The 60,948-nt window shown below is 49.0% G+C and overlaps 5 protein-coding genes across 18 annotated transcripts in view; 3 read left to right on the top strand and 2 right to left on the bottom strand.

Moving 5' to 3' along the window:
• Positions 1-439: 439 nt before the first annotated feature.
• Positions 440-22,579, bottom strand: MED12 (mediator complex subunit 12). Of its 13 annotated transcripts, none has more exons than XM_061178939.1 (46): positions 22,238-22,579; positions 21,613-21,717; positions 21,214-21,405; positions 20,918-21,077; positions 20,034-20,215; positions 19,735-19,845; positions 19,138-19,392; positions 18,626-18,772; positions 18,363-18,462; positions 18,095-18,231; positions 17,734-17,865; positions 17,269-17,395; positions 16,540-16,769; positions 15,938-16,018; positions 15,636-15,806; positions 15,289-15,433; positions 15,072-15,122; positions 14,629-14,747; positions 14,280-14,423; positions 13,677-13,840; positions 13,333-13,464; positions 12,679-12,906; positions 12,358-12,502; positions 12,064-12,184; positions 11,602-11,703; positions 11,388-11,513; positions 10,961-11,136; positions 10,601-10,780; positions 9,465-9,536; positions 8,882-9,015; positions 8,552-8,713; positions 8,189-8,300; positions 7,940-8,029; positions 7,338-7,447; positions 6,977-7,112; positions 6,548-6,709; positions 5,201-5,575; positions 4,827-5,010; positions 4,466-4,671; positions 4,234-4,311; positions 4,087-4,141; positions 3,924-4,011; positions 1,762-1,987; positions 1,190-1,339; positions 933-1,014; positions 440-715 (listed from the first exon to the last, which is right to left on the bottom strand). In XM_061178939.1, exons 1-46 carry the CDS (start codon positions 22,334-22,336, stop codon positions 672-674), a joined length of 6,528 nt encoding a protein of 2,175 aa, XP_061034922.1. In that variant the 5' UTR covers positions 22,337-22,579; the 3' UTR covers positions 440-671. The 13 variants fall into 13 exon arrangements, with proteins under 13 accessions (XP_061034922.1, XP_061034923.1, XP_061034924.1 ...); XM_061178940.1 differs by having other exon boundaries at positions 4,827-4,977; positions 11,388-11,501; XM_061178941.1 differs by having other exon boundaries at positions 4,475-4,671; positions 4,827-4,977; positions 11,388-11,501.
• A 2,702-nt stretch (positions 22,580-25,281) lies between these two features.
• Positions 25,282-28,861, top strand: IL2RG (interleukin 2 receptor subunit gamma). Of its 2 annotated transcripts, none has more exons than XM_061178781.1 (8): positions 25,282-25,420; positions 25,615-25,768; positions 25,982-26,169; positions 26,367-26,506; positions 26,913-27,075; positions 27,635-27,749; positions 28,000-28,069; positions 28,413-28,861. In XM_061178781.1, exons 1-8 carry the CDS (start codon positions 25,282-25,284, stop codon positions 28,587-28,589), a joined length of 1,146 nt encoding a protein of 381 aa, XP_061034764.1. In that variant the 3' UTR covers positions 28,590-28,861. The 2 variants fall into 2 exon arrangements, with proteins under 2 accessions (XP_061034764.1, XP_061034766.1); XM_061178783.1 differs by having other exon boundaries at positions 25,373-25,424.
• Positions 28,862-29,479: 618 nt separating this feature from the next.
• On the top strand, positions 29,480-31,338 carry CXHXorf65 (chromosome X CXorf65 homolog). The gene is made up of 6 exons (XM_061179293.1): positions 29,480-29,504; positions 29,624-29,710; positions 29,913-30,047; positions 30,382-30,450; positions 30,909-31,015; positions 31,237-31,338. The coding sequence occupies exons 1-6, from the start codon at positions 29,480-29,482 to the stop codon at positions 31,336-31,338; spliced, it is 525 nt and encodes a 174-aa protein (XP_061035276.1).
• Positions 31,339-31,815: 477 nt separating this feature from the next.
• On the bottom strand, positions 31,816-38,910 carry FOXO4 (forkhead box O4). Its single transcript, XM_061178880.1, has 3 exons — positions 38,037-38,910; positions 33,572-34,637; positions 31,816-33,249 (listed from the first exon to the last, which is right to left on the bottom strand). Exons 1-3 carry the CDS (start codon positions 38,499-38,501, stop codon positions 33,242-33,244), a joined length of 1,539 nt encoding a protein of 512 aa, XP_061034863.1. The 5' UTR covers positions 38,502-38,910; the 3' UTR covers positions 31,816-33,241.
• Positions 38,911-58,746: 19,836 nt separating this feature from the next.
• The window catches only part of SNX12 (sorting nexin 12), a 6,493-nt gene continuing 4,291 nt past the window's right edge, over positions 58,747-60,948 (top strand). The window contains exon 1 of the mRNA XM_061178585.1: positions 58,747-59,110. Within this exon, the coding sequence (XP_061034568.1) occupies positions 58,946-59,110 (165 nt within the window). The 5' untranslated portion in view covers positions 58,747-58,945. The remainder of the gene's footprint in view (positions 59,111-60,948) is intronic.

Raw genomic sequence — 60,948 nt, 5'->3', positions numbered from 1 at the left:
TCACTTGGAACATTATGCGGACCACAGAAGGTGGCAAAAAGGGTAAGCAGTGTCTGTCACACCCCAGCCCGAAGCTTGTTCAAAACCCAGCATGTGGGATGGGTGGAAGGAGAATCAGGTTCCAGTGACTTTTCCTCTGGCCCAGCGGCCTCTCCCCAATCCCAGCGGTGTATCCTCCCATGGAGACAAACTATACAGAAGCTGCACCATCTAGCTGAGAAGGTGAACCGCCCTTACTGAGAGACTAAGGCCCCAACCCTTAACACGTTGCCAGGTTGGAGAAAAGAGAGGGTAGTAAGCCAATTAGAATTCAGAAATTTAGGGGGTGGAAGGTAAACAGGGGAGGTGATCTGAACAGAATGAAGGTGCTGACTTGCTGGTCCGGCCCGCACCCTTCCGAGAGCCCGCCCTTCCCGGACATGCAGACTCACACACTCCCTTTGCAAAGAAGCTCTGTGTATTGGGTGCAACAGCTCTGGGGTCTCTATATAAATAATATACAAAACCCAACAGCTCAATGCCTCACATTAACAAAAATACTAAAAACTCATTAAAAATGGAGCCTGAGGGAAGAGCCCCAACCACTACCGGTGCTAGCCCAGGAAGGGGACTGGGAATTAAGAGGAAAGGGTGGGGCCCCATCCAGTGCACAAGCAGTTCCTCCAGGTGGCTCAGTAGCGTCCAAATATGTTGGTACTGGGCTGTGGCTGGGTATCTGTGAAAAACCAGAGATTATCAGGGGTGGGAGGCCGAGCAGGGGTGGCGGTCTGCATTGAGGAGAGCCATTCAGGCACCGAGGGAAGGGATGGAAGGCAACGCTTCCCCTCACAACCGGGGCCTGAAGCAATCACCTCAGCTACTTTGGCCTCCCCCGCCCCGCCGGCCCCCCAGTTATTCCGTGGGGCTCTCCTTGGGAAGAAAGGCGGGCTTACTGGAGAGCTGTTGTTGGAGCTGCCGGACCAAAGCTGCTGTCTGCTGTTGTTGCTGGGTCTGCTGAAGCCCCTGGCGCTGGAACTGAGGTGAGAACGGCAAGTGGAAGACTGAACTCGAACCGTCCCCTTCCTTCCCCGTCCTCATGTCCCCACGCCTCGGCGGAGGGCCCTGCCTTGCCTCCCGCCTCGCCGTGGCTGCACACTGTCCCCAGCCTGGGCCGCGGTCCCAGAGCCCGGGGCTGGAGTCCAGCAGCTACCTGGGGCTGGGACTGGGGCTGGGGCTGGGGAGGAGCTGCCTGCTGCTGCTGCTGCTGGTGTGCTTGCTGCTGCTGTTGCTGCTGCTGCTGCTGCTGCTGCTGCTGCTGCTGCTGCTGCTGCTGCTGCTGTTGCTGCTGCTGCTGCTGCTGCTGTGGAGACAGAAGAGATCTGTCTAAGGAGAGCAACGGGCTGAACCTCAGTGCTGGAGGGATGGAGATGGGGGAAGAAGCACAGGGTGGGAACTCTGGGTCCGCTGCCCTCCCCGCTCAGAGAGCTGCAGAGAAAATCAAATCTGGAGCACCAAGCAGATGACCCCCAACTCTCTCCCACCAGGACCCCCGGAAAAAGGGGGAGGGAAGGAACTGGCTTCTTAAGCCCCCACTACGTGCCAGCTGCCCTGCCGGGGTACGTCCTTACACTGTCTCATTCAGTGTTGAAAACCACCTGGAAGAGCCTGTGCCTCTCCTCCCCCTCCTCCTCCCCCACTCCCAGTCCCCTTCCTCCTCCTCCTCCTCCTCCTCCTCCTCCTCCTCGGGCTCCCAGGTCCCAGACGAAAATCCTAGGGCCTTACCCGCAGGATCTGCTGCTGCTGCTGCTGCCGGATGTGGTACTGTTGCTGCTGTTGCTGCTGCTGCTGTTGTTGCTGCTGCTGCTGCTGCTGCTGCTGCTGTTGCTGCTGCTGCTGCTGCTGCTCAGGCAGGATGGAAGCCGACCGGACGCCGGCCTGGACACCCTGGGCGCCCAGTGGGGTCATTGTGCCTATCATGGGTGTTTGCTGCAGTGTCTGGTGGGAAAACCTACAAAGAAAGACAAGGAGGCGCAGAGATCAAGGCATGGGCTGTGGGGAGGGGGGTGGGCAGATGAGCCCCAGGTCCCTGACCCCAAAGAAACATCAACAGGCCATTTCATTCACTCCTCCTGTCACCAACCAGAAGAGCCTTTTTGGCTTCTGACAGATTTCTAGGTTGGGGAATGAGGAGCAAAGACAACACCCCATTTCAGTGGCTCCTAACCTTCGTGGTTAGGAATTTTTCAATTCTGTTGTAGCTGGTTTTCTCTTATGAAAATGAAACACAGTCTTAGCACAGGCTAGGCATTCTATAGATACCCACTGAGGTTGTTCTGCTTATCACTGTTGTTGGTCCCCAGTAACACGTCAGGGTCTTGGAGACTGTTGAGTTCTATTGCTCCTTACACCTTCCTGACCCCAATCTGTACTTCACTGCAACAGGCTACTGGCTGGGCCCGTCTCAAGTCTTCTGTCACCTTCCGTATGCATCCTCTCCATGAATTCCACGTTAATCTCTCAACACGCCCAAATCATCACATCACTTTCCTGATCAAAAGAGTGCTTTCTGGGGACTTCCCTGGTGGTGCAGTGGTTAAGAATCCGCCTGCCAATGCAGGGATCACGGGTTCGATCCCTGGTCCGAGAAGATCCCACATGCCACGGAGCAACTAAGCCCATGCGCCACCACTACTGAGCCTGCGCTCTAGAGCCCACGAGCCACAACTGCTGAGCCTGTGTGCCGCAACTCCTGAAGCCCGCATGCCTAGAGCCCATGCTCCGCAACAAGAGAAGCCACTGCAATGAGAAGCCTGCACACCGCAACAAAGAGTAGCCCCCGCTCGCTGCAACTAGAGAAAGCCCGCGCGCAGCAACAAAGACCCAATGCAGCAAAAAATAAATAAATGAATAAAATATAAATAAATTTGTTTAAAAAAAAAAAAGAGTGCTTTCTGGGACTGTGTCTCAATCCCTCACCGAACGTTCAAGGCTCTCTCTCAACCTGCCCACTCCCAGCCTATCCCTACTCCTTCCCTGGCACGAGTCTTACATTCCAGCCAAGCTCTTCTCCTTCCTGTCCTCCCAGCCACCCTACTCATTCAGGTCCCCATGTCTTTGTTCATGCTACGTCCTCTACTTGGGATCCCCCTCCTTCTCCTCCTCCCCGCAAATCCAAATCACAGCTATGCTTCAAAGGCCAACTCAAGTCTGACCTCCTTCACGGAACTTTCTCTGGTGACTCAGGCCCACAATGATGTCATCCCGCACTCTTCCTGAATTCCCATTTTACTTCACGGCACCCAACTGCACAGCTGATTATATCTTTCATCACTGTGTTCCCTAAGTGTTCTTCTGAGTAAGTCTCCTCTTCCCAGGTATAGTAGAAATTCTCTGTGGTGAGGGACTTTGTATTTTTTTCAAATAGCTTTCCTCACCCCACCTGGTCCTAGCATAGTGCTGGCCACACAGTGGGCCTAAGGCACGTCTAAGTAAGGGACTTTTCTTCTGGTCCACCCCGCAGTGTTCTCAACCCTAAGCTGCAGAGCCTCAAGCCATGACTCCAAAGTCTTAACTAAGGCCTGACTGACGTTCAGCATGGTGGGAGAATGTGTTCGCTGGTCCATTCCAGCACTAAACTGCTCTAACAGTGGCTGGATGACTCCTTACCACACACTGCATCTATGAACCCCAGATCTTTCCTTTTCTTAGTCATATATAAATGATTTCCCCTCTCTGGTCCTCGAAGAAATGTTGGGAAGCAGGTGTGAGAATACTGGCCGCCAGGGTCCCTTCCAGCTCTGGCATTTTGTGGCGACAGGCCAGGTGGCCAGATAAGTGTTCTTGACGCCTCCAAAAGTTCTGACTAGTCCCATCACCTCCAGGCCCAGGTTTTCCCAAATCAAAAGCCTCAGTGTGTCTTCACGACCCCCGGCTCCCTTGGGTACCTTTGAGTGGAGGTCAGCCCGTGTCCGTAGGTTGGGGCCTGCTGGTGCACATAGCCACTGGGCCGCTGCTGCAGGTGGCGGGTAGGATCTACAAGAGTAGGATTGGTAGAAGAGTGGGTGCTCTGATAAGGCTGGCTGGAGTAGCTGGGGGGCACCATGGTACCTGCGGGGCCTGTGTGTTGCTGCAATCCCACATGAGAAACGTAAGGAGTATAGCCCTGGAGGGAAGGAAGAGAGACGGAGTCAGGGCCAAGACTGTGCAGCGCAGCCTGCCTCAAGCTCCCCGATTCTCACCATCTCATGCCCTTACCTGGGAGGTCTGCAAACCGTAGGAAGAGCTGGGAGTCATCTGATGGACAGATGACTGTCCCAACATCCCCTGACTCTGCTAGAGGGAAAAAGGAGACAAACTCAAACTCAGGAAGGGCTTTCTGCCACCTCGTTTCTTGTATCTCCTACTCTGTGTGTCCTTGTGAAGATCCCAATCCCTGTGACCCTCAAAAGCCCCTCTCCCTGACGGCCCTCCCTACGGCCCCTCTCACTATCTTTGCCTGGAGCTGTTGGCGAAGGCGCTGTCCTTGGGGCACCGCAGGCTGCTGCTGTCGGTACACAGGCGTCTTGTAGGAGGAGGGTTCCAGTCCCATGACGCCAGTCATGGTGGTGGGCAGCACTCCAGGGTAAGGTGGTCGGGTCGGCAGCTTCTGCATCGGTAACCGCACAGGGCGGTACGGGTCCACACGGGGGCCACCTGGAAAGGGGAGCAGGCTGACCTCTTTAGGCTCTTCGTCCCTCTGTGCCCTGCTCAGCGCCCCGGGCATCCACAGCTCCTGGGAGGAGTGGCATCGCCCCTCAGGCGGAAGGCATGTTCGGGTCAGGCCCTCGTGCCTAGTAGCTGGCACTCACCTGCCGGCAGTGGCTGGTTCTGGGTGTAGAGGCCTATGGAGCCCTGCCTGTAGCTAAGGTGGGATATGGAGCCAGGGTTGGTGTGGTGCAGGAGGTCCGGAGGCACTGTCACTCCATAGGGGCCACTCCGGCCTGGGCCCATTCCATAGTCCTGTGTGAACGGCACAGGAGGAAGGGGAGAGGGCTGGGGTCAGGTGGGGTAGGAGGGGGGAACAGGAGCTGGATGTACGTGGTTCCCTGTTCTAATTCTAAAGGTACCCCTTCCCCAGATGCCCCCAGCCCTCCCACAAACCAGCCGCTCGACAGAACCAGGAAGAGAGAGGGGCTGGGGAAGGGGTGCGACGGGGCTGTGGCGAGGTGGCAGCGGCACTCACCTCTGTCTTGGCGGCAGGCTGGCTGCGTTTCTTGCCCTTGGTGGACTTCTTCTTGCGTTCCTCGGTGCTGGGGGGAGCGGCCCCAGGTTTGTCAGTTTTGGGGGGCTCTGGAGCCTTTTTCTCAGGCTCCAGCAGGGCGGGGGCTGGGGGCTCCTCATCTTCCGGCGGCAGTGGCAGCGGCTCCAGGTAATAGGCGCGGGGCCGGGGCCTCAGGTGCGTGTGGTACAGCAGCAGCCGCTGCTGCTCCTCTCCGCGGGCCACGCGCCGGTCCACCCGGACTGTTCCAAACCAGCCCCAAGACAGTGGCGCTGATGGCTTCAAGCCTTCAAAAAGATCCCAGGGGGAGATCTTTTGTTTGGTGGAAACCTGTAGACCCTGCTCCGGAAAATGAGAAACAGTGAGCTGTTGAGACTTGGAAAACAGAAGACAGAAGACTTGGAAAACTTGAGGACTTGGAGGAGAGGGAAAAGTATCTGTTGGCAATAAAAGAAAAAAAAAAAGTCATGGGTAGATTCAGGGAAGATGGTGAAAGGAAGACACACGGACACACACACACACACAGGGGAGAGAGAGTTAAGAGGAGATGGGGGGGAGCAGAGGGAGACAGAGACAGAGACAGACACTGACAGAGGAAGACAGATACAGAAACAGGAAGGCCGAGAAAGAAAAGGCAGTGAGAGACTGCAAACAGGCAGAGAGAGAGACAGAGACAGGGAGAGAAAGAGAAAAACAGGAAGAGAGAGACAGGCAGAGAGAGAGAGAGAGACAAAGACAGGCAGAAACACAGACAGAGACACACTGAGCCAGGAAAAGAACGAAGAGTATGGCTATATGAACGGGTCGGACTTTGGCTTTTGGACTCCACGTTCTCTTTCTCCTCTCCCTCTACTACACACAATGATTATGGTTACTCAACAAATACTGCAACTGACAAAGAGAGGGGACAGAGAAAACTGTGCAGAGATGGGTTGACAGGGTCGGGGGGAGAGAGATGCAGGGATAAAGGGGGTGCAGGCCGGGGTGGAGCAGTATGGGAGGCAGGTGGGGCAGAGGAAAGAGGAGGGTAGGGTGCTGAGAAGTGGGTGGTACGTACAAAGGTGGGTGGGGGTGATGGGAGGTGCGGAGGGGTGAAGGGAGAGACCAAGGAAAGAGAGGGAGACTCCCAGGATGGGAAGAAGAAATGTGAGGAAAATTAAGTGATTAGCTCAACACCCCAGGGATGGCTCTCGCCCACAGAGCCTGATAAACCTGTTGCAGCTACAGAGGTTAATGCAGGGGAGGCTCTGACCCAAAGGGGAACAAAGGTGGGGAGCGGGGAGCAGGGTATGGGAAGACAATGGAACATGCCTCCTTCTTGAAGATGGAGTCGAAGCCGGCAATCTTGTTGCCTTTGGTGTCGATAAGGGAGCCCTGCGGCTCACATGTGATGACATCTCGGGTCTGCTTGGGCAGTGGCAGCAGCTGGCGAACTTTTTCCAGACTGTCTGACTGGCGCTCCCCCAACTCCTTCTGCAGGCACAGAAGGACAGGACAAGAGTTCAAGGACACAGGAAAAGAGGGACGGGAAGTCTCAGGGGACAGCACAGAAGCTGGCACGAAGAAGACACTCGGTAAATCCTTACCATATGAATAACGAAGAAAACACGGACGTGCAAGGGAAGGGTAGGGGGCTCTGGGCAGGACGATGTCGCTGAGGCTGGACCGAAAACGCAAGGTCAGGGAATAGGGAGCTGAGACCCCAGACCTCTAGGCCTCGCCCTCGCCCCCTCCTCTCACCCGCAGCTTCTTCACCAGGTTCATGTAGGCACGCTTGTTTTCCTCCATGCTGCCCTGGGAGATGCTGGACATGTCCGCAGCTAGGGTGCCATTGATGAGCACGCTCAGCATGTCCAAGACGGTGGTGAAGAGCTCACTGTGGCAGGAAGCCGGGGGGAAAACCAGAGGATAAAGAGTTTCAGACAGACAGAGACAGCCGGGCTGGACACGAGAGGGAGCGGGCACCAAAACCGTGTGGGCAACCCCGGACCGCGGAGTCCGCAGTATCAGCCACACCGATTGCGGCGGGTCGTGCACCTGGTGTCAGGGAAGGGGATCCTCTCGGGTACAAAACTGGAGGGAGGGGATGGGGATGCTTTACTTGTTGGACTGCATGTCGACAGTGCCGCTGATGATGATCTCCAGGAGGAGCACAGCCCACTCTGTGGTCTGCTGGGTGCTGCGCTGCACCGTGTCAAACATGCCCCCCACCTGCCAGGGCCACAACAAGTCAGTCAGATGGCTCAGGGGCGGAGTGCAGCATTTAAGGAAAGCTTAGATTAGAACCTGGGCTGGATGTGACTCGGGACACCTGAGGTCAATGTTCCAGTTGTACCTATGATTTGCTACATGATCTCAGGCCAACGACTTAATTCTTGACATCTCTCGGCCTTGGTTTCCTTACTTATAAAATGATGGAGCTGGACCAAAGGACGTCCAGGATCTCATTCAACATTTCACAATAGATGTCTAGGGCTTCTCGGGCCCAGCCAGAATCTAGGATACTGAGGCAGGGTCCCTGCAAGGATCCAGTCTCCTTAACCACTTTCAGGTCCTGCGTCCTTTAGGAGAGCTGGGCTAATACGTGAAGACCCAGAAGAGCCTGGGCCCTCCATCCTCACCCTCGCCTCCCTGGGCTGGGGCTTCTTTGTCTGCAGTCCTAGCCCCACCCCTTTCCTTCTTCTCCCCAGCTCCCTCTCTCACCAGGTTGAGCCGCAGTTTGAGCGCCTCATGCATTAGCTGCTTTGGCTTGCAATCGTCTAAGTACTGGTCATCTCTCCAATTATTCACAATCTAAGATAAAAACAAGTACAACACACAGCTCAGGGATCTTCTCGTTTCCATGCCAAAGCACCCAGGGTGTTCTTGTCAGAAAACACTGAAGATTCAGTGGCCTCTTGGCTGCATCCTTCTCTGCCTTCCTGCTCGGCTCCAGGGCCCAGAGACCTGTACCTGGTGGACCTGGCTGTAGAGGGAGGTAAGGAGTCCCTCGCGCTGCTCGTCCTGACCCTTCAGACACGTCAGCACCAGGGATAAGAAGGGCTGCTGGCTCAACAGGGACATGCTAGAGACGGGAGGAAAATAAAAAGAAAAGAACAGGACCATGGGTTGTAGGTCAGGCAACTTCCAACCTCATTCCTCTGAGCCCCAGACTCTACTCTTTTAAGATCTAGCCTCTTGCTCAACTATCACTCTTATCCTCTGTCCATTTTTCTGATTTTGATCCTCACCTCTTTGCCCCAACTTTTCTTCTTCCCTGGGTATGCCTCCTCTCCTTTCTACCCCTCAATCCCGGCCCCCTCGTAGCCGCTTTACCTCTTCTGCTTTTGTCGATCACGTTCTTTGCGCGAAGAGGAACCCAGGTGCTGGCCCTTCTCCAATTCTTCCCCAGCAGCCTTTAACACATGCCCCTGGACTGAGGTGGGCAGTTTGGCAATGAGAGGAGCCACCAGCCATACACCAGAGCGCTCTAGGGAGCTGGAGAGATGGCACGCACCGGGTTACAGAGGAGCCGGGCAAGGTTGGAACAACCCATCCTCTCCTTTCCTGACGGACATGCCTGGCATCTCCAGGTGGCTGAAATCATTTACACTACCAGAGGAGAAAACTCAGAAGGGGATGGGTCCTAACACGTTTCTACCCAACCTGAGCACGGGCTTGGTCTTGCTGCTGCTGGGCATGTTGCTTGCAGTGTTTCCAGAAGATGACCCTGTCTCCGCAGACTGTTGGAAAACCTCGATTGTGGCCTTGGCGATGTTCTCTAAGAGGGAGTTCATCTCCTGAGGAGGATGAAAGGCACAGGGGTGCTAAATAGGTAGCTGGCGGCAAAGGCAAAGAGATGGTAGGAGAGCTGGGAGATGAGGACATAGGAAGGCATCCATGGAGGTTGATGGGAGGGTAACGGACACAACTCTGCTGGGTGTTGTGTCCTCCAGCACCTCGCAGTATTTCTCCAATGCCCCACTGTCTTCTCCTTTACATACCTCCTTACAGCTGTGGCCACAGAAACAGCCTCTATGGCCACCACCACCAACCTTCCCCACAGCTCAGAGCCCCAACACTCCCAACCCGTGTCCCTTATCGTCGGCTCCAAACGTCCGCCATCTTCCCATCCTCTCTGATCTCCAGAACCCAAAGGTAGGACCTAGGTTCTTCTATGGCGGCCCACCTCCCTGACATGTGTCGCTGGAAGTAAGCATGGGAAAGAGAGGGCCCGGGCACCACTCACATTGTTAGGGGTCTGCTTGATCATGAGCTGCAGCTCCAAGGAAGACTGGCGCATGGTCCACTGGTCCAAGTTCTGTGACAGAGACCCCACCCACAAGCTAGTCATGATTGTGTCATCCCAGCCACTCAGCACCCTGATGCCAGCTCCTGATCTCTCACAACCATGAATCACATATGCCTGGAGGTCTGAAAGGGACCTCTATGTCCCCTCTTTAGGGAAGATCATACCTAAATAGTCCAAAATGACTGAAAAGTCTCTCCTATTTTAAAAGCGGTTCTGGAAAGATTTCACATCTTTCCCCAGTTTCCTGTTCCAGAGCCTCACATTCCTTAGCATCAGGAAGTTCTGCTTAATGCTTAACCTAAATCTTTGATGTTGAAGTTGAAGCTCGCCGCTCCTGTTTCCAACCAGCTGCTCAAAGTCCTTTACAGACCCGAAGGCTAGTCTCAGCTAATCTCTCTTTGGCATTATCTCCTCTGGGCTGAAGAGGCCTCATTCCTTTAGCTTTTCCTCAACGGCTTTATTTTTCCACCCTCCAGTCACATGAATGTCTGCAGCAGCGTGGTGAGGCAGGAAGGGCACAGGCAGACCTGGGCTCATATACTGACTCTAAACTTCCTAGCTGTGTGAGTTCCTGAACCTTGGGCAAGTTACTTAGCCTCTTCAAGCCTCAGTTTCCTCACTGGTCAAATAGGGATATTCTTACCTACTTCGCAGGGTTGTAAAGAGTAAATGAGAAAATCTACGTAGAGTGCTGAGCATGGTACCCCACGTGAAGCAGCCGTTCGATAAGTAATAGCTCTTCGGTAGTATTACTACTCATGACTGAGCCATGACCAACATGCCAAACATACAAGGCCAAAAACTAGGCCTCCCAGATGCTATGCCTCCCACTGATAAGCTAGAGTCCTACTCCAGATAGCTGTGCACTCACCCAACAGTTCACTCTCGAGTCTAGACCATATTGGCTTAACTTCGAAACCCATGCTGGAGCTGTTTCTCTCACCACCTTTCACCCACATCCTCGTTCGTCTTCCTACTTAACTCCCTCTCTCTTTTTCTCTCAAGGTTCCCGTCGTTTCAGCCCAGGCTCAGGCCCCACTGCTTCCTCCAAGACCCCCATCGCCTTGGCCTACCTGGAGAATACGCTTAATGCGTTGCCGCTGGGGGTTTTCCCCATCCTCGTTGTCCAGCAGCCGATGTGGGTAGCAGATGAGCTGCATGAGGCGCTGGGCCTGGGCGCTACTCAACACTGGGTCTTGCAAGTCATTGCTGTCCTCACACAGCGATTTAAGGCAACGTTCTCCTACCCATTCCTGAGGAAGCCGAGAATCAGGGGACTGGGGCAACCAGTAAGCAGGTTAGGAATAAGGGGGATGGACTGGGGAGTTGGTGAGGGACATGATGTATGGCAGGGAGGTGGTGTGATCATGATAGGAAACAGGACTATATTATATAGCGGCGTTTAGGAGGTGTGGGGGGAAGGTGAGACTGACCTGCTGGCAGATGCTGCGTAGCACGTACTTGGCATAGACATCCAGACTGGCTGTCTCCACAGAGATGTTGCGGCCACCCTGCCTCCGACCGCCACTGCCACCTCCTCCCTCCTCCTCTGGAAGTTCTTCTGTTCCTCCTGTCACAGTGAAGCCTGAACCCTTCAGTTCCGCATCCCCTGTGGTTCACAGGCAGGAGATAGGGAGGGCAGAGTGAGATCCGAATGCTGTGTGGAGACCCACCCCAGACCCACAGAAGCAGCAACTCCCCAGATCCTGCCCTATGGGACAGAAATATACTTCCCTCCCTCGTCTCCTCCCCAAAGGTCAGAGAGACCACCTTCAGGAGAGAGAAAGACTGTCCTTTGTAGTTTAGCTGGCGCTCCACCCTATACACACTTCTGGCACCACTCCCTTCCTACCCCCATACCAAGTACAAACACAGCCTTGAGAACAGCAAACACAGCTCCATCCACAATGCGGTTCTGGGAGGCAGCCAGCAGGTGGCGGTCACAGGAGGAGCGGATTCCTACCGTAGGCTTGTCTGGGGAGACAGCTGAAGTCAGGGGAAGCAAAAGTAGAAACGGTGTGGGTGGGGCAGCCACACTTTCCACGGCTGGCCGGCTCGGATCGAGGTCACTTACTTCCGTCCGACTGGCAAGGATTGAGTTGAGGTGTCTTGAAAAGGTGGAGGAGGATGCGGCAGGTAAGCCGGGCCCCCGGCTCAGAGTCCTGCTCACTGCAAGCTACAGAGAGGAAGACAAAGCAGAGGGGAAAGGATGAAGGCGGACGGTATGTGGGTCTGTAGGTGGTGAGGGGCTAAAAGGGAAGCTGAGGCCAGGCGAAAAGAGATAAAACATTGGAGGAGAGGTGGGGTAGCAAACTGTTCTGCAGTGTAAGGGGAATACCTGGAAGGGTCAGGAACCGGAAAGATCGGGGCTGCAAATGCAGGGTTAGAAAGACGCCCCTCCCAGCCTGAGGCGCACCACAGGGCTGGCCTCTGGTGCCACCAGGAGCCCCACACTGAACAACCAGAGTGCGGCCGTCCAGTGTGTATTGAGACTGGGGGGTCTAGACATTCTAGGGGTTATGGATTGGTAGTTCACCAGCATTAAGGAGCGAAGGGATGGCTGCACAGCGAATCAGATCCTCCAGGAGCAAACACTGCCGAGCGATAAGGATGGCAACAAAAGTGGCCAGGGAGTCGTGAAAAGACAGGTCACTGACCTGGAGGAAAACAGCAGACAGACACCAGGACTCAGTGTGGAGAGAGGGCGGCTACTCAGAGCGCTTGGCCTCCACTCTGCAAAACTCTGTCCCTCCGCTCCTGTGATTACTGGGAGCAGACCCCTGCCCCGGGAAATGCCCGGTGTCCGGCACTCCCCCACCCCCAGTCTCACATCTACATTGCAGAGGAGGTCGTTGAAACCACAAGTGCCATTGTTAGAGGAGCAGCACAAGGCCTTAAGCACTCCCAGCCACTCTGCACTCAGTGACTTGCAATAGCCGGTCAGCTCTGCACACAGGATTGCGATGTCATTCACCCTGGGGAAAAGTACAAATGCCCTCAGGAAAAACCTTGTTCCGGCAAAACCTCAGACTCATTAACTTTTCATCTCCACCCCGGCCATAACCAAGGTTGCAGTACCTCCCAGGCATCTCATCCCTCCCAATATCAGGCGGGAGCGTGGTGCCCATTCCTCACTCAGTACGCCCCATACCTATCGGGATCATGGTGCCCCACACAGACGTGCATAAGGGCATTGCAGACAAAGCTGTAGCGGTTAGCAGGGTTCTCACTAAGACTCTTGCCTAGCCCTGTGTAGGTGAAGGTGTGAGCGGCAGGGTTCTCCAGAGTGTCGATCATGAACTCGGGTGCCCAGCGCATGTTGGATTCTGACGGCTCCACGTTGCAGTAGATAGTGTTCTTCACCTTGGAGCAGAAGTCGCTGCAGGGGTGGGGGAAAGGAGAGAGCAGCGTTGAGGAAGGGCTAGTGAGCTAGAGGGATGGTCAGGAAAGGGGAGAAAAGAAAAAAAAAAGGAGAATGTCAGGGACAAGGGGCCTTAGGGCAAGAAAAGGGGAAACGGGACAAAGCAGACCGACTGGGCAGGAAAGGAACCCAGTGAGAAGAAGGCACAGGGGCCTCTGGAGGCGGGGAGGAGGAGTGTGGGCCCCGCAGACATGGGCTGGAGGCAAGGCTGATGAGGAAGGAGGCCCACTCTCAGGAACCAAGAACACGCAGAGGACACCATCCCCAAATGACCCCGCAGAGACAGCAGGGTCCTGGGCTGTGCTCTGCTCCTGAGTGGGGCAGTAACGGGAAGGAGACGGGACGAGGTCCCACTCTCTACCCCTTACCTCCCACCTCTCTTACCTGAAGAGCTCCCCAAATTTGCTCTTTAAATGGCTACAGGAGGTGTACAGATCATAGAGATAAGCAAGGATACAGCGCTCTGCGGAGGAGCCATCGGACCGGTTCATCCCATGCTTGACTACGCCACACAGCCTGTCACGAAGGGGCGAGGTCGGGAGGTGTGCCTGGAGCAATGGCAGGCCGGGGCGCAAAGATTCCCATCCCTTGGCAATAGTCTCTCCCCTCCCCACCTGAATGGCACGCACTTCTGCACAGTGAGAGCCCCACATGTTCTTCGCAGGCCACTTCCACCAGCATTCACCAGGGCCCTGCACCAGGGCCCTGCATTTCGAAGCCCTGCTTACCCCTCAAAGACCTGTGCCATCTGGTCCTGGTTGAGGATGAGGCAGGCGTGATAGTGCCGCAGGACAGCCACAATGCACAGGCACAGGCTGGTGGTGTAGCTGCCCACCAGATCCGAGGACTTGAGAAGCAACTCGGCCTCAACTACACTCAGTTCATTCAGTAGCTAGAGCAGAGTGAGCGGAGGTTGAGAAATGAGAAGAGGCCTTGAGTATTACACATAACCCCCCGTCCTGTGAGAAAACTGGAGCCCCTTCCTGCTGGAGCTGCCTCAGCCTGGAAGGGCCCTGGTGCCATACGCCACTGTCCTTTATTCTAGTAACGACAAGCCACATCAATGATCTAACCAGTCTCCGGGATACAATCCTATGAACCTCACGATGGGAGGACAGTCTGTGCCCAGTGCTCTAATCCGTCTCTCGGGTCTCCCCAGGGAGCACTTGAGTCTCTATTCCTGCTGGCTTAGCTCATGGGTCACTCCCCCCACACTAGTCTTTCGGTCCCTCCAAATAGCCTGGGACACTGGCTTGAGCCTCTCCTCCTGTCCTTATGACCCTGTACAGCACAAACCCCTTCCTCCACCCTCATCTCCCCAACTTCCCCACCTGAATGGCAAAGTCGATGAGGCCACTGATGCTGAGTGAATATTCCATGAGGTCGAAGATGAACTGCACATGCTGCACCAGAGGCAAGTGGTACGACATGCCAAGGGCAAAGCTCGTGATCTGCTCCAGAACATTCCGGGAGACCTGATAAGGGCAGTGGGAGTGAGACAGGAGTGGAGAGAGGTGGCAAGAACCAGGGAAGCAGGAAAGGATGGTGGAAGGGGATGAGACCAGGAGGCTTAGCCTGTCTGAGGCGGGGGGGTGGGGGGGTGGGGGGGAAGACAAGGAGGAAAGGAAAACGGGACAAGGAGGCCGGAATGTGGGAAGGGGGCTGGACTTAGGCCCACACCTGAGCCGTGACCTGGTGTTGGTCATAATGCGAAAGGTGCTGGAACTTAGCAAAGATATCCTCGGCAGTGGGGAAGGCTTCAGGCCGGTTGCGCCGCCGCTTCTGCCCATCCTCCCCACCTGAGGGGACAGTTGAAAGGGACCAGTCAGGACAGGGAAGATAACTAGGTGACTGGGGGTGGGGAGGGGGGGTATGGAGAGAAGGCTATGGGGGGGGGAAGGGGAAGGAAGGGAGGGAGGGAGAGAGGGAAGGAAGGAAGAGGGAAGATGGGAAGGGAGGGTCAAGGAAGGGGCGGGGGAGGGATGAAGGGAAGGGGACAGTGAAGCAAAGGTTTGGAGGACCACAGACTATGTGGACCTTAGAGGAATACGTACAGGGAGGTGCTAGGTTGAGGGAGGGAAGGGAGAGGGAGGGCGGGCAGTATGGGGCTTACTGTGAGGTACCTAAGAATGTCAGGTCTCCAGGATTCAGAGGCACAATAGGAGCAAGCTGGTCTGCAGAGGGGGGGAATGAGGGGGGAAGTTTCAAAAGGACTAGAGCTCTCAGGAGACTCCAAGAGACAGGACATCGGGACATGACTGGGAGTTCCCTACACTGGGGAAGGGAAGACTGACTAGGGCGCTTTTGGGGGGAGATCCATTTAAGGCGCCTCAAACCCACCAGTTTCCGCTGTCCCTTTGCGGTTCAGAACCTTCAGGATATCCTTGGTAATTTTCTTGATGGCATGGCGGGCATCATCTCGCTGCTTTCCCACCCCAAACAGTACGACCAACCGCTGGTTGCACTCATGGCTGCATGACTCCTCCTGCATCCCAGCGGCACCATCAGACTCCAGCACGGATCGCTCTCCCTCCTCTTAAAAGCATGCTCCATGCCCCTCAGCATCCCAGTGCTCAAGCCCTTCCCAGCATACCACACCCTCAAGGACAGCTCCAACCCCTCGGCACAGTCCTTGGACAGAAACCTGGGCTCAGAACAGATGGTCGCAAGGTGTTGGGGAACGGTACCTGGGGGATGGGAAAGTGCGTGGCATACTGCACATGCCGCGGCTGGTCATAAAGAACCCCAAGGGTCCCTTCTAGCTTCTCCTTGGGTGGGGGCTTCACCTCCTTCTCAACATCTGGTTTCTCAGGGGATGGACTGCCCTTCCCCTCACAGGGCATAGTGGGGGAGAACAACTAAGAGAAAGGCGAAAGGGCAGAACGTTTAGAGGAAGACAAAGGGATGAGGGGGCACAAAGAAACTCCCCAAAGTGGCATAACGGGAGGACCTCAGGAGCTGGATTCTCCCACACCAGGATCTAACTTACTGAGAAATCAGGCTTCTCCATGTCCTCAAAGAGCACACTGGAGCTAGGGTCGATGTCCATAGACTCCGAGAGCCCTGGATCCTGAGGGCAGAGAACAGAAGCGAAGCTGCTTTAGCCCCGAGGAGCTGCTCCCCACCATCTAGAAAAGTTGACCAGGGAGTCGAAGAGAAGAGACCATATTGGGAAAAGCACCAGTTCCAGATGCAAGCCTTGACTGGTCCCTTAACCTCCACGGGCCTTGGTTTCCTTCAGCTTTAAAATGAGGATAAGAATACCTCACAAGGTGGAATTCCTGGCAGTCCAGTGGTTAGGACTCAGCACTTTCACTGCCATGGACCCTGGTTGGATACCTGGTGGGGGAACTAAGATCCCACAAGCTGCGCGACACAGCCAAAAAAAAAAAAAAAAAAAAAAAAAGAATACCTCACAGGGCTGCTGTGAGGATCCAATGAAAAAAAGTGACATGAGAGTGCTTGCTAAACTGCAAAGCACTAAGCAAATCTTACCCTCGATACTAGGTAAAGGATTCTCAGAGGATTCCGGGAGCCAGGAAGATGGGACTGTCAGAAGAAATGATCTAGGGCAAGGAAAAGCCCCCTCACCTCCAGCTTGCTGCTGCTGCTGCCCTCAGCCTCCTTGCGCTCGGGGTCATCGGCAGGGTCATCAAAGGGAGAGGGAGGCCGGGGACCAGGGGCTCCGAAGGCAAGGTCTCCTCGGGAGATGAGGGTGCAAGTGTACATGTTGTGGGAGAAAACATCATGTCGAATCAGTTCACAGAACAGCAGTACCAAGTTAAAGAACTCCACTCGCTCACTCTCACTTCGGGGGTCCGCTGGAGAGAGGGGATGAGAAAAGATGAGTTAGGGGAACACGAAAGAGACGGGCAGAAAGAGAGAGGGACACACCTAAGGCATGGTGCTCCTAGGGTTCCTGAAGTAGGCAAGAATAGCAATGACTCAAAAAAAAAAAAAACCCAAAAAACCAAAAGCCAAACCAAAAACAACAACAACAACAATAAAACCAAAACTGTTGAGGGATAAAGTGTGGTTGGTTACCCCAACTCCTGCCCCACACACCATCTCATAAAGGAATACAGCATCTCTGCTATTTATACGTGAAAATGCTTCGATCGTATGCTCCTGCTTTTATTCTTCTCTTTATTTCTCTACTCTGTTAAACTGTAAGATGAGCAAAGACTAGAATTATGTCCAAAAGTCATTCTGCATAGAGCTCAAGACAGAAATATATCCAGAAGGCCCTTCATATGCTTTCTGATGACAGGGATGGGTGAGTCTAGGCAGAGGTAACCAGAGGGTGGCAGGGGTCCATACTCAGCATGGGAGCCTGTGTATCCAGAAACTGCAGGAGGACATCCTGGAAAATGGGAGCACTAGGAGCAGAAAGGGAGCCAGAGGCTATGGAACCCTTCTCATCTGCGGCTTCCGATTCTCCACAACGCTGTAAGATGAGAGAACAAACTGTAGGATTGGGTTTTACCTGTTTCTTCACTCGTCCATGTGCAATCCTTGAACTACTGCCTATTTTGGATCCATCCCAAGCTTTTCACTTCTACTCTCCCCCCCTTGACTCCCATTTTCTTTACCATCTCCCAGCTGCAGCCTTGGTCACTTCTCTAACTCTGACATCGATCCACTCCTTTCTACTTTTGCCTTATGTCCTCAACTTTCCCTGTACATTCTCTACCCCTTCTTCACTCTCACAACTTCAACTTTGGTCCCACTACCAGCTCAATGTGGCTCCGACCCCAGCTGCCACTGCCCCATGGGCCCCCTAACCTCAGCCTCAATCTCTGCCTGTCTCTTCTCCAGCAGCTTGGCTACCACCATCGCACGATGACGACCAGAGCGCTTGCAGCTGACAGCCCATTCACACAGTAATGATACCACAGCATCATCATCTGAGGAGATCTGGAGACCAAAGGAAGACCAAAGGGGTGAGTAAGGTAGAGTTGGGAACAAAGAACCAAGTTCCAGTCTCCCAGCGACTAGGCCCCATCTTAAAACATCCTAGGCCCAGTAAGACCGGCTGTCTCTTCAGACATCCTCTGGTTTCAATGCCTTGCCAAGCCTTCCCCTCATATATACTGTTGCTCTTGCTCTGTTTTTCACTTCTTCTCTTCCCCTTCTTGCTTATTACCTCGTGCCCATCCTTGCTAGGCCCCAATCCAAAGATTCGATTACAGAGGGAATCAAGAGAGTTGCTGAAGTCAGAGCGCTCAAAACTATGGCTGTCCAGCACTTCCAAAGTATGGAGCACCCGTCCAATGGTGAAGCCTGAGGAGGAAAAGTGGTAAAGGGGACTTTAACTAGAGGCCCGATGTACTCCAACTTTCAGATCTATATGTCCTTACCGTTCCCATCCTTTCCTCAAACATCCTTCTTACTGTCTGTCCTCTGGCACCCACCTGCAGTAGCTTCTTGGCACTTATCAAAAGACCAGCGAACCTCAACGGCCTGTCCTCGCTCCTTGATCTGCTGCTCAATCTCCCGCAACTTTGCACGGACCTGCAAAGAGGAAGGCTTTAAGGATGTAGCAAGGCATACAAAAAAGGCCAGGGCTCCAGGCTAAAAGAATAGTAGCAGACTCCGAACCACTATTTCTGAAAGAGTAACTTAAGCCTCTCACATCCCAGTTGCCTGGGGGTACCAGGCTATTGGTCAGACTTACCTGCTGAGTGAAGGCACTGTTGCCCTCTGGCATGGGCAGGTTGGAGGGGGCAATAGGCAGGTGGTCAAGTGGTGAGCCAGTCTTGATTCGGCTATCAGTCAGCGAGTAGTGCCAAACCAGGGCACTAGGACAACACAGGAGGATGGTCTGCCAGACAGGAACAGCTAAGTCAAACTCAGTTATCACGGCTACCTGTCTAGGAGCCCATTATAAGACCCAACCCTTCAGTTTCCGATCCAAAGTTATTCTGAGCCCCTGGGGTGGCAGCACTCCATCTCTGAGCCCCTCCCCTCATCCGCTCTCCTAAAAGGCTTTGGGCCTGCTATTTAGACCTGGAAGGGAACTAACTGAAAAGGAACTAAGACCCCAGAAATGAGAAGCCAACAATTTCCAAGCAAGTACTCAGTGCCTACTCTCGCCTCCAATTTAGAACTGCTCCCATTTTCCAGGACAGGCACCTGAGTCTTCTCAAGATGCCTTTTAATACTGCCATGGGCCCACCTAGTACCTACCTGAAGGATACAGCTGAGGCCAAAAACTAGGGGCCGGTGCTGAGGGCACATAAGCAGGTCACTAAAGGGTGTAGAGGGCGTGCTGCTAGTTGGGGGCTGAGGAGCAGGGGTCGTGGGCAGTGTGCTTGTTGACTGAGCAGACATCACATGAGATGAGTGACTGCTCACGCCATCCAGCTGCAGGGCCAGTCTCCGTGTACAGAAGTAGGCAAGGCGGCGGGAGAGGTATGCAGACTGAACGAATTCCCCAGAGTACTGTGAAGACACGATGATCAAAACCCCCCAGTTGGGGACTTCCCTGGTGGCACAGTGGATAAGACTCTGCACTCCCAATGCAGGGGGCCTGGGTTCGATCCCTGGTCAGGGAACTAGATCCCACATGCATGCCGCAACTAAGAGTTTGCATGCCACAACTAAGGAGCTCGCCTGCCACAACTGAGGAACCCTGGAGCCGCAACTAAGACCCGGTGCGACCAAATAAATAAATATTAGGAAAACAAACAAACAAACAAAAAACAGTTCTCTCCAAGGGACATTGCTTTCACGTCTTATATCTCCTCACATCCTCCCTAGACCCCCCCAAATCCTAGGCCTTACTCGAAGCAGCAGGGGCAGCAGCAGTTTAAGCAATTCATCCTCTCCAGGGCGGATTTTCTCAAAACACTCAAGTACCCAGGTCAGGAACTCATGTCTGTCCAGCATTCCGTCCTATGGGTACAAGGGATGGGAAGAGGATTAGTTTTGCTGAGGGACTATCAGAGATGAGGCAGAGAAAGTAAAGGAAAGAATGAAGAGAACCATGAGTGGGGCAAGGTGGCAGGCAGATTCTGTTCTATGCTTGCAGAGTGTGAGGTCAGGCTCAATCCCACGTCCCACACGACATGCCTTCTTCCTACCTGAAACATGAACATGGCCAGCTTCTCATTGTAGTCCCACTGCCGGATTGCCACCTCTACATCATGGGGCAAGGGCCCTATAGTAGAACCACAGCCCCCACTTCCGGAAGGCCCTGGCCGGTAGTATTCAGCCATCTTTTGCAGCTGCTCCCATAAGTACTTGGTGATGATCTGAGTCCATTCTAGGGGAAAGATGGGAATAGGGCTATTTTATACTGTCCCTTTGCTTAGAACACCTTCTGTCCCCCACCCCCAGTCACCATACTTCTAAATCCTATTCATCCCCTTAGGCTCTAGTCAAATGCCACCTTCAACAACAAGGTCCTACTGTATAGCACAGGGAGCTATATTCAATATCCCATAATAAACAATAATGGAAAAGAATATGCAAAAGAGTGTACATATATATATATGTATATATATGTAAAACTGAATCACTTCGTTGTACACCAGAAACTAACACGACATTGTAAATCAACTATACTTCAAAAAAAATTAATTAAAACAAAACAAACAAACAAACAAATGCCACCTTCCTAAAGCCTTCCCAGGTGTCCCCAAAAGAAAGTAATCTTTTTGTTCACTGAATTCTCAAAGAACCTTCTGCCTCCACTTTTGACACTACGCTTCTATATTCAATTATGGGATTCGTACATATGCCTTAGCATCCCTACTAGACTATAAGCATCCTAAGGGCAGGGATTAGGTAGTGGTCATCTTTATAGCTCAGTGCATGCACACAGTAGATACTCAAGATACTTGATGCTTACTAATTGAGTGAATGCAAGATACAAGCAGAAGCAAGGAATACAGATGAGGAAGGAGAATAATTGCAAGGGTCTCTCTACCACTCCTTGAAGTGATCAGTGGTGGGAGTTACTCACCCATGAAAGGGTCAATGACATGTCTCTTCTTAACCTTGGTCTCTGTGATCGCTGCATAGTAGGCACAGGTCATCTTAATGAGCCAGGCAGCCCGCATCACAGGCACTGTGTACTTGGCCAAGTACCCAAACACTTCTTCCTTCTTACTGAAAATGGGGACCTGGATGGACATCGCAAATAGTGAGACCTCTCTCACCTCCATGAGCTGGCACCCGTGTAGCTTCATCTGGGAATCGGAGGGTACTTGGTACCCGCGCTCCCCTCCTTGGCCTGAAGAACAGGAAACAGTACCTCACCTTTTTGGCTAGTTGTGTGAGTGGCTTGGTGCCAGCCAGATCGGTGAACCAGGTGTTAATGGCACTCTGGGATCGTGCAGTCACCAGCCAGAAGTTGTCCTTCTGGTTCACCTGGGGCTTCCTTCTACCGGTGTCAGGGAGGGTGTTACAACGTAACTTCTCTGCAATAATGCTGCTGAAGTTGGAACTGATCTGAGGGAAGAAAACTACACCTCAGGGTGGGAAGAAGGGGCAAAGAAGTGGTTGTGCCTTTGATGGGCAAATGCCAATGTGGTAGCATTAGGTTATGAAGGAAAACTCAGCCATTTAGGTCATCCCTTTAAGTCTTCCCAACCCAGGGCCTTTGCTCCTTCTCAGATTCTTCCAGCCTTTTCCTTCAGCCTGGCAGGGTTGTCTCACCTTGGCAGGATTGAAGTTGACGTTCTTGGCACTGCCATGTTCATCCCCAGAGACAGCTGGCTGGTTATTGAAACCTTGTTTTACATTCAAGGCCGTTAGTTCATCCTGAGGCAGGAAAACGACATTTTAGCTTTTTTTTTTTCCCTTGGGGGTGGGAGTGGGGGTGGGGGTGGTGGGAGAGGAGGGCAGAAGAGAGGGGAACAAGGGGGGAAAAAGGTAGGAGGAGGATTCGGATATTCGGATATTCGGTCCAAATATTCATTTGGACCCCACCCTCACTAAGATTCCCAATTCCCCAGAGCTCGCTCAACAGCACTCTGCCCCTGCGAGCTTGCAAGCAGCCGTAGCTCACCCAGCCGCCTCAGACAACTTTCTGAGCTGTGTGTGTGTGGAGAGGGGGGCGCCTCCAGCGTGGCCCCGATATCACTCCCGGTTCGCGCCCAGGAACCACCCCTCACCCCCACCAGGTCCTACTCTCCTACACCAGCCCACTTTACTCTTCCCCCTTTCGGGACTTGCGCTCCCACCGAACCGCCCCGCCCCCCCCTTCCCCGAGCCATCAGTTCTTCCTCCTATGGCGATCGCTGGCCCCTGGCCCCGTGGGAGCCCGGATTTCTGAACGCACCTCCTTCTGTTTGGGATCTTGAGGGTATACATCGGGAGGCCCCAGCCGCGGCCGCTTCAGGGGCCGGTGTTCGTAGCTCAAGATCCCGAAGGCCGCCATCTTGCCCAGCCCGTAGCGCCAGAGGCGCCAGCCGGGCCCGGCCGCGGGGGAGGGGGAGAGGGAGCCGAAAAGGGGGGCGGCGGTGGCGAGGACGGCAGCCGAGAGACAACAAGGGGGCACATTAGAAACTCTCGATCATTGCCGGAAACTACCGAGGGAAACCGAGGGACGCCGGGAACCGTCGGACAATACCGACCGCAGCGGGGGCGGGGGCGGGGCCCATCCCGGCGTGGGGCGGAGCTCCGCGCGCGGGGAGCTTTTCCGCCCCGGCCGCCGGAGGATCGATTTCACTCAGTCAAGATCCCTGCAACGTCCGCCAGCCAGGCGCTGGGGATACGAACCTGCGAGGCGTGAGTCGGCCGCGGCGCTGAGCTCCGACTGGAACTGGATTCCCAGCGCCTCGCTCAGTTCTCGGCCTAGAATAAGTGCTCGATCGTCTGTGCGTTGCTTAGAAACTCTGCCTTTTGCAAACCGCTTCTTTGTTTCTTAGTTCCTGCATCTGAAAAATGGGTGTACTAACACCTTCAAGGGACTGTTGCGAAGATTAGAAACTATGTATGCATAAGAAAGCACCTATTAAACCCTGAAAGGTCGGCTCTAATCTTTATTAGAAACTATGTATGCATAAGAAAGCACCTATTAAACCCTGAAAGGTCGGCTCAAGGTCTTTATGGTCTAGCCCTGAGGTTCTTAACCTCTTCTGCTTCACAGTCCCTTTAAAATGCTGATGGAAGCTATGGCCCTTCTTCCCAGAAGAATGCATGTAGAGATATACAAAACGTTAGATACTTTGCCGGGAGATTCTTAGACCCCCTCCTGAAGTTCACTCACATATCCCCTAAGGGTCCATGAACTCCAGGTTAAGAACCCTTGCTGTATCAAAAGAGGCACCTACTGAGTGTCAGATGCTTTTCAGACATTGTCTCCTCTAATCCGCAAAAAACCCCTATGAGTTAGGGATTATTATTGTCTCCATTTTGTGGATGAGGAAGCTGGTTTTCAAAGAGTGGAAGTTTGCTTGCCCTATATTATATGGCTACTGTGTAACAGAGCTGAGACTAGGATTTTTTCTTGTCTCTGTCTCTCACTCTCTCTCTTTAAAGTAGTGTATCATCTCATTGCTGTTCTTTTTTTTTCCTGCCTTTTTAAATTGCAGTATATTCGATGTACAATATCATATCAGTTACAGGTGTACAACATAGTGATTGACAATTTTTAAAGTTTATACTCCATTTATAATTATTATAAAATATTGGCTATATTCCCCGTGTTGTACAATATATCCTTGTAGCTCATTTTATACATAATAGTTTGTACCTTAGTCCCCTACCCCTATATTGCCCCTCCCCCATTCCCTCTCCCCACTGGTAACCCCTAGTTTGTTCTCTGTATCTGTGAATCTATTTCTTTTTTCTTATATTCACTACTTTGTTGTATTTTTTATCTTTTTTTTTTTTTTTTGGCCGCGCGGCTTGCATGATCTTAGTTCCCCAGTTCGCCCACCAGGGATGGAACCCGTGCCCCCTGCAGTGGAAGCGCGGAGCCCTAACCACTGGACCACCAGGGAATTCCCCGTTGTATTTTTTTAGATTTCACATATAAGTGATATCATACTTTTCTTGACTCTTGATATTCTTTCTATGATGGTATTGCCTTTTAGAGAAAAGATAGAGTGCTGTAATAAAAGTAACAAATAACAATAAATAAAAAATAATAAAATTAGCACATAACAAATAAAAGTAACAATAACACAATGCTATTGAATCACAATGGAAAGACAAATTAATTCTGATTGGGGAGAGGAAGACATATTGGAGGAGGTAACATTTGCGCTAATCCTGAGGAATTTAAACCCACGGAAAATTAGGGTGGGTTAGAACATAAGCACAGTGCCTGGCACATATTAAGGGCTCAATAAATGTTTACTAAATAAACTATTTATGTAAATAGTGTCTCTAATCAGCTCTGCGTTTGGGGGAAGATACATCTGGCAACAGAATGAAGAATGGATTAGAGAGCAGGGGGCCTTTAGAAAGGGAGGCCAGGTAGTGGGTTCTAGTACTAATCGCGACTAGAGGGAATGAAAGGCTGATTTAGCACCGTGGCTGTGGTCATGGAAAGGAGGACACGACTGGGAGAAACACAACAGAAGTAGAGCTGATAGGATTCTCAGGGTGAGAGAGACAGAGGAATCGAAGATGACTTTGAGGTTTGAAGTCTGGGTGACTGAGAGGGTGATGATACCATTAACTGAGATACGGAACACAGGAGGAGAAGCAGATTCAGGGGAAGATGAGGAGTTTGAAGCCAGTATTGTTGTTCCTTCATTTCCAGAATCTACTTCTAAGTCAGACCTCCTCACCAGTCACAATGGGGACCCAGCTCTCGCAACAGCTAAGGGTGGCTATTCTGGTTTGGATAAGGTCAGAGGAAAGATAGCTATAGATGTGCCCATGGGAGCCAAGACTGCAATTTCCATCCAGCCAAGACAGTAGAGCTTTGATAGCGGTTTCAGGGTGACTGAGGCAAGGAAGGAGCATAGCATAGGATGGAGGGAGGTTCAGACCCTCCACTATATGGGATAAAATAATTTAGATGAGAAGGTGGCCGGGAGCGGTGGTGGTGATGAACAGATCCTTCCCAGGATCTAGGTAGTCTGAGGCTTCTTGGGTCTGTGACAATATTGGATACCCAGCTTTAGTCTCTACTTAACACCACATTACAGTGGTGGTGTTACTTCTACAGATTAGATTAACACCTAATCTCCCAGAGGATTTAGCCTGTGTCATAGCACACATTCACCACACCCTCCGTAAAGCCCTGGCTTCTAAGGTTCTTTCCACCGGAAGTTATGACAGAAGGAAATGTGTGGGTGGGGAGGGGTAGTGGGTAAGGGGCCCAGGCTCCTGACACAGTCTACACCCAGGGAACGAAGAGTAAGCGCCATGTTGAAGCCACCATTGCCACTCAGATCCCTCTTATTCCTGCAGCTGCCTCTGCTGGGGGTGGGGCTGAACCCAAAGGCCCTCACGCCCAATGGGAATGAAGACATCACAGCTGGTGGGAAACCTGGGACTGGAGGAGGTTGGTGAGAAGGGAAGCTGTGGGAAGGGGTCCTGCTGAATTCTGGAACCTGCCACTGGACATTGGAAGGATGCAGGCAGAGTTTTAAGAGTACCATGGGGAGGGCAAGGGGAAGGGTTCCCTGCCTCACGCTGCTTCTTCTGACCATCGTGTCTTCTCTTCCCCTCCCCCACTTCATTTTCTCCCCAACCTAGACTTCTTCCTGACCTCTACACCCCCTGGGACCCTCAATGTTTCCACTCTGCCCCTCCCAAAGGTTCAGTGTTTTGTGTTCAATGTCGAGTACATGAATTGCACCTGGAACAGCAGCTCTGAGCCCCAGCCCACCAACCTGACTCTGCATTATGGGTAAGAGAAGGGGAGAGGGGATCGTACGGGGGAGGAAGAGGAGGTGGGCTAGATGTGAGAGACTGCGCGGGGACCAAGAGAGTATCCCAGGCTCCCCACTATTTTCTCATGGGGTAAGTCATAAGTCAGTTCAGAGGAGCTGAGGCTGGGCTGTGGAAATCTGGAGTACCCAAGTTTACCTCACTGTTCTTCTTCCTTGAAATCTTTCTCTAGGTACAAGAACTTTAATGATGATGATAAACTCCAGGAGTGTGGCCACTATCTGTTCTCTGAAGGGATCACTTCTGGCTGTTGGTTTGGAAAAAAGGAGATCCATCTCTACCAAACATTTGTTGTCCAGCTCCAGGACCCATGGGAACACAGGAGGCAGCCCGAACAGTTGCTAAAACTGCAGGATCTGGGTAATTTGGAAAGGAGGGTCAAAGGATATTGTGGGGTATTGGAGTATATAAACTAGTGTTCTTTCACCATAAGGGTACTTGGGCAGAAAAGAGGCAAGGAATAGAATGGGGAAGGGAGGAGGGCTCAGGCGCACTACCTTCAGGATCCTGACTTGTCTAGGCCAGGGGAATGACCACACACGCACACCTATCTCCAGTGATCCCCTGGGCTCCGGAGAATCTGACACTTCGCAACCTGAGTGAATTCCAGCTAGAACTGAGCTGGAGCAACAGACACTTGGACCATTGTTTGGAGCACCTGGTGCAGTACCGGAGTGACCGGGACCACAGCTGGACTGTGAGTGAGTGGGGATAGCAGCTCAGGCTGAGCAAGTGGGGATGAAGGATTCAATCGGCCAATAGGAAGGCCTGAGCCCCAGCTCCTGTTCTGTGCCTCCCAGTGCCCCTGCCCACCTTCCACCCTCCTCTGACTCCTTTCCCTCTCATCACCAGTGAGTTTTCCTCAAGGTTTCCCTACCCATGCTCTTCCCAAAACCAGAAAGGCAAGTAAACAAAAGCAAGCCTTTAAGGAGGCATTAAATTCTAGGCAGTGAAGGGAGCAGTGTGGCTTGAGTAGTCAAGAGAGGAGGGAGAAACTGGGAAGAACCAGAAGATGACCTGGGGGGTGGGGGTGGGGGGCAGCAGTTTCCGTTCTCCCTTCTTTTATAGACACCCATCTTTCCCTCACCCTCTTTCTCCTCAAGGAACAAGCCGTGGACCACAGACATAGCTTCTCTCTGCCTAGCGTGGATGCACAGAAATTCTACACGTTCCGTGTTCGAAGCCGCTATAACCCACTCTGTGGAAGCGCTCAGCATTGGAGTGACTGGAGCTTCCCCGTCCACTGGGGCAGCAATACTTCAAAGGGTAAAATGGGCCTAATGCATCACCCCGACCCATGAGCCCAGGAACCTTTCTAGCACCACTGTCTTTTGCCCTACCTCCCTACCCCTAAGCCCCCAAACTTGGTGGCTCATCTCCCCTCACTGTTCAACTCCAACCCCCAGGAAGCAGGATTTTTCTGTGTAGGGTTGGATCAGTGTGTTGTTACAGTAGGGGGGTGGATTGGGAAGGAGGCTGAGGGGGTCCTCAAAGGGGATACAGAATGTATAAAATTTCCCTGCAGCATTCCCGGAAAGCCTGCATGGTAAAAATGGCTTTGGAATCAGGCAAATCTAGGGTTTAAACCTGCCTCTGCCACTTCCTACCTCTTTGACCTTGGGCACATCACTCACCTCTTTGATTCTGTTTCCTCATCTGTAAAATGGAGATAATAATTGCTCCCTGCCCCGCTCAGGAGTTATGAGGATTAAGTATACAGATAGCGTTTAGCACAGTGTCTGGCACCAAGTTGGGGCTGTAAATGTTGGCACGTAGTAGGGGCACTACAAATGTTCGGTCTCTTTTCCTTTCCTCTTTTCGATAGAGAATCCTGAGAATCCTGAGACTCCTTCGTTGTTTGCATGGAAAGCTGTGCTGATCCCCCTTGGCTCCATGGCATTTATCGTGAGCCTCATCTGTTTGTACTGCTGGCTGGAACGGTGAGAATTCGGAATCCCAGAAAAATGAGGTGGGGGTGGTTGGGAATAGGGGAAGAGGGTTATTACCAGGTCTCCAGGAGTAGAGGGCGGGACAGTAAGGAATGAGGGATCACCCAAGTGGGCATGGTGATGGAAGGAAGATGCAGGCACAGACAACACAGAATCACTACATTCCATGTGGGAGAACTGGGAGAAGGGTAATAAAAGAGCGTAACCGATGTACTCCTGCTCCCTCTTTCTCCACACTCAGGACGATGCCCCGAATTCCTACCCTCAAGAACCTAGAGGATCTGGTTACTGAATACCACGGGAACTTTTCGGTGAGAACATTGTCATAGGCAGACTGCAGTCTGTCAATGGCCAACTGCCTGCCAGCTAGACAGACAGGGCATGGGGGGCAGAGGGGAGGGGAGGGGGGGGGCTGCACTAACAGGATGTGGCTGACCAGTTGGGGGATGGGCTAGACGCAGAGAGACACCCAGAAGAACTGATCCTAGATTGGTTGAGGCAGATGGAAACAGTGGTATTGAGGGCCCAGGAGTGTGTGTGTCCCTTCTGTAATCACAGTGGTTGCAGATCTTGGGAGAGTTCCCCTGGCACAGAGCCTGGGTCTTTTACTTCCTGCTCCTAATTGAGCCCTGACCTGGAGATATCTGTCTTTAGGCCTGGAGTGGTGTGTCTAAGGGACTGGCGGAAAGTCTGCAGCCAGACTACAGTGAACGGCTCTGCCACGTCAGTGAGATCCCCCCAAAAGGAGGGGAAGGGCCTGGGGGCTCCCCCTGCAGCCAGCATAGCCCCTACTGGGCTCCTCCATGTTACACCCTGAAACCTGAGCCCTGACACCCTGACAGAACCCCAGGGCCCTGTAGCCCTAAATTGTACTAACTTGCCCTCGTCCAACCAATCTGGGTCCAGTGCTCACCTCGCCCCCCTGTGGCTGATTTTGAATTTTGTGCCCCCTATAACTGCCTTCTAATTCAATATCTCCTACTTGAGAATTGCCCCTTTGCCCTGTCCGTGTTTCTCATCTCCCCCAGCCCAGCCCTTCCTCCTCACAGCATTGTTTCTGCTGTCCCTCCCTCCCTCCCCCTTTCCATCTACCCTTCAACTGTTCCAAAAACGAATGAGAAATAAAAGTTCTGTTGATAATCATCAAGGAAGTCTGCTGTTGCTGGGGGGGGGGGGACAAGGGAAACGTGGGGTGCAATGCGGGTGGGAGGCATGGTGCCGAGGGGAGGAAAGAGGCGCGGTGGACTCATGCCGCGGAGGCAGCCGCACTACAGACTCACTCGAAAAGAGTGCTGTTCCAGAAACGGACTTTTCTCTAGGTGTCCTACACTCCTTCTAGGGGCCAGTTTAGAGTTAGATTTACCATGCTGCCCCTATTTTCTTTTGTTGTTGTTGTTGCCCCCATTTTAACAAATCTTTTATAGACCCCACCCAGGTTCTTCTCCCCTTAGCCTTACCTCACCTTCTGTCACACACACCATTTCTGACCTCATAATCCCTCAGCTGCAGCCTTAGGCCCCACCCCTAGGGATGCTGCTTATCCACAACTGCCCATAGCTCTCTCCTGTTTGCCCGGTCTGGACCTCCTCAGCCAATTTAATCCATCTTCCTCTCCAGTCCCCTGACCTTATGGGCCCACTTGGCCCCCCAAGGCCTCTAGAACACCCTCCTTCTGCCATGACTTATTAAGACTCTCTGAAGAGTGAGAAGATCTTCAGAGCATGTTCATCTTTATCAAACATGGAGGTGAGGGGTATCACAGAGCTGGAGTCTATGTGTAGGGTTGGGGATGTTGGAGGGCAGTGGAGATCACAGAGATGGTATAACTGAGGAAGGACCACATGCCCCGTGCCATCTCTTCTCAGATAATCAGCAGTTTCTGGCCAATACTAATTGTTCTGTCCTCCTGCTGCTGCATTATGTCCGTCATGAAGTGGGGTTGCCTAATACAGGTGAGGAGTGTGGGGAGGGGACTCATGGCCAAGGGTCAGAAGTAGCAGGGTCATCTCTAGCCCTCAAGTCCTCCTGCTGGCAAGAAGAGAGCTCCTTGAATCCCGACAGCTTCCTCCAACACGTTCTGAATAGGATCACTGGCCTCTTTTGCTCCCTCTCTCCCTCCTTAGCTGCCCCAATTACCCTTTGGTCTCCCTCCAGACACCATCGATTTGTGTGATGCAATGGGGACAATGCAGTTGTTTTTCCTGATGAAGACCCTTGGAGACTATGCCAACAAATTCCTTACAGCTCGAAACACCTACTACGTTTGTAGGGTGGAGCATGAGGCACCAGGTAGCGGCTTGGGAGCATTCCCCAGAGATAGAGTAAGGCCCCAAAGATGGACTGTGAACCTGGTCCTTCAAATAGGGCCCCCTCAACCAGATCCAAATTGACCGTCTCTAGTCAGCCTAAGAAAGGGCACTGCCTCTATGACATTGGTTAGGTTAGCACATTCTATGCACCGCTCCCCCCCTCCCCTGACCTGACCTAGGGATGGACCAGAGGGGAGAAAATATGGTACACCAGCTCAAGGTAGTGTTGAGTGTTAGGGTCCTGAAATCTTGGGCTTTGGAAAGGTGGAGGCTGGGTGACAGGGGCTGGGGATCGTGCACTGCCGTGTTCACAGGAACTGGACTTGAGAATGCCTACAGAGCTTTTGTGCCCCTCCTGAAGAACCCAGAACCCAAGATAATTGGTAAGGAGCATGATGGAGGAAGGAGGAACATGGAGGGTACTGTATAACGGTGGGTGATGGAGAATATAGGGTGGGGCTGGTGTAGTCCATCAGGTAGGATCACAAGATCCTAGGAAAAGGGGAATAGGGTCTAGGGCCACTTCAGAAGGGATGTTTAGCTCAAACCAGGTGCAGTGTGCGTGTGTCACTCATCCCTCCTCGCTGTTTCTCAGCCATCTCCTCAGTACATCTCCCTATCCCCACCACATCATTCCCATCTTTCCCTTCACCTTTTGCTCTTGGAGTCTTGGTGTCCCGATTGCCACTGAAAAGAGCAAAGCTTAGGCACCTTCAGGTCACTCCTCAGCCTAGCTTTAGGCCTGGTTACTCCAAGTGATCATTTGAATGATGGGAGGGACAGGATGGGAAGGGGAGGTCTCCAGTCCTCAGAGGTGAGGGTACCTTTTCCTGATTCCTAGATGCCTTGCATACACAATGTGACCTCCTGCAGAGGGGTCAAATTGAACTGTTTAGAAGCCAAGAAGCCAAGAAAGTCGCTCCAATTGAATCGTCAGTGAACCTCCCAGTAAGACTTCCCAAACATGGCCTGTCCCAGCAAGCTCCTTTCCCCGCCAGTCTACCGAAGGCTCCTCCACCCTGGCCCTCTGGGATGAATTTCCTTTCCAAATCCAACATCCATGCCCGAGACCTGCCTCTCACCTCTTTTGTCCTGCCTTCGGCCCTAGTTTGTAGAAAGCTTCCCTGCAGGGGCCTCTTTCTCTACTTACTGACCCTTTCCTTTTCCAGTCCAAATCATCAAGACGCTCAGATGAAGTGGGGACCACTCGCAGTGGTCCACTCTTTAAGACCAGAGCGAACATTATCCGTAGTAGGGATAAACATCGCTAACAAAATAAAGTGACCAAGTGAGAGCAGCAATACTAGGTATGAAATTACTGGCATTTAATGTGAGGTTCCTTTTGTCAAGAAAGACTTCTTCTCCCAATATCTGCACCAAAGCTTAAGTCTGAGCCAGGCATTGTGGAGGCTCTCAGGGTGGGTAGGGGCAGCAGGAGCCGGCGGGGGCAAGCACATGGGTGGGGGTGAGGAAAGACAGCGAACTCTAGCACAATGAGCCTTTGAGGGACAGAGTGGGGGGTGGGGTCTTCTCCAACCAGACTACCTCCCCCTGGGAGGCCTATCATAGCCCGCCTACTCCTGCTGGGGTTAGGTGACGGATGGGGATGGGCATCTCCCCCCCCCACCCCCGCCACACTCCACCAAGTCCCCGTCTGAAATTCCCCCACCCCCCACCAGTCTGCCTCTGGGCAGTCCCTACCTCCCCCTCCGCTATCCGCGGGGAACAGCGAGGCAGCAGAAACCAGAGCTGGTTATAGGCATTTATTGAATTTATTCATTTATTGATTTGACACACTTCCCCACTCCAATCTAGCACATGATACAATCTGGGTAGGCCAGGCGCTGACACAGGAAATGATGGGAACCCACAGCAGGGGCGGGGGAGGGGACAATGCAAAGGGGACTGGGGGAGGGGCTGCTTTGGGGGCTAGGGTGGAGAAGGAGCCCCAGATGGCCTTTCCTAGCAGGTGCTAGTAAACCTGATCCACATTCCCCTCCATCCCTGCTCATTTCCCAGACCCTCAGCCAAGCTCCCCAGCTCCCCTTTCCCTGTTCCACCCCTCCCCCTGCCTGCTACTGCACACACTTCCACATAACCCCTGCAGTCAGGCAAGGGGAAGAAGGGCAGGGACAGCTGTCTGGGGCCTTGAACAGGGAGGTCTCTGTGCCTAACTTTACCACCCTAAATCCTTCCCTCCTTCTCTTCACCCCCCTCCCACCCCCTTCCCAGGCCACAAACTCATTCCTGGCCCTCAACGCACTCTCCCACCATAGCACGAACCCACAGGGGGTCACACGAGAGTGTGACTGTGCCCCAACACCACACACTCCCAGGCACAAGGTGACAGAGTGAGGGGACCTGGCTTAGGGAAACTCCAAGCTAGTTCCGTGCAGGCCGTGTTTTACACCTGGTCCTCACGGGAGCTCTTCCCCTTGCCCCCTGCTCTCTGCTGACCTGGGGTTCTCTCCCCTACTTCCCCCATGTTTCCCGGAGTAATGTCTGTAGTGTTTGCATCAGGTCACTATGACAAAGCCTTCAGAAAGAAAAAAGCATTCTCCCCATCACTAGCACCTTGCCACTGTTAAAAATCTCTATATTTGTGTTTATATTTCTTTAAAAGTTTATAAAAAGACTTTCTGTTATCTGTAGCCTTCCAAGGGTGATTTGGCCTGGTGAGCCACTCCAGGCTTCAGACCTTGGCCCTTCCAGCTCCCCATTACCACCCCCCGCAATCCCACACCACTGGCCCAAGGGGCCACTGCATAAAAATCCCAGGCTCAACCCAGCCTGGACCAGCTCAGATAAGACTCTACAAAATATCCTGCTCCCAAAGGCAGGGGTAAGGCCACTGGTGACTTCACATTTCCAACAGTACTGCCCGCCCCTGCTACAAAACCTATGGGGTGGGAATGGGGGGGGGCCCGAGGATGGCTCCTGAGAGGGGGGCCTTACCCCCTAATTGGCACAGTGAGAATAAACCCTCTCCCTTACCCCCTCCCCTTTCCCTCCCCAGCCCCAGCTTTATAATTTCCTCAACACCCAGGTGAGCAGACCCTACCCTAGGTCTAAAGCAGGGTCCCAAATTCCCAGGGAGGGGTCAAGGGTAAAGAGTGGATATGGGCACGCCTGGCTCCGTCTCTGAAGCAGGGAATAAAGCTGCCAGCCAATGGCTCAGGGATCTGTGGGAAGAGAAAACGGAGGACAACGTAAGAGGCTCATCTGGGGCATGACAACTTTCCACCATCAAGATCCACACCAAGGAAAACAGAGACGGCCCCTTCCCCACCTCTCCCATCCTACCTTGTAGGGGTGAGCACTGCTGAGGGGCCTGGAGGTCCCATGTGGAAACTATGCAACTCTAACATGACATCCTCCCTCCAGTTCCCCGGGACCTCCAGCTACCCCTTGTTCTACCTCTCCTTTGCTCAATCACAGGACTAGCTGGACACCTAGGAGGAGGTATGGGTTGTGAGATGCTACCGTGATTCGGAGGTGCCGTACCTGGCTCAAAGTTGAAGTCCAGTCCTTCGCCCCCATCCATGAGGTCACTGATGATGTTATCCATGTCACACTCCAGATTCTCCATGTACATATCAAGATCGAGATCCTGAGGCATTCGGTCTTGGCTTGGAGCTTCAGTAGGAGGTGTGAGCACAGGAGCCCCCAGGGGCTTGGGGACGGGAGCACCCGCCATGACTGGAGGCGGTGCTGGTGCTATCATCGGAAGGGTGGGAACCAGACCGCTGGGGCCTGGAGCCTCTAGGGGCTTAGGACACAGGCCACCCCCTGTTCCTAGCTTACTGGAGGAAGGTATCCCCCCCAGCAACAGAAGTGTCGGAGCCTGGGACAGAATGGGATCTACCTGGGTCATGAGGACATCAGCAGGAGGTGGTGGCGTATCAGAGGTGAGCAGGGCCTCCAGGGACTGGGAGCTTGAGAAGCACCCTTCTCCCGCTGACAGGGGCCCCTCTGCTGGGCTGAAGAGGGAGGTGCTGTAGGTGTGTAAAGGGCCTGAAACCCCAGGATGCTGCAAAGAGAAGCCAGAGAGGCTGCTCCGAGACAGCAGGGAATGGGGAGATGTGAGATTGAGCCCATCTAACAGCTCCAGATCTTCTTTTAGGGTGGAAGGGACACCCCCAGCATAGCTGCTGGCCGAGGCTGGCATTTCCTCTTCCGCCAGCACCTCAGGCTCTGGCCTCCGGGGAGAGGGCCGGGTGCTGACAGTGCTAGCATTCGAACTGCTTCGTGGACGGAAGGTGCTCCACACATCAGCTTCCTCGCGGTTTCGAGAGCAAGGGCTGCCTGACCACTTGGCAAAGTGGCCAACAGGGCTCCTCGGAGTGGCACCTTCGGGCGGAGCTGGCAGCACAGCTGGTTTCTTCTTGGGGGCCTTGCTGCGGCCCCGGAGCAGCTTGCTGCTGCTATCCATGGAGGCTGCCCGGCGGCGGGGCGCCTTGCCACTCTTGCCTCCCTCTGGATTCAGCATCCACCAAGAGCTCTTGCCGGTAGCCTCGTTGTGAACCTTGATGAACTTGCTGTGCAGGGACAGGTTGTGGCGGATCGAGTTCTGGAGGGGGCAGAGGCAACAGGAAAGGGAGGTCAGTGGCCGGCAGTGCAGTCTAAAAGGACGCTGGGATGCAGCGGGGGCATTCCTGGAGACGCAAAGCTAGTCAAATCCAGGGGGAAAAGAGGCAAAGGTAGGGGTGGGGGGTGGTGTCAGGGGATGAGACCACACACAGTTCCCACCCGAGCAATGAGCTACTCAGAGGGCACCGTGCCCCCCTCCCCGCCCCCCCCCCCCAAGAGCTCACAGCGCTCTACCCCTCCCAAGTCTCTGGTGGCTGTCTGGGGCTTGTGGGCGTTGGGAAGACGCACTCCTGGTTCAGCAAGAACTAGGCTCAAGTGGGAAAGAGCATTCCACAGCTCCACCCCTTTCCTTGAGTGCAGGCTTGGGTGGAATTTACAGGACAGTGGCGCAACAGCAGCCCAGGACAGACCCACCCTGTCCTGAGCCGGTCCTCTGAACTGGCTGAGGGGCTGGAACCTCAGCAAGGCTGGTGCTCCACTCTGCACAGGGCATTTGGGCCCCGGCTCTCTATAGGATTGGCAGATTCCTTTTTTCTGATTTCTCCCAATTCCTGGACACACACCCTCAAGTACATTCAGGCCAGGCTTCTCCCTGTGCCTCAAATACACCAGGCCCATCCCTCCCTCCCTCCTTGTCCGGGGAAGGATCTCCCCTCTCTAAATTCTACTAGCTCGTCAAGATCAAGCTGAAGTCCTCTCTCTTTTCTAAAGTGGTTGCTTGACTTCTGCAGCCAAATTTCTTGTACAGCATTTTTCATCTGTTCCACGCAAATTTCCCCAATCTATATTATGCTGTTTATGGTTTCAAGTAATTCGTCTTATCAAGTGTAAACGCCAGGACATGTTGTCCAGGTGGGCAGCCCCCAGCAGTGCCCCCCTCAGAGTGCCAATCTCCCAGTACATAATCAATATTTGTTGCCTGATTGGTGGTTGGCCCTCTGGTGACGGATGGTGAATCTCCCCTTGAGGCTCCGTCAGCTCTTGAGTGCCTTGAGTATTAGAAGCTGTGTTCTTCCTTCCTCCCTCGCTGCTGATATTCTGCTAGAGATAAGTTTTTTTCTCCAGGGGCCCAGGGAGCTGAGATTGGCAGCTTCTTGAGCCCCCAGAGCAGCTTATTTCTACTGGCTGCTCCAGGCTAGTTACACCATCCTTTTGTGTCCGCCCCACCCCACCCTCCAGGAACCTCCCTTCTCTTTCCTACCTCCTTTTCCCCATTTCTCCTCAGGAATTTGTGCATAGGATCTCCAACCTTAGGGGCATTTGACCTCCCACATGAAGCTCTTTAGTGTTTAGAAACTTGGGAGGAGCGCAGAAGGGCTTGGAGCAACTAGCAGGCTGAGGCTATGGACAGTCAGAAATCACTTCATGTGTTTCAGACTGATGCTCTAGATAAGGAGACCCTTTGCCTGGGGAAAGATGCTTAAGCAGCCTCTTGCTCCAGGGCTCTTTAGAAGTCGTTGTCTCCCTGGGACCCTGTAGTAATGGCATTCCAACTACTCTGGCTGCGTTATAATGTTTTTGGTTCCTTCAAAGAATCACACTTGTCCATCCAGCCTGGGCTCTTAGTAACTGAGAACCACAGTGACTTTTGGCACTGTGATTTCCCCCTCACCCCCTGCCTTTCCATCCTCTAACTCTGGGTCTACTGAGAAGGCTCATTCCTTTCCCTACTACTCAGTACCCACGAGTGCCAGTTGTTCATCCCCTCTTCTTTAGGCCTTGGAACTAGTACATTGTACAGCCTCCTACCTGGAGAGGTCGGCTCCCTAGAAGTCTACGGTTCTAACCTGTTGGAACGGGGGCGACTGCTAATTGCTCCCCCAGCCACCTAAATTAAGCCTTCTTGTTCTAGGTGAGTGCCGCCCCCTGGTGGAGTGGTAGTAACCTTGGCACATCACCAGGGAAGCCAGCTCAGGCTTGAGGTCTCCCCCTTGGAGTGGGGTGGGGGTGGGGAGTGGGAGGTGAGAGCCTTGGAGGCCCCAGATTTGGCCTGATTTGGCTTTGCCATCATTCCATGGCAGCATGGATTAGCAGAAAGAGCATATGATTTATAGTTAGACCTGAGTTCAAGTCCTCGTTCTATCGATTTTGGCGAGTTTCCTAACCTTTCTGTACCTTAGTTTCCTAATATGTAAAATGTGGAATCTCAGAATTGCTGTGAAGATAAATGAAATTAAAATTTTTAATTACTTTGTAAACTAAAAAACCCTGTACAAGTGTAAATTCTAAGGAGGGACTACACTACCACAGCATAACTAACAACTCATGGTTATTTCTTCTACCCTGGAAAATGAACCTAAGGGAAAAGAAAAACAGCTGTGTAGGCTGGGTCCAAGGAGGGGAGCTCTGTATGAGCTGAGACTGTGGCGTGGCAGTCTACCCAGAAATAGTGCCAAGGGTCTCAGTCAGCTGTCCTGCTTTCTGTTCTGCCCAACCCCTAGGGATACTGCGGATCCGATCCCTTGATCTCTTATACCTAGGAGAAGACCCTCCTCTGCTCACTCAACCCTCTGTATTTCCTTGCATGCTGATCTCACCACCTATGGGGGCACAAGGCGTCAACAGGAGTTAAAGCTCCCAAATCTTGTGATTAGAGTCCCATATTTCTCAGGACAAGCTTTCAGAGCATCTAGTGAGATCTTTCCTCGCAGTTTCCTCATGGAAGGCCAAGGGAACTCCCAACCTTGTGCTCTGAAGTCAGAGCCCTATCTATTTTTTCCATGAATATTCCTCAACAGTAAATGAAAACTTCCCCCCACAACTTGGATAGCCCCTTACTAAGGAGAGCTTCTTGGCATTATATAGGGTAAACCGAGGCAGCCCCCCCTTTTTTCTTAGTGCATAAGATCTGCTACCTTACCACATGGATATCACTCTTTTTACCTTTTGCCACTTCACTCCATCTTCTTGGGTAGCAGAGTCCTAGAACAGTACTTCTACCCTGAGGTATTGGGAGGCAAGCAGGGAATCCAAGTGATCCCACAGGAATGGGCGAAAAGGTGTTGGGGTGGGAGGTGGGGGAGGAGGGAAGGCTAGGTTCCTGTGGGGAATCCACACAGTTCCTGCTGTACATAGGATAAAGACTTCTCTGTGGGGATAAGTGTTTGGGGCAGCCCAAGCCAAAGTGCTGGGAGTGTTGAGCAGTGAGCAGAGAATTCAATTTTCTCCAGGGCAAGGACAGTGTCTTATTCATCTGTGATCCTCCAGCATCAAGCACCCAGCGGCATATACTATGTCTTAAGTAAATGTTTGTCTAAATGACGACGGAAGGTGGACCTCTGGGCTAGGGGTGTAAAAGGGGCCCCAGAGTAGAGGTAAGGAGACTGGGGGGACCAGGAGCAGACGGGTATTGGGACGGAGGTAAGGGGGTCATAGTTACCTTCCATCCTGCTGAGCTGTTGCTGTCACCCTTGTCCTTGAAGTAGGGCACTGTGCGGACCATCCACTCATAGATCTGGGCGAGTGTCAGTCGCTTCTCGGGGGCGCTTTCAATGGCCTGGCTGATGAGTTCTGCATATGACTGATTTCCCCAGGCATTCCGGCGGGAGCCTCCCTTCCGAGGACCTGTTACGGCCCCCAGGATCCCAGGCTGGGGGCCCCCTGCCGGGTCAGGGAGCCGGGAGGGCAACAGGGTCGGCTGGGAGCGCCCCTCCGAGCGCCCCTCCGTGTGTACCTTCTCTCCCAGACCTGACTCCACCTCGGCCGGCTCGGACGGCTCGGGAGCGAGCTCTGGTCGGGGAAGGGGCCAGGTGCAGGAGCGGGGACGGCTCTGGGGTTCGAAGTCGGGATCGAGGTCTACGAGCGCGGCAGCCTCTCTGGCTGAATTCTCATTCACTGGATCCATACGTGGAGTTGGACCTCCGCCGCTCAGCGTTCAGAGGAGCCTGCCACAGTCCCTCGCGATGCCTCCCCCCAGGGGGGAAGCACCGAGGGCCAGGAGGCACATTCCTGCCAGTCCTCAGAAAGTCTCGAACTTCCCCCTCGCCCCAGGACGCTAGCCCCTAAGCTGTCCCTTGCACACAGTTAGTTCTCTGATCCTCTCCTCCACTACAGCCTGCAGCCTCGGAGCTCTTTCCGAGACACCACCTGTAACCTTCGCCTAGCGAAGGCACTTTTTCCCCAACCTCTCACTCAGCTTCCTGCTCTTTTAAACCTGAGGCACCGTATCCCCTCACAAATCGCGCTCCCATCACCGAACGTCTCTTTAGCCGCAGTTCCCTCCCCCTTTTAAGTTGCTGCCCCCCGGACACTCCTCCCGAATTTCCTCCACCCGGATCACTGCCCTCCCCCACGCCCCGCTCCCCCGCGTCACTCGCCCCTCCCCTGACTCCCCCTCCCCCCGCCTCTTCCCTCCCCCCAACTCTTACTCGGGTCCACGTCCCCGCGGCCCCAGCCTCTCGAATTCCCGCACCAATCCCCCTATCAAACCCCCCCACCCCCCGCCCCCCGGGGTTCCCTTTTGTTTTGCTCCAAGCTGCGGCCCCCGCCTGACGTCTCTGTTTACCACTCGCCGGGGCAGCCATCTGCGCACGCGCCTGGAGAGCGGGTTGGGAAACAGAGTTCTCTAGTCCTGCCAGCCTGGTCGGGCTTGCGGACTACATCTCCCGTCCTACTTCGCGGCCAGGAGCCCGATCTGGGTGGCAGGAGAGCGGCGTGGCAGGATATAGAGAGGGGGAACATTAATTATTAGAGGTCGTGGCGGACTTTTTCTTTTCTTTAAAAATCATTTTCTTCCTTTTCTCCCCTTCCCCCCTCCTCCCCTGTGATTCGGGATCGCCTAGATGAGCGTGTCGAGAGATGTTAGACCGTTCCGTCTTTCCGTCAGAAGAGGGCAAAAGGAAAAAATGCGGTCTCTGCAAGAAGCAGAAAACCGAGAAGCACGAAGCAAAGAACTGACTAGAGAATAGGCTTGTTTTCGTGTTGAGGAGTTGGGCGGAAGGCTTGGGGAACATAAACAAATGGTTAGCTGATGATGGTGTCTCCCCCACCGCTCTCGACTCCCCATCCGCAGTTCCCATTGATAGTGCGGTTGCTAACCAGTTTTCTCCACTGGCTCTTCTGGCCTCTCCTCAAATACTGATATTCTCCAGGTTCCCATCTTCGGCGGCTTCACTTCTCATTCAACAGGTTCCAAACAGAACTCATTATCTGTTCCTGCACCCACACCCCTATCCTCTGGATACTCTTATCTCTGAATTTGGTTAATGGTTGTCCTAATCTACCCAGTCTCCTAAGCTAGATTTACCCTTCATCTTTTCATCTCCCTAAATTCCCACATCCAAATCCCAGTTCAGGATCTTATTTATCACTGGACTAAATTGCAGCATCGTCTTAATCAGACCTCCCACCACGAATCTTTTCCCAACTGCAGTTTATGTTCTGTGCTGTCAACAAAGTAACCTTTCTAAGAAACACTCCTGGTAATAACTAAAATTTATGGAGCACTTATTATGTGCCAGGCGCTGTGCTGACTGCTTTATATAAATTAGCTCCTTTACTCCTCAAATCAACCCTGTGAGGTAGGTACCTCTGTCAACCCCATTTTCCAGAGAAAGACACTAATGCTCAGAGATTTAGTGACTTGCCCAAAGTCACACAGCTAGGAGGCAGGAGAACTGGAATATCACCTATATGTGATCATAGCATTTCCCTGCTTAAAACTTCCTTTGATTTTCCCCATTGCCTATGTGATAAAGTTCAAACTCCTTAGCAAGGCATACAGGTCTCTTCAGATTCAGGCCACCTTTCCTGCTTCCTCTTTCACTGGGCACATTAAGTTCTGACCAGTTCGAGTTTCGCACTATTTCCTGGAAATGCCATACATACCCTTTTATACCTTTCCCTTCACATCCTGGGATGTCCTCCCTCTCATCATCCCTTCCCCAAGTCTCTTATTCTGGAAAACTCTTACTCAGCCTTCCTGGTCTCCCTCAGGTACAGTTAGTTCTCTGTCTTATGCATTCCCAAGCATTTTGTGCAGGCTTATGTTATATAGCATAAACCATATTATACTGTAATTATTTGCTTATGTGTATGTATGTCTCTTCCACTAAACTGTGAACTCCTTGAAGGCAGAGACAAGTTTTATGTATCTCTGTGAGCCCACATAACAGACATTCAATAAATGTTTGTCGAATGAATGAGGTCAGGAATCGAGTGACCATTGCACTTGTGCATTTGACAACGTTTTAATAAATGTATCATATTTATTTACTGCCTGGCCATGTCCCATTTTTCCTGTTAGACGGCAAGCTCCTAGGGGTAGGGACTGTAATTTAACTTATCTGTATAGTGCCTAGCATTATACCGTTGGCAGTGTTGCTTGATACGTGCTCTGTGATGACCAGGCCTTCCTCCCATCACGGTTGTAAAGCCATACCACCCGGAGTTTTTCAGAGGCCACAGCACATTAGACCTTCAAAGTGATATTAGTCTGCTCATGGTAACATAACCATCTTGGTTCTACATATTCCTGCCTTCTTCTACTCCAACACGCATTTGTCATGTAGAGGGTAAACAGAAGACTGTGTATTCCCACCTGAGGTCCAGACTAGAGGGACAGGAGATAGTTGCTCACAATGCCTGCAAACATTTCCTGCCTACGCCTCTTCCAGCACAGCCTGGAGTACTCGGAAAGTGCTGCACGAGCGGTGAATTTGGTAGAAGAGGGAGCCTGGTGGGCGCTAGGTCACAAGGAGCTCTCTTCTAACTGAAACAAGTGTGGTGGCAGATCATGAAGAGCTGCTGAGACAGGGAAATGGCAGGGTGGGGTAGGCACCTGTCGTGGCTTGAGTTATATCTTGCGTTGCCTCCCTTTGTGCATTTGTTTGAAAAGGTCCACCTCTCTACCAACTCATGTCCATCACCTTAAATTTCCAATTCAAAGCTCAAAACTTACATGCTCTTGGAAACTTTCCCCAACTAGCCCAACCTGACAGATCACTTAACAACTTTGCATCTCCTGAGCCTCTATGAACTCAGTTTGTATTCTTTCATTTTGTGCTTGGGGTTACATGGCTTTTCGTTTCATGAGGGCATATTGTCTCCCCAACTAGAGTATAAATTCTTCAGTCAATCCAAAAATGCTTATTGAGCCTTTACTGTTAAGATGAGGGTATACCTTGTAACTCCGGACAGATGAAAATGACCATAAACCATAGGACCTCCAGATGCTTTAGGAGGGTGAGCTGAAGGATCGATGGAATGGTAAGAACACCAAGACTTTAAAGCATGCATCCAGAGAGGTCAGAATTATGCACTTTATTACTGTGGCAGTGTTGGAATATACATTAGTCAAGAGAGAGAGTCAGCAAGGTGGCCTTGGAAAATAGAAGAGACATTGGTCATGAAAGAGGACCAACACAGATGCAAACTATTATATATAGGATGGATAAACAACAAGCACCTACTGTATAGCACAGGGAACTATGTTCAATATCCTGTGATAAACCATAATGGAGAAGAATATGAAAAAGAATATATATATATGTATAACTGAGTCACTTTGCTGTACTGCAGAAATTAAACACAACATTGTAAGTCAACTATCCTCCAATAAAACTAAAAAAAAAAGAGGACCAACAGCAGGCCCCCAGAAAACTGCTATAGTTATAAGTTACAAACAGAAATATGGTAGGATATGGGGGGCACAGGCCTTTTTCCCTGTTGCAAGCCCAGAGTTTATGATCTCAACTGGCTCCCCATTCCCACGTGTTTTTTTCCTCTGGAAGGTCAAAGGTGTTTAGTTCTCTTGCCTCTTTCACCGCCACCACCCACTCTTCTACCTGGGTGCCACCCCCCAAGCCTGCTGCCAAACCGGCTTTATTCATTTGAATTGAGATAGACATTTCCCCACTTCTTTCTTACCCTGCCCAGCTTTGAAAACACCCCTCCTCCCGTCTAGGGTTTGCATAGGGTTTTTGCTAGTAACTACAGAGAAAGATGAAGGGGTTAACAAAAATAACAATGAGAAAGCTCAAGGAACCTCAGCTTGTCCCTGGTCTTCACTGACGTGTATGGAACATCCATGTTTTTGTAGCCCTCTTCCCTAAATCCTTCTTTATGTGTTTCCGTGAAAGATTTCTTGTTCTTCTTGTAGAAGCCAACAACACCCTCCCAACCCTGTCGATGTTTTTAAAAATCTTTTTAGTTAATAAACATTTCGTAAGAGCCTACATTTCCAGACACCAGGCTACGTGCTTTTGCATAAAGTACACCCCAGACTAAAGTCCTAAGATTTAGCCCCAAGTAGATTTGAGTTGGCACCACTACTAAGATCGAGGCAGCTTTCAGTCCTTTCCAAACCCTGGAAGTCAGTCTGATGTAGTGAAAAGAGCACTAGGTTGAGTCAGGAGATCTGAGTCCTTGTCGTTGTTCTGTCACTAACTAGTTGAATAATGATAATAATTACACTACTGTTAATAAGTAACATCTATTGAGTTTTTACTATGTATTAGGCACCGTGTTAAGTGCTTTACACGGATTATCTGGTTTAATCCACATAATAAGCATGTAAATTAAATGCTATTGCTATTTTCATTTCACAGAGGAAAATGAGACTTAGAGAAGGTACAGGGACCTACTTAAGATCCAGAGTTACTAAGTGGTAGAGCAGAGGTGCAAATCCAGGTCATCTGACTCCAGAGCCTACACAAATCAATTCACCTCTTTGGCTTTGTTTTTTTCAGTTGTAAAATGGGACTACTGTATTAGGTGATCTCTAAAGTCTCTCCTAGGTCTAAAATCCTATTTTCTGTGATGTTTGATATGGGTACAAGACTCCAGATTGCCCTTTTGGCTTTAGACTGCCCTGAGCTTACACTTCACACCCACACAAATTCTGTCCTGGCCCCCTGCAGGAATAAGGTCCACAAAGCTTCATCTCTCAGGTTTCTGGCTCTTTGAACTGACCTTTAAGCTTTCTCATTAACCATTCCTATAGGCCTCTATGGTTTCAACCTTCGAATGGCATGATACTTACTAGGCTTATTACCAGAAGAGCTTCCGATACACAAAAAGATGCTTGTATTTTAAAATTACATGAGAAGAGCTAGATGTGATGCTTTATATGCTATATGCTCATAATTTTGTTTAAAATACATTGAGAAAAAATAGGAAGAAATGCCCAAAAGTGTTAACAGTGGTTATCTTTTCTTTTTACTTTCTTATATTTTTCCAATTTTCTTTGTGTATAACTTTTAAAATGTGGGAAATGCTTTATGTTTTGCTCTTTCTATAAGGGATTTGAGGCACTTTACCAGAAAAAAGAAAACCAGTACAAATGTCATCAGATTATAGAAGTAGAACATCAGAGGCATGTAGAGGAAAAAGCAGCTAATGTGCGATGACTGACCATTAAATTAATCTTCTGGGCCGCCCAGGGGAACGGGGAAAACACAGTAAATTACACAATTCTTATCAGAAAGAAAGACACGTGGCAATTCCTCAAGAGAGATAGAGATTTTCGTCACTAAATTCTTTTTTCCCTCACTTGAAAAGACAGGGCTACAGCAAACAAAATTTTTTGAAAAAAATAAAAGATTTGTAATCCCATCGCCCTCATGCAATTTTCATCTTTGCCTATAGCTTTCCGTCCTTGTCCACAGACACAAATAATTTTGCATGGCTGCAATTAGACTCTATGTACCATCCTGTGTTGTTTTTTTTCAATGAACATATCATAAACACGTTTTCATATTTAGTCTTCCAGAATTACAATTTTTAACAGCTATATAATGGTTCATCGCTGACACTAAATTCCATAAGAAATTTCTCATGTGGGATTTACCATAAGGGACAATGTCCTCAGTAACAGTTTTATAATGCATACAGAAGAGATTTTCATATTACTTTCTTGTAACTGCCCTGGCTAAAAGCCAAGGGTATAACATTAAAGCATTTCTGCAGGGGCCGAGCTAATATGGTTCAGGCATGTAACCTTCTGGTGCTCTAACTTGATCTGAGGACACAACTTAAAATGCCACCTAAAGGAGTGGATGGATAGAATGTCCCTTATAATATATTCCATAAATATCTCTTCTCACAACCAGGCTTTTGACAGGACCTCAGAGGCTGACTACATTTATTCTCTGATGAAGCCCAGAAGAGTTGGTATGCTCTGTTGTTGACTGAGGCAGGATCCATACGTTTTGGAAGCCAGATGAACAGGTGGTTGGGTGACAGGGTTAACATTCTGGCTTGAAAGTTGAGAAGCTTGACCAGTGTTGTTGCCTGCGTGGAAGCTGACCTCGCATCCCCATGGAGGTAGGGTGCAGGTGAAGCCAGATTTTTCTTAGGAAACAGCTTTTGGAACTGAGTTCCACACCACAGAGGAGGGTTTTTTTTTTTACCCCCTTGGCCGTGCCGCACGGCATGTGGGATCTTAGTTCCCCGACCAGGGATCAGACCCGAACCCCCTGCACTGGAAGTGCGGAGTCGTAACCACTGGACCACCAGGGAAGTCCCCAGAGGAGGCATTTTTGATCTGAACAATTTTCAAAGCCCATAACCAGTCAGGTGTCCTGGGCATAAGAAGGGAATTCTCGTAAATATTCCAATGGACCCTCTGTTTTTAGGAACTGTAGGGTCCCAGTGTGTCTGCCAGTATGAATTCGCTGCAGAATGGGGTTTTATATTGACCAATTGAATCTTGGAGACTGTCACCAAGGACAATTGCAATTTTTTACATAAATGAGGTTGAGCTGTTATTTCTGGCACTAATTGTATACCAGAGCCCATTGCCTCTTCAGAACTACATCTAATGTGTGATAATACTATGTCAGCAGCATAAAGGTGGATTCATTTTTTATTTAAGAATTTTTATTGTATTAACATTACAGCCATAAAACAAAAAAACTTTTTAAAAATAGAGAAATAGAATAAAATAATTACCCACAAACCCACCATCTTAACACAACTATCGTTAGGATTTTGTATACTTCTCTTATTTTTTTCACCACCATATTTTTACATATATATATTCGCGTTATGCATATAAATTTGTGTCCTGTTTTAATAATTGTAGTTACACAAGTAATACATGAATAGATTTTTCTTTAAAATTTTAGAACATTACAGAAAAATCTAAAAATTCCTTTTAAAAAAAAAAATCCCTTCGGTCCCTTATCCCATTCACCTTTCCTCCCTCCTTGAAGTTAGCACTGTCGTTAGTTTGATATGTACTCTTCCAGACCTTTTAAAAAAATACTCTTACATAGGAAAAGTGTAGTATTGTTTTGTGTGCAATAAATGATTACATTCAGCAACTGACTTTTTTTCACACAAAAATGTTTTTGAGATCTATCCTTATTGATACCTCTAGCTCATTCCCTGTAACTGCTGTATTGTATTCCATTTAACGAATATGTCACATTTTATTTAGCCATTCCCCAAGGGAGAATTCTTATCTGTATGTGTGTGTGTGTGTGTGTGTGTGTGTGTGTGCGTGTGTATGGCAAGAGGGTTACTAGGTCTGCTAAACTGCCTTAGTTTCCCTGGTGTCACTCTGAGCACATTGATGCAAAGAGACAACCTGAAGTAAGAAAAAAAGTAAGTCACTTTAGGAACCCTCCTACACTGTTGGTGGAAATGTAAACTGGTACAGCCACTATGGAGAACAGTATGGAGGTTCCTTTAAAAACTGCAAATAGAGCTACCATATGATCCAGCAATCCCAATCCTGGGCATATACCCAGAGAAAACCATAATTCGAAAAGATACATGCACCCCAATGTTCATTGCAGCACTCACTATTTACAATAGCCAGGACATGGAAGCAACCTAAATGTCCATCAACAGAGGAATGGATAAAGAAGATGTGGTACATATGTACAATGGAATATTACTCAGCCATAAAAAAGAATGAAATAATGCCGTTTGCAGCAACATGGATGGACCTAGAGATTGTCATACTGAGTGAAGTAAATCAGACCGAGAAAGACAAATATATGATATAACTTATGTGTGAAATCTAAAAAAAGGCTACAAATGAATTTATCTACAAAACAGAAATAGAGTTGCAGATGTAGAAAATAAACTTATGGTTACCAGGGGGTAAGGGGGGGAGGATAAATTGGAAGATTGGAACTGACACATATACACTATTATATATAAAATAGATAACTAATAAGGACCTACTGTACAGCACAGGGAACTCTACTTAGTACTCTGTAATGGCCTATACAGGAAAAGAATCTAAAAAAGAGTGGATATATTATGTGTATAACAGATTCACTTTGCTGTACACCTGAAACTAGCACAACATTGTAAATCAACTATACCCCAATAAAAATTTTTTTAAAAAGTCACTTTACATGCAGACGCAGAGATGCCTGGTCCTCAGATCACCATCCTGCGAGTCTAGATTCACAGTGTTGTCCAATGGAAACTTCTATGATGATGGAAATATTCTATATCTGCTCTGTTCAATACAGTAGCCATTAGCCGCATGTGCTTATTCAGCATTTGAAATGTGGCCAGGCAACTGAGGAGCTGAAGTTTTAATTTAATTTAAATTTGGTCACATGTGGCTAGTGGCTACTGTATTGGATGGTGCAAGACTCTAGCGTATGGTAATGGAAGCCACAGTTTTTTACCTTACAAATTATATCATCAGGAGCTCTAAGACAATTGCATCCACCCTCTAAAGGTCAATGAATGATGCTAAGATCTTGTGTTGGTCCCTTTATATGTCCTACTTTCAAGTCTCCTTGTTCCTGATTTCCAGGTGGGTTAAAAGATGGATTATCATACAGAAAAGACAAGGTTGCTAGAAATCCTTTCTGGGAAATGACTATACTCAAACCAAACCATGTAGAAATTAATTTCTAATTCCAACACTCTCGCATGACATTTAATAATTGAACCCCCCCATCAACCATCCCACTAGCCCAGTGAAAGTTTCAAGGATGACGGAAGCAATATACAAAGTCAACAGAATAATATGAATATCTTACAAAAACAATCTTGGCTATGAGCTGTCGAGTTGTTTGTCATAAATGGGTTTAGACCCGGAGAGAACTAATCTACTTTCTTGTTTTCCATAAATGCCTCTGGGACTTCCCGAATCCCCATCCAGATCTCCTTTATCACCCAGAATGTTCCCGACTGTCCCACATAGTCTGCTAAATCTATAGCTCACGTAGATAGGCACGTGGTTATGCAATTTGCTCCCAGAGTAGGCTCCAGAATGTCCAGACCTAGTGTCCAGTTGATCTTCCCTGGCAACATCAGGCAGATATGACAGCACATGTGGGCTGAAGAAATACATAGTGTGCCCCTGGGGAATAGTGAGGCACGAGGCACAAACACACATACTCTTAATACAGATAATAATAAAATAACATGAAAAATATGCTAGCTATGCCTGTAATAAAAATCCATGACTAGCTCCTCTTTTTCATGCGGGTGCCAATGTATGAAAGTATGTACATACATATACCTATCCTCTTGTCTTTCCCTCCCCCCTCCCGTTTCCTGTTCTTTTATGTTTACTTTCTCTGATCTCTTTGCTTAGTCTCTTTCTCCTTCTGCCTCTGGCAGTTTCCACTGCTGATCCCCTTTCTTCTTTTCCTGAGGCCAGTCTTATAGCACCCTTCAACAAGGTCATGCACTTAGTTAATCTATGAGTGGTATCAGGCCATTAAGGTACAAGTTAAAGAGAAAGGAGGCTTAAACACAGTCCTGTTTTACTTGTGATTGTCGTCTGGTGTATCAGGGGACCTCTACCTACCCTTAGACTTTCTATTTTAAACTTTTTAAAAAAGAAAGTCCCCCCACACTCACTATAGGAATAATGCTGTTTAAATCATGTGTTTATTAAAGGAAAATTGTGAAATACAGAAAAGAATCGTTTAAAGTAACTATAGTTCCATCACCCAGTGAAAACCACAGCTAATAATTTGGCTATATTTCTTTCCAGCATTATTTTTCCCTTCCACATAGATTTTTTTTTTTTTACAAAAACAATGTAATCACACTATACATACAATTTTGTATTTTTGGTTTTGTCTTTTTCCCACTTAACATATAAGTGTGTTTTCAAATGATTACACAGGTTTATAAATATAATTTTAGTGCCTACATAATATTCTATAAGTTGGATGCACCATAGTTTAATCATTTCCACGTTACTCGTCATTTATCTTGAAGTGGTATTGAAGGAGGATTTTCACAAGCATTGATTACCAAGGATCTATGTTAAGCACATATGGATAGTCTCCAAACAGTAATTGCCCATGAAATCACAGGAAAATGATAGTTCAATGAAACCTTCAGTTTTTCAAAGCACAGTAGATTTCTCCATAAAGTTTAAGAGAGTATAATAGTAGTCAATCTTATAGTAGTGTCAGGACCTCCCTCTCGATGATGACAGCCTGGCATAGTAGAAAGGAAGAAATACTTTGGAATCAGACTTTCTTTTCTTTATTCAATAATATTAATTGAGTGCTTATTGCATGCCCTGTAAATACACCAATAAGGAAAACATGGTGCATGCCCTAATGGAACATATAGTCTAGTGAAGGTCACAGACAATCAACTCATGTAATTACATACAGCATGATAAATACTAAGATTGGAGAAATGTGGGGGGCTATTGATGTATTAGTGAGGGACACCTAACTTGGACTTGGGGGATCAGGAAGGCTTCCTGGAGGAAGTGGCATTTAAGCTTAGTTGTGAAGGATGAGTAGGAGTTAGCAGGCTGAAGATAGGGAGGGGACTAGAGGAGAGACTGTGTGTTCCAGACATAGGGAACAGCAAGAATAAAGGCTTATAAGCATGAGAGAGACTCTCTTTATCTGAAGAGAGTCTTTATTTTGCCTTTGTTATTGAAGAATATTTTTACTGAACATAGAATTCTGGGTCGACAGTGATTTTTTTCCCCCAGTAATTTAAAGATGTTTTTCTACTGTCTTCTAGCATCCATAGATTCTGAGGAGAAGTCCATTGTTATTTGAATCATTATATGTAATGTGCTGTTTTCCTCTGGCTGCTTTCGAGATTTTCTCTTGATCTTTGGTTCTCAGCATTTTGACTATGATACACATAGGTGCAATTTTCTCCATATTTATCCTGTTTGGGCTTTGCTGAGCTTGAATCTGTAAATATATGTCCTTCACCAAATTTGGGAAGTGTTCAACCATTATTTCTTCCAATACTGTTTCTGGCCCCATTCTCTCTTTTCTCTCCTTCAGGGATGCTAATCACACATATTTTAGACCACTGATGTTCTCTCATGGGTCTATAAGGCTCTGTTCATTTTTTTTCAACCAACTCTCTTCTTCAGATCGGATAGTTTTTATTGCTGTACCTTCAAGTTCACTTACTCTTTCCTCTGTTGTTTCATTCTGCTATTGAGTGCATCTAGTTAATTTTTTAAATTTCAGATATTGTGTTTTTCAGTTTTAGAATTTCCATTTAGTTCCTTTTTATATTTTCTATTTCTCTGCTGAAGTTTCCTATCTCTTCTTTCATTATCAGGGCATTTTTCCTCTCCTCATTGAGCATCATCATCTCAGGGTTGGCCTCCATTAATTGTCTTTCCCTTGAGAATGGGCCACATTTCCCTGATTCTTCATATAGTGAGCAATTTTAGAGGGTTTACTGGACATTGTGAATGCTATCTTGTGGAGTCTCTGGATACTGTTATACTTCTCTGAAGAGTGAGGATGCATTTGTTTCAGCAGGCAATTAACTTGGTTAGATTCAAACTAAAAACCCTGCATTGCCTGTGGTGGGTGGCAGCTCAAATCTCAGTTCCATTCTTTTAGTCTTAGATGAAAGTTGTTTTCAGTCCACCCTGTGCATGCATGGTTTAGGATAAGTCTTGGGAGGAATTTATACAGATAATTCAGGGCTCCTCCTCAGGATCTCTTTCTGATATATCCCCTCATTTTCTAGAGACTGTCGTTTCCCCAGATCCTGTCCTCTGGTTCTTTAGGCTAGAAAGATGAGGGTTTCCTGTTGTAGTTTTAGCCATATGGCTGATGACTACAGCCTGCCCTCAGGCTAAATCCATAAAAATGGGGATCCTGGCCCCTGCTGTTCCCTTCTTCTAAGTTCCAACCTCCATCCAATATCTGCCTACTTTTGTTTACTCTCGAGAGCTTTCAGGTGTGTGTGTGTGTATTTTTGTGTATTTTGTCCAGAGTTTATAGTTGTTACCGGTTGAGAGTTTATTCCATCAAACCTGTGAAAGAATCTCAGATGAGCTTACTTCACATTTTGGGGGGAAAATCATTGCCCCTTTCTTTTTCACCTTAACATTTCTCTATATTATTACCCATATTCTCCTCTTGCTTCAGAGAAAAAGAAAGGCTAACTTGTTTACTTTTCCCCATCACCTCCTGTTTTTAGCAGGAACTACAGTTCTTGCAACCATTTATTCAGTTATTCAACAAATATGTATTGAACCAGGCATTGAACTAGGCATTATAGGTAACAAGAGTAAGTCAAAATAGACCCTACTTCACTGAGACCTCTCTCTTCAAGGTCATCAAATGTCTGGCTTCTTAATCACCAGATCAAATAACCTTATCTCAGTCTTATCCTTTCTAACTTCATTGATCCATCCTCCATTGACTCTGGTGACCAGTCTCTCCTTAAAACTCTCTTCTTCATCTTCCAGTTCTCTCACCTCATTGATTTCTCCTCTCATTTTCCAAGTAGAGGAATTCTCGGAGATTTTGTCCTTGGTTGCTTTGTTCTCTTCTCCTTAGTAGTCTTAATCTTAGTGTTTCAACTACTACTTCCATACCCAAGACTCCAAGTCTCTATCTTCAGTCCTGACATCTCTCCTGAGATTGAGACTTGAATTTCAGCTCTTTGTTTCCACTTGGTTGTCTAACAATCACAGTAAACTGCACATAGTCAGAATCCAACTCATTATGTAGCTCCTGAACCTATTCTTCCTCCTATGCTTCCTATATTGATTAATTCTTGATACTGGAAGTGTATAATGAAATAAGAGCTGAATCAGGGCTGTTGCAAAAGGGATTTTTGCGTTGGGTGGGAAGTTTGACAATAGGGAAATCTCTAAAGTCCTTTCTAATTCTGTGATTCCATTATGGTCCCAGCACAGTGTTATCCATTTCCTTCAAGGAGCTTGCAGTCGAATCGGGGGAGACAACAACTGAGTGATAGCTAGTCCTGACTTCAAATGCAGCAGGAATTCAGAGAAAGGAGATAGTGTGCATTGAAGTAGTAAGAGAAAACTAAGCTAAGGTATTCAAAGGTAGAAGCTGTGTCCTCTATTTAATTTCTATCCCCACACACCATTCTCTACACACTGTAGAAGCGCTATAAAAACTCTTTGAATGATTTTGTAATCATCATTAATGTTTATTGAGTACACATTGAGTGCATAGTTCTTCACTAATGATTCAGGGGTTAACCAAGATTTGATGTAGCCTCTGACCTTTCCCAATCAATTAGTCAACCAACAAATATTTGCTGAGTGCCTGTTATTTGCAATACACCATGCTAGGCATTATGCGGGATACACGATGCAAGAGAAATAAAAGTCATAGTCTCTTCCCTTAGGGAGTTTATGGTATGGTTGGTAAGATGAGACATAAATGTACACAAGACTAATTAAAAATGCGAGTCAGAGCCAAATGAACACTACAGACAAGAAGTCTGTAAAAAATTTCAAAAGTACAGATTACTGTAGACTGGATGAATATGGAAACTTTATGGAGGAGGTGGGACCTGCACTGGGCTTTGAAGGATGGGCAGAAATTAAATAGGCTTGAAGTTATCATAGGTATTAAGAAGATAGAATTCAATACAAAAAGTTTCAGATTAAAGGCCAGATGAAGAACATCTAGGCAGGAGCAGGCAACTTACACCAGAATGTTACTAAGCTGTTGTTAGTGACATTCTACCCCTTAAACAATTTTTTTTGGTCTTTATTTCTCTCCTTTTTCCTTTCCTAATTCTTTTTCCATCTTACTCCCTTTATGATGACTCTTTTTTAGCCCTGTATGAGCTAAAAGGATCTTCTCTGGGAGGCAGGTTGAAAACCTGGGCTCCAAAACCAGACTGGCTGGGTTCAAATCCTGACTTTACCACTTATTAGCTGTGTGATTTTGGGCAAATTGCTTAATCTGTCTGTGCCTCATTAGTAAAATGCAGCTATAAAAATAGCACCTGTGGGGCTTCCCTGGTGGTGCAGTGGTTGAGAATCTACCTGCCAATGCAGGGGACACGGGTTCGAGCCCTGGTCTGGGAAGATCCCACATGCCGCAGAGCAACTAAGCCCGTGAGCCACAATTACTGAGCCTGCGCGTCTGGAGCCTGTGCTCTGCAACAAGAGAGGCCGCGATAGTGAGAGGCCCGCGCACCGCGATGAAGAGTGGTCCCCACTTGCCGCAACTAGAGAAAGCCCTCACAGAGAAACGAAGACCCAACACAGCCATAAATAAATAAATAATTTAAAAAAAAATAGCACCTGTGTCATAGGATTGTTCTGAGGATTAACTGAGTTAAAATACATAAAGTGATTAAAAGAGTGCCTGGCAGATAGTAAGTGTTCAATAAATGTTAGCTTTTATTAAGGGAAGAAAGCTGGCTAATTGCAACATTATCATCTTTCCAGGTCTTACTGTTGCTAGATGATTCATTATATAATTAACAAACACCTGTATGGAAGCTGGAGGCCAAACTCTTGTCAGCTAAAGGGTTAGGTCTTTAGCAACACCTGATAAACATGCATAGATACTCACACACTTAGGCCACACCACTTTTCCTCAGATTGCCCTCACCCCTAGGCGATCGAGAGATACTTTAGTAAATACAGTCACCAACTTAAGTAGACAAGTCGAGTATTTAAAGGACTTTTCATCAACATTGGAAATGTTTCATCAACATTTCATCCAACTTTCAGAAGGGATTTAGTTAAAGTAGAGACGATCCCTAGGGAGGCGCCAGGTGAAATTAGGGTTAAAGGAACTTCAAGGGGAGAAGTCACTACTAGTAGTAGGCAGTTGGATGGATGTGTGCAGAAAGAGAGCGGGGCTCCATAGAAAGGCAGGTAAACTCTGGATCAACATTCCCTGGAGTAGACTGTATGTCATGAGCCCTGCTCTCTGGATTTCCTCTCTGCACGACCTCTTTTACACTCAGACCCTCCCCCTACTCCCTCCCTGCAGTTCCAGACCCCTGCTCCCAAGAACACAAACACCCCAAATTATAGGGACTCTTGATTTGCCAATTCCTCAGGACAGTCTGAATAGAGACTAGAAAGAAGTTCTTGTCAGTATGACTGCGTATGACTGATTCGGATATTGTGCAATCTCCTTTGGGAAAAATTTAAAGGCAGAAAGATGGATAGATGTATGTTTGATTAAGGTCCAGTATTGCCTGTGGGCAGGAGGATGAACTAATGAGATTCCTTCCAATTTGAGGATCCTAAATCTCTCTCTCTCATTCCCCTCCCAACTCTGGACTCCTTTTGGCAAAGAATGAACATAGTCAAAGAAACCCAATGAAAGGAAAATGCGCATTGCTCTCACATCATGCTCTGATGTCACCTGTTTGCCAAGAGATTTGCTTTGGCTATTCTATTCTGTGTGTGTGTGTGTGTGTGTGTGTGTGTGTGTGTGTGTGTATGGGAGCCAGCTGATAACAGCTGTCAATTGCATTATTACTGCAAAAGATTTAATTAGCCCAGTACCCAGCTACTCTCCTCTCCACCCTATCAAATCTTTCTCTTAAAAAAAAAAAAAGACCGTGTATTTACACCTCATTGTGAATTTAACTTTTGCAATTCTCCAAGGGCTATTTGATTTTAAGCCTTTTCCTATTACTTACCTGTATATTCAACTTCTCTCTTTCTATGAAATTCTTCCCCCCCACACCAGTCGTTAAACATATCCAAGCCTCCTTTCTCTTTAAACAAACAAACAAACAAACAAACAAATCCTTCTTTGTCAATGCATTGCTCTCTAGCTACCACATTCCTCAAATCTTGGGCAAGCTTCTTTAAAGAATAGTCTGTACTAAATGTTTCCACTTCACCTCTGATTCAATTCTTAATCTGCTGCAATCTGGGTTCTACTCCCAGTGCTCTACCAAACCTCTCACCTTTAGGTAATTGTCAAACTGAGTGTACATTTCCCAGGTTTTATTTGACCATTCTACTGTATTAAACACTGTTAACCACCTACTTTCCTTTTGGAAACATTTTTTATCCCTCTCCTTCAGATCACTATTGTCTCCTGGTTCTCTTTCTACCTCTCCGAAAATTCCTTCCTGGGTTTCCTTCACAAGCTTCTCTTCCTGTTCCTGTCCTTTAATTTTTTTCCCGGATGGAAATAGTTTTATTTTTTCTGATTAAAAAAAGATACATGTTTATTGTTAAAAATCAGGTCCTTTAGAAAATTATAAATAAAAACATAAAACTGAAACCCCACCACCACACAGAGGTAACTACCACTAACATTTTCATTTATATCCTTCTAGTCTTTAAAAATTATTATGTATATCATATACAGTAATACAAATGGTATCATATTACAATATTTTTTTCACAAATAAGATCCTTTATTTGTCACCATTAAAAGTCTGAATTTTAAACAGATTCTTGGACTGGCAGCTAATATCCATCAACTCATTCAACTTTAGCACCTGTCTCATCCCCATTAGCTTTTCCAGAACTACTACATTTTTTCCCCTTTTTACAATTAATTAATTAATTTATTTATTAATTTATTTATTTTTGGCTGTGTTGGGTCTTTGTTGCTGCGCGCGGGCTTTCTCTAGTTGCGGAAAGTGGGGGGCTACTCTTCGTTGTGGAGCACGGGCTCTAGGCACGTGGGCTCAGTAGTTGCCACATGCGGGCCCTAGAGCGCAGGCTCAGTAGTTGTGGCGCACGGGCTTAGTTGCTCCGCGGCATGTGGGATCTTCCCGGACCAGGGATTGAACCCGTGTCCCCTGCATTGGCAGGCAGATTCTTAACCACTGTGCCACCAGGGAAGTCCCAGAACTACTACCTTCACCATGTTGCTCCATGAGTTTTCCCAATTCAAACTGGGGCTTGTTCAGCATTTTTACTTTTCTAACAAAGACACCATGGAGCGGATAAATAGATTGGCAAGTCTTTTCTATGTCTTTTCCAATGCTGTCTGGAATCAATTTATTGACCACCTCTTTCAAGTCACTTGTCTGCACCTCTTGGGTCATGATTTCCATCATCTTCTTCCGAATTTGGTGGACCTGCTGGTGCTGGGCATAAGAGGTCTTCTGAATCTGATTGTTGCGTTTTTTAGTAAAACCCACACAGAATAGATGAAGCAAATAACCATCGGTAGTCTTGACGTCAACGTGAGCTTCAATCATGGTACTTTCTTCTTGGCTCCTTTTTTGCTGCCTTTTGTAAGGCGCTTGTTCTTGCTGACCGCCATGGTCTACAGTATTTTTTTACCAGCTTTTTTTCACTTTTTTCATGGGCATCATTCCATATCAACGAATATAAGAACATTATTTTACATGGATACATAGGAGAACCCTGAATTTGGCCATTTACACAAGACACTGAGTTTTATGATCGAGGTGAAAATTTTGAGCCAAAAGTTTTGATAAATAACATTAATTTTTTTTTTTTTTTGGCGGCGCCCCATGGATTGCAGGATCTCTCAGTTCCCCCATCAGGGATTGAACCCGGGCCCCGGCAGTGAAAGAGTTGAGTCCTAACCACTGGACCGCCAGGGAATTCCCACTTAAAATATTTTTACAATACAAAAGCACTTAAACATAAATGAAATGAAAATGAAAAATAACTCTCCCTGCTGTCCCTGACTCTTGTTCTCCAGTTCTGCTCTCCAGAGACAACCAGTATTACAAGCTTCCTGAGGTCAAAGGTTTTTTTTTTTTTTTAATACATACTGCCAATTAGCCTCCCAGAAAGATTGTACAGATTTAGTCTCATCGACATTGCATGCCTTCATCAATTTTTAAATATTCTGTCCTTGCCTCTTCACATTTTTCTTTCTACACTGTATGCTAATAATTCCCAAATCTCTAATTCTAGTCACACCCTCGAGCTCCAGGCCAGTATTTCCAGCTGCCTCCTGGACATTTGGATGTCCTACAGACACCCCAGATTTATCTAAATTGAACTCACTGTCTTCCCTCCCAAGCTCACTCTTCTTTCTGTAATTCCAATTTCGATTGGTGGTACCAGCAATCCACATAGTTACCTACCTCAGAAACCTAGGAGTCATTTTATCTATTTTCTCTCTCTCCCGTCAAATAGTAATAATAGCTAATAGTTACTGAGGACTTACTATTTGCACATATTTTATTTCATTGAATTCTCACAAAGCCCCAGGGGTAGCTTTTAGTCTTATTTCCATTTTACAGAGGAGGAAAACTTGTTGGATAACATGCTCAAGGTTATACAGCTAGGAAGCAATGATCTAAGCCCAGGCAGCCTAAGTCCATAGCTCACACATTTAAGCCCTACACTATACTACCACCATATCTATCAGATACAACTCCTATCATTTTATTTCCTCAGTCTCAGCCTTCTCTCTTCCCTTTTCTCCATTCCCACCACCATCATCTGATTCCAAGTACTACTGTATCAATAGATACTCATAACTGGTCACACTCAACTCAGATACATCTTCCATGTTGCCTGCAAAATAATCCTTCTAAAACACGAATCTGATCATGTCTTTGTGTGTGTGTGTGTGTGTGTGTGTGTGTGTGTGTTGAAGATCCTTCAGTGGCTTCTTATTGTCTGCATCATAAGACCAAAGATCCTTTGCTTAATATAGAAGGATCATCCTCATCTGCCCATCCCCAGCCAGGCTACCTCTCTAAGCACTTCCACTACACAACCTGAATTGGTGATAATTGCCTAAAAATATCATGCTGTTTCTTATCTGGATGACTTTGCATATGCTATTCCCTCTGCAAGAAATTACCTTTCCCCAGTTCCATTCCTGTTTGTCTTTTCATGTCTGTCAAACTCAGATGTTTCCTCCTCCAGGAAGCCTTCCTTAATTCCTCCAGTTACTCATGTCCTATGTGCTGCTTGGAATATTCACTTATTTTGTATTTGTCACATTATATTAGTTTTATTTACTCGTCTCCTTTTCTAGAATGCTAACTCCTTGAGGGCGGGGACTCTCTTATTGAACTCTAGGTCTTTAGTGTTTAGCATGGTGCCTGACGCGTAAGTAGTTGCTTAGGAGATATCACTTAAATTGAATTAAATAACTTAACTGTGAAATTATAGGGCCTTGTACTCCGTTGAAAGAATTTCAGGCATCAATGATATGGGAAATTTTTTTTTGAGCAGAAGAGGGCTGGTGCAAGGAGGAGAAAGGATGACCTAAAATCACCACCTTTACTGTGGGCACTACCCTCTTCATGTGGGCCATGTGTAAATTAGTCATACAAATATTAGTATTTCTTTAGATATTCTCATGTAGACACATATTCTATCTCCATTATGGGCTGTAAGCAACCTCAGAGCAGCGCCAAATTTGGAGTTTCGCAGAGTAGCGATAGAAGGTGTTGAAATAAATGCCCTCAGTTTGCTGAGAAATGTAATATCCGAGTACACCTGAAATTAGCTTTTATGTGGCAACAAGTGGAGGATGAAGATATGCCCAAATTTTCCTGAAAAGTGAGAATGAGAAATCATCTTTGTATACCCCATCCTCGCTGCTTTCCTGGCACCATAAGTAGCGCTCACCGAGTGCTCAATTGTGTGTGAAATGAATTGAAACTATTAGTGGCACAAGTGGCCGGGCTGCGTTTTAGGTTCTCAGTAACATTGTTGAAACCCCACCGTCGGGAAACCACCCTTCTATTTTCGCGCAAAACCAGGACTAATTCAGGTCACGGGGCTTCGGCCTATCACTGTACGATCCTAGCTCGCGGGGCAGTGCCCACTGCTGATTGATGCACAGTATAAGACAATTTCTTGGCTTGACGAGCAGCGATTGGCGGATCTCCTCCGTAGTGCTTCCTAGGATACTGGGGGTGCTTTTTGAAGACGCAGGTTCCGGGGCGGCCACAAACACTGCCCGGAAGTCTGAATGACGCCTCCTCGGTACAGGACTTCCAGCCATCCGCTTCGCCGCTATTCAGGGTGCCGGGCCCCGGGTCGCGGCGGCGTGCGCGTGCGTGCGTGCGTGCGTGGGCGCGCGTGCGCGGCGCCGTAGTCTGTGGGTTGGCTGGTTATTTTGCAAGCGGGAGGGGCTGTGCGCGCTCCTGCCTTCGGCCTCTGTCCCCCATCCCCCCTTCCCCGGTCCCGGTCTCTCCTTCGGAAAGATGTCGGACACGGCAGTAGCTGACACTCGGCGCCTTAACTCGAAGCCGCAGGACCTGACTGACGCTTACGGGCCGCCAAGTAACTTCCTGGAGATCGACATCTTTAACCCACAGACGGTGGGCGTGGGCCGCGCGCGCTTCACCACCTATGAGGTTCGCATGCGGGTGAGTCACGGGGTGAGGGAGACAGCTGAGGGAGGACCGGGCGGCTGGGCGGGGAGGGCGGGGGTGGGCGGGGGGTGAGGCTGCCATAGGGATGGCCAACGGTGGAGAAGACGCTGGAGGGGTCATTTGGGGGTTAGGGGCTTAATAGGTTTGCAGAGAGGTCTGCCCACTCGGTTGTGGCCCGAGGATACAGAAAACTCCTAAGGGGGGACATTGGACCGGCGTGAGGGAAAACAAGTACCCATGAGCAAGAAGTGAAGCATGGCTGGAGACAGTGGGGAAGGATGGAGAGGATTAGAGTGAGGAGTTACGGGAAATAGGAATCAGGACTGTAGCGACAGAAGGAGGGAAGGAGGAGTGGAAGAGGGCCGGGGGATGGAGAGCCAAGGCGATATGCTGCGGGGTCCCATAACTAAACTAGGTTGTGGGAAGTCAGTCTGAAGAAGGAGGACAGGAAGGCCCAGAGGAGCTTCTTCTTAATGAGGTCTCCGTGGATGATGGAGTTGAGCAAAGCCTAGATTAAAGGGAAGAGAGATTCCAGGAACGGGAGACAGGACAGTGGGCTTGGTGGAGCAGAAATAAGAAGGGGAGTCTCCTTGAGACTGAGTGCTTCCCAGACTTGTGTAGAATTAACATCTGAAGGAGAGAAGTGTTTAATGCTTAAGTTTTCTCAGGTATTACATGCTCACTGGAAAACCTGACCTTGCACTCGGATTGGCGGATTGTCAGTCGCTGCCCTCATCCTGGGCTGACCCTTTAGATTTGAAGTATCCAGAATATTTATTTCAATATTTACTGGCTCTCATTTGGCATTTCTGTATATGAATGGCCATTTGCCCTTTCTGCCCTAGATTAACCTTTTGGATTCATTATATTAGTCCTTAGTCTGTAGTTAACTTTAATATATGACATTTCAGGACTGCCCCAGGAGTGGTTTCTTCCAGTGTGCACTACAGAGGACTTTATTCTCTAGTTCTTAGTCCACGATGCAAGGATGGAATGTGCAGAGTACATGGTTTGCAGTGTCTTTGGCCCCATTGAAGTGGTTACAGGCAAAAAAGTTTGAGAGCCATTTTCTAATTTTCCTTATGTTTTCTTCTCAGACTAGAGGGCCAGAATATTCTCTATGGACAGCATGCTGCTCAAACAGCATTTGAAGACCTAAAAGAGTGTATGTGCTTTTATTTTTGAATGAATGAATTGAATGAGAGAGTGTGCTCTCCCACCTGGGCTTTGAAACCTAATTAAGAAGCGATGATCTCCAAATTCCAAGTTTGGCAAAGTCCAAACTGAAGAAAGAAACGCGAATAGAAAAAAATGAGAAAAACTTGTCTATATAAGAACTGTTTGAAATCATCTCTTTGGGGAAGAATGGACGTTAGAGCCCTCAAAATATGATAAAAGCTGGGAACTGTTAATGGCAGAGAACTTAATTACCTGAGGAATCCTGGGCATAACTTGTTCAGTGTAAGAACTCTCTGCTGTGGGGTCTTGGAGACATTGTCTTGATGTATTACCCAAGAGCTGTAGGGATTATGAATGGAATTGTTCTCTACTTCAGGCATTCTAATAAAACAGGAACTGTTCATCTAGTGCCTACTGTGTGCCAGGCACTGAACTAGGTTTTAGTTTCTAAGTCCTTACAAAACACCATTTTACAGATAGAAAACTGAGGAGGAATGCAGTTTAAGTAATTTGCCCAAGTACACATAGCTAATAAGTGGCAGGGTTGAGATTTGAACCCAGGTCCGTCTGACTCCAAAGCCCACCATACTCTTTCCACTACACTTTAGTCTCTTCGGCAATGCTTAGTTGCAAAACTTTAGTGTGCAAGATTT

The sequence above is a fragment of the Eubalaena glacialis genome, chromosome X (genome assembly GCF_028564815.1).
Source record: "Eubalaena glacialis isolate mEubGla1 chromosome X, mEubGla1.1.hap2.+ XY, whole genome shotgun sequence".
Taxonomy (NCBI): domain Eukaryota; kingdom Metazoa; phylum Chordata; class Mammalia; order Artiodactyla; family Balaenidae; genus Eubalaena; species Eubalaena glacialis.
The sequence above is the reverse complement of the archived record's forward strand: the minus strand, read 5'-3'. Positions and strand labels throughout refer to the sequence as shown.

Excerpts from the sequence above, each read along its gene's own strand:
- FOXO4 (XM_061178880.1), bottom strand. The coding sequence starts at position 38,501 with ATGGATCCAGTGAATGAGAATTCAGCCAGAGAGGCTGCCGCGCTCGTA. Across the intron at positions 34,638-38,036 it reads ACAGCTCAGCAGGATGGAAG|AACTCGATCCGCCACAACCT; the intron begins GTAACTATGACC and ends TGCCCCCTCCAG.
- CXHXorf65 (XM_061179293.1), top strand. The coding sequence starts at position 29,480 with ATGTTCATCTTTATCAAACATGGAG. Across the intron at positions 30,048-30,381 it reads GGTGGAGCATGAGGCACCAG|GAACTGGACTTGAGAATGCC; the intron begins GTAGCGGCTTGG and ends CCGTGTTCACAG. Across the intron at positions 30,451-30,908 it reads CCCAGAACCCAAGATAATTG|ATGCCTTGCATACACAATGT; the intron begins GTAAGGAGCATG and ends CCTGATTCCTAG.
- MED12 (XM_061178928.1), bottom strand. The coding sequence starts at position 22,336 with ATGGCGGCCTTCGGGATCTTGAGCTACGAACACCGGCCCCTGAAGCGG. Across the intron at positions 16,019-16,539 it reads GCAGCAGCAGCAAGCTGGAG|GATCCAGGGCTCTCGGAGTC; the intron begins GTGAGGGGGCTT and ends CTCTGCCCTCAG. Across the intron at positions 10,781-10,960 it reads TACGCAGCATCTGCCAGCAG|GAATGGGTAGGAGAACGTTG; the intron begins GTCAGTCTCACC and ends CGGCTTCCTCAG.
- IL2RG (XM_061178781.1), top strand. The coding sequence starts at position 25,282 with ATGTTGAAGCCACCATTGCCACTCAGATCCCTCTTATTCCTGCAGCTG. Across the intron at positions 27,076-27,634 it reads GGGCAGCAATACTTCAAAGG|AGAATCCTGAGAATCCTGAG; the intron begins GTAAAATGGGCC and ends TCTTTTCGATAG. Across the intron at positions 28,070-28,412 it reads AATACCACGGGAACTTTTCG|GCCTGGAGTGGTGTGTCTAA; the intron begins GTGAGAACATTG and ends ATCTGTCTTTAG.